This window comes from Pseudonaja textilis, chromosome Z (genome assembly GCF_049901715.1).
Source record: "Pseudonaja textilis isolate UNSWEBS1 chromosome Z, rPseTex1.2, whole genome shotgun sequence".
Classification (NCBI taxonomy): domain Eukaryota; kingdom Metazoa; phylum Chordata; class Lepidosauria; order Squamata; family Elapidae; genus Pseudonaja; species Pseudonaja textilis.
The window spans coordinates 114,464,875-114,536,963 of record NC_142008.1 but is presented as its reverse complement, the minus strand read 5'-3'; positions in this window follow the sequence as shown (position 1 = coordinate 114,536,963).

Here is a 72,089-nt window from a genome sequence, read left to right as displayed (position 1 = left end):
TATAATTATCCTCACTTGGTTAAAAATAAATTTAAGTTGTAAATGTCTTTTAATCTGTTACTATAATCATTTCAATTTTAATCCAGGTATTTATTTTTCGATTACTGCAACAAACTTGAATTACTGTAATAGTTCATTAATGAGATATAAAAATTTTGCTTAAAATTCTTCACTACTTATTTCAATGAAACTGGAACTAATTACCATATTTTCCATGGAAATATTATTTCAAATAGAGCAAATGTAAATATAGTGACCACAGACTTCAATAGTTAGAATTGCAGAAAAAAAACCAACACAATTGCTACCAGCCTGCCTTCTGCTGAGGACCTAAAAACTGCACATGCCAGAAACAGAGCCATGGAAGTATCTATAGACCACTCACATTCTGGACATAAACTGTTTCAACTTCTTCCCTAAAAATGATGCTATAGGGTACTGCATCTCAAAACACCTAAACACAAGGATAGTCCCCCCCCCGATGCCATCACTCTGCTAAACAATTAATTTCTACAACATTGTCAAACTACCTAGGAGGTCTGTGTTACTATTATCATTCTCATCATTCCTATTACCCATTTCCTTATCTTATGACTACAGTTTGTTGCTTGAATCTTATGATTTATATTGTTTTATTTTGTATCCTAGTATGATTCATGTTGATTGCTTATTTATATCCTATGATTATCACTAAGTGTTGTATCTTATAATTTATGATGAATGTGTTTTATGGTGATTATTATTTATTAATTGTTGCTTGTATGTACACTGAGAGCTTATGCACCAAAAACAAATTCCTTGTGTGTCCAATCACACTTGATCAATAAAGTATTCTATTCTATTCTATTCTATTCTATTCTATTCTATTCTATTCTATTCTATTCTATTCTATTCTATTCTATTGCTATATTAACCATTTCAAGGGATTAATTAATCTCACTATTTGAGACCTTCATGAATATGCCAAATGTTTTATTTCAAACTACAAATGCTGAAAAATAATATGCACTACTCTTTTTAGAGTCATCACATGAATCTATCAGCGATTTCTGGCTTTACAATTTGTAGTCAAGGAAATAAATGAAAATCCTGAGATCTTACCTTGGGCTTCCATCTCTACAATGGCTATTTTAGTCCAAGTTGGACATATTGCGTCTCATTGGAACTGTTTTCTACTCAGGACAATTTCACCCCTAACTACATCTGTGACATGCAGAATAGGCCAATTGCTGTAATTGGAGGACCAACTGCTGCAGCTGGAGCTCATATATCAACCATCCTGTCCCTTTACAAAATGCCACAGGTATACTACTTGCTTGGAACATTTGGACTTTTATTTATTCATTCACTGTTTAAATGGATATAGTTATTTTATTATGCAGGATCCAATCTGGGTTGGTCACAGGGACCAAATATTTTGTCTTCTGAGCTTTTGGATTCATGCTGGAGCCCATCTTCAGGGAATTTCTCTGGCTGCTTTGAGCTGTTCTGTATGTGGTATTTAAATGGTGGCTGTTGTGTGTAGCTTTTCAGGTGTAGATCAGATTGTTGCTGGCTGGCTATTAAGTCATTGGCTGTTGTTTCCTTGTCCTGCCAAGCCCCGACTTCCTAAATATTTGATAAGCTGGGGATAAATCAGCACTTCTGCTAGAATCGAATCGAAAAGAATGGAATGGAATGGAATGGAATAGAATAGAATAGAATAGAATAGAATAGAATAGAATAGAATAGAATAGAATAGAATAGAATAGAATAGAATTCTTTATTGGCCAAGTGTGATTGGACACGCAAGAAATTTGTCTTGCTGCATATGCTTTCAATGTACATAAAAGAAAAAAAATACATTTGTCAAGAGTCAAGAATCATCAGATACAACACTTAACAGTCAAAGAGGACAAAAAGCAACCAAATCATACTAGGAAATGGTCAGTATAAATTGTAAGAATACAAGCAACAAAGTTACAGTCATATAGTCACAAGTGGGAGGTGCTGGGCAATAAGGAGTGATGAGAAGATTAATAGTAGTAATGCAGACTTTGTAAATAGTTGGACAATGTTGAGGGAATTATTCATTTAGCAGAGTGATGGTATTCGGAAAAAACTCTCCTTGTGTTGAATTGTTCTGTATGCAGTGTTCTATAGCATAATTTTGAGGGTGGGAGTTGAAAGATTTGATGTCTGGGATGTGAGGGGTCTGTAAATATTTTCACAGCCCTCTTTTTGACTCGAGCAGTATACATGTCCTCGATTGAAGGCAGGTTGGTAGTAATTGTTTTTTCTGCAGTCCTAATTACTCTCTGGAGTCTGTGTCTGTCTTATTGTATCTATCTATCTATCTATCTATCTATCTATCTATCTATCTATCTATCTATCATCTATCTATCTATCTATTTATTTGTCAAGCGATTATAAGACAACAGGTATAAGTATAAACATAGTTATGAATACAAGAAATAGATACATACAAGGAAAAAAACAGTAGGACAGGGACAATAAGCACGTTGGTGTACTTATGCATGCCCCCTACAGACCTCTTAGGAAAGGGGTGAGATCAATAGTAGACATTCTAAGGTTAAACCTTTTGGGGTTTGGGAAGAAACCACAGAGTCAGGTAGAGTATTCCAGACAGTGACCACTCTGTTGCTGAAGTTGTATTTCCTGCAAACAAGTTTGGTATGGTTTACCTTGAGTTTGTATCTATTGTGTGCTCTTGTATTATTATGGTTGAAGGTGAAATATTCATTGACAGGTAGGACATTGCAATATATAATTTTATGTACTATACTTAGATCAGACCTAAGGTGGCATAGTTCTAGGTTGTCTAGGTCTAAAATTTCAAGTCTGGTGGCATAAGGTATTCTGCAATGAGTATAGGAGTGGAGAACTCTTCTTGTGAAATATTTCTGGACTTTCTCAACTGTGCAAATATCAGAGACATAATGCGGGTTCCAGACTGATGAGCTTTATTCAAGTATTGGTCTAGCAAATGTTTTTTATGCTCTAGTTAGTAGTGTGATATTACCAGAGAAAAAGCTACGTAGGATTAGGTTAACAACTCTTAATGCCTTTTTGGCTATGTAGTTGCAGTGGGCTCTAGCACTTAGGTCATTTGAGATGAGTACTCCAAGATCCTTGACAGAGTTTGGATCATCAACAAGGTCTTGACTATTCAGCCTGTATTTTATTTTCTGTTTTTTTTTTTTTTTTTTGCCAATATGTAAGATAGACCATTTATTTGTTGAGATTTGATGTGGTTATTTGTTTGACCATTCTGATACATAGTTGAGGTCTTTTTGAAGGGTAGCAGTATTGTCAGTGGTGTTGAATAGTTTAACATCATTAGCGAAAAGAACACAGTTGCTCTTAATATGATCATAGAGGTCATTAATGTAGAATATGAAGAGAGTTGGCCCTAGAACACTGCCTTGGGGGACACCACTGTTGACAGGTACAAAATTTGACGGGATGCTCCCAATTTTGACCATTTGTTGTCTGTTTGACAGGAATGCTTCTATCCAGTTTGCAGGTGTCCAGAGATACCATAAGATTTTGGTTTTAGGAGTAGTTTGTCGTGTACCGCTGAATCAAAGGCTTTACAGAAATCTATGTAAATTGCATCTATTGCTTTGCCCTGATCAAGTTGTGTAGTCCATATGTTTTTGCAGTTGTAAGAGTTGCAGATTACAGGATAGTTTTTTTTCTGAAATAAAATTGTTTGTTAGAGAGTAGGTTGTTTGTCTCTAAGTGGAGGATAATGGATTGATTAATAATTGATTCCATGCCTTTACAGGTGATGCAGCATAAAGAGATTGATCTGTAATTTTCAACTAGCCTGGGGTCCCCCTTTTTGAAGATGGGGATGACTGTGGCTAGTGACCACAGGTTTGGCAAGGAGCTGGTCCTGAAGGATTTTTCAAAGATTTTGCTTAGAGGTTCAGCTATGGCGTTGGGTAGCTTTTTAAAAAAGTAGACACATATTCCATCTGGTCCAATAGAAAGAGCTGGTTTTAGATTGTGTAGTGCTTTTTCAACATAGTTTTCTGTAAAATCGATATGTATTAGAACATTGTAGCTGTCTGTGGTTCGACTAGGAAATACTGTGCATGATCCATTGCTGTTTACAAATACTGAGCCAAAGAATGTGTTAAAAAGGTTGGCTTTAATGCTGTCATCATTGCAGTCTTTACCATTAGGTCCTTTCAGGGGTGGGATGGATCTTGAGTCTTTTAGTTTGTTGTTTACAAAATTATAGAAAGCATGGGTGGAATTGGTGCATAGAAGGTTTTCCTCTTGTTTAATGTGATAATTGGTACATTCAGTCTTTATCTGGTGGCATAAATTTTTGTATCAGCTTTTGAAGTTGGCAACGTGACCAGATTTGTTCTTCCACCAAAGTGATCTTTTTTGGGATTGAAGCTTCCTTATTGTTATGAGTAATCTGTTTTTTCTGTTTTTTGGAGTTGTTATTGGTACATAGATTTTGATGACTCTTTTGACTTCAAGTAAAAACATGTTGTAATGGTCTTCAACAGTATTGCATCCAATGAATAGAAATTGTCAATCAAGGGATGAGAGATCATTGTCTATAAGATCATAGTTGCCTTTTTTGAAGTTATAATTGGGGATCCCATCTTTATGATGATTTTTATGTGGACGTATGTCAATCATGTTGTAGTCACTGTTGGAAAAGGGTTCTTTAGTTTGTATTTCATAAATAGATTTCAAACTATTGCAGAAGATGAGATTGAGGCAGTTGTTAAGTATAGTATTGTTGGTTACTAGTTGTTCCAGTCCCAGATTTGTTACAGAAGAAGAAGGTTGTAGAAGGTTGCATGTATGGGTTCAGTTTTACATTCATTTAGGGTCCAGTTGATATGAGGAAGATTGAAGTCACCAAGAAAGGTAAAAGCTTCTGGGTAGGATGTTGACCATGTTCCTACTGAATTTAGCTTGTTTACATGTTCTATGTCATAATCTGGGGCTCTGTAACATAGTAAGAATCAAAATGTGATATTTAAGGACAGTTCGCAGATGATGGTCTCAGGAAGAGCAAGTTCCTGGGTAACTTGGATGTTTTTTTAGATGTAAGGACTTTTTATAGAAGATAGCAATACCACCACCGCTACAGATTGTTGGGTTGCAGAACCAAATCAGAATTATAGAGGTGCAGATGACAGACTCAATAATTACTCTGTAGAACTGTTTCAGTAGCTTCTTGGACAGTTTGAGTTTTATGAGTTGGCACAGTTGATTGATGAGAGGTCTGTTTCCCAGGCTTCAATCACTTTCCCAGCTATTTATGTGCTTGCTCTTCCAACAATCTTAGTAGCTGCAAAATTGTCCTTGTTTATTGCATTGTGAAACTACCAATGAGTTTGGGTCTCCTTTGCTCATTTGTGTTCCTTCAGTTTGGTAGTTAGCTTTCATCTCACCTGTCTTATATAATCACAGGGGCAATCCATGCAAGGGATATGGTAGATTATACTGGAAGTATCTCCCACCTCCAATCAATCTTTACAGTGCATAATTTATTCTGGTATGGTAGCTTCTGTATTGTGTGTAGTGCCCACTTGCAGATATCTGAAGCTATGTTCTACTGCTTCCAAAATCTTTTTTTTAAAATATATGGCAAGGTGTAGCATAATACAACACTATATAGCATGGTGAGTACCCATTGCAGCACCCAGCAAGCCAAACAGTTGGAGAGCAGGTACCTACATGAACAATTCAGGCAGAATGGGTATCCACAATCATTTGTTACAAGATGTCTGTGCAACAGAGTGAGGAGAGAAAGGAAAAAATAAATCACGAGACCTGCTGTATAGTTTTCTGATGCAACTCTTTTTGTGTCACATAGATGGTTGCTGTTGAAATTCAGAATGTATAGGGAGTTGGTGGCCTTGCAATCAAACTGTTTTGTAGGCTTCCATTTTCTAATCCAACTCACTGCTCAGTCAAGAAATTCTGTACCATTCCACACAAGTGGCTGTCCAGTCTCTTTTGAAAAGCCTCCAGTGATGGAGCCCCCACATCTTCTGAAGGCAAGCCATTCCACTGATTGCTTTCACAAATTTCTAAGGAAATTTCTCCTTAGTTCCAGGTTGCTTCTCTCCTTGATTAGTTTCCATCAATTGTTTCTTGTCTTGTCTTCTGATGCTTTGGAAAATAGATCAATCCTCTCTTCTTTGTTGCTGCCCCTTAAATATTGGAATGCTGTTATCTTGTCACTTCTAGTCCTTCTTTTCTCTAGACTAGACAACCCAAATTCTTGTAACTGTTCTTCATATGTTTTAGCGTCCAGCCCACAAATCATCTTTTTTTAAACAAACTTTATTCAATTTTTCACGTTAAAAACAAAAATCTCTTTTTAGTGGACAACATATTTCCAGGTCATCACTTTTACATACAAATATGACAGCAATTATACATTGATATACGCATACTTAATTCTATTATTACCTTTTCCATTCCAAATTTTCAGAAAGGAGAGAAACAAACACATTAATTCTAGCCTCTTTCATTAATCTCAATCAAAACATCTTTTTGTTTCATTTCAATTATTTCAAATATAATCCTTTAGTATTTGTTTTTAAACATAAAGATAAACCATATGTGCCTAATAATAATAATAATAAAGTTTAATTCTAAATTCTTTCATTAATCTCAATCTAAACATCTTATTTCATTTCAATTATTTGCCTAATAGTAGTAATAATGAAGTTACCAATGTCTCTCCTTGCTTTTAATAATCTATATTAAACTTATTAATTTAGCTGGTTCACAGAAAAAAGTCTGTCATATTCCCTTTCCATTACACATTTTTTTTATGAATTCTAAATTAATACAAATTTTAACACACGCACACACAAAGAAAAAAAAAACAAGTATAGGTTTCCCCTCTTTTACTATTTTGAGTGTGACACCTTAATGATTAGAATATACCTTTATTCCCTCATCTTAATTCCCGATAAACCATTAATCATTACATCTTTTCAATTGGATTCCACAGCATATTCCCCCCCCCTTTAATAAGAGTTACCAGTATCTATATTACCCTATTTTCTAAATATTTTTAATTGCAGAAATATTCTTATTACCCCTTGTCACCCTGCATAATCCCCTTTTTAATTCATCAACCATTATCTCTGAAAAAACAATTTCTTTTCAACATTTTACTAGTTCTGTGTTTCTTTCTTTCACATGCCTGTTTCTTACTGCTTCTTCTCCCCCTCTTTTTCCCCATATTTTTTCTCATTGCAATTTGTATCCCTCTCTTTCTTAATATCTTCCTTTCCCCTTTTCTGCTGAGTCTTTCTGCCTTTCCTGACTTCACAGGTATTGTTTCTTTTAATTGTAAAGAAACAATTTCCTTTCAACATTTTACTATTTCTGTATTTCTTTCTTTCATATGCCTGTTTCTTGCTACTTCTCCTCCTCCTCTTTTCCCCATTTCTTTTTTTATTCCAGTTTATATCCCTCTCTTTCTTAATATCTTCCTTTCCCTTTTTCTGCTGAATCTTCCTGCCTTTCCAGACTTCACAGGTATTCCCTCTTTTAATTGCCTTCTTAAAACTCAACTTTTTAACCTTCCTTCTTTCCCCACTTCTTTGTAGCATTCTTTGTGTTAATTGTCTATTTAAAATGTCTTCTCCTTGAGTTGATTCCTTCTCCTCTGAAAATCTTTCTTCTTGTTCTTCAATCGCAATTTCCATTTTTTCTAGCACAGAGCCAAGTGATTCACCTCTTTCCTGTAGTAATTCTCTCATACTTTTAAGTTCCATTTTTAATTCCCGAAGAGATATCATCATTCTTATATTTTATGATCGTTAAAGTCCACAAAAAGAAACCACTTTTACTTTCCTTCTTTCTTCTTTCAGTTTTTCAAGGTTCTCAGTTATTCCAGTCCAGGGTTTATACCAAAAATGTCAATCAGTCCCACAAACAATCTTTCCTTGCTTTTTCCTTTATTCTGGTTCTGCTTTAACTTTTTAAAGTTCTTACTTTGTTTCAATATTTCTGTAATGTGATATCCACACCAGTTCATTCAAAAACAAGATGCTTTCTGTTGTAATGATGAGGCAGTCGAGGTGTTTGATCATGATCACATGAATCATGATGACTTTATTGGAGTCTAGTCTTGCATTTATACAACTTGTCAGAGCTAACACACCCACTTTTATTCCCTATGGGGTGTTGTCAGTCTCTCATCTCAGTCTCTGATTTGTCCTTTCTTTTTACATTGCATTTCACACTTCTGCCTGTTTCTTTGCCTTGCATCAAACCAGCATTCCTCGGCTTGATCCTCAGCCAAGGACTCCGGCATGATCTCCTGATTATCTGGCGACACCTGAGGCACAACCAGGGAGGAAGGTCCTGGGGATGAAGACAATTCTAAATTCTCCAGAAAAGCAGGCTCAAACCTCGGAGCCAAATCCTCCTCTTCCTCCTGGCTCAAGTCTGTGTCCTCCAGCAAAGCAGGCTCAAACCTCAAGGCCAAATCCTCCACTTCCTCATTGCTCAAGTCTGTGTCTTCTAACAGAGCAGGCACAAACCTCTGAGTCACAACACTATCCCTCACCACAGGGCCCTTTCCCCGAGTCTGACGATCTGGATGCGGTTTCAATGGAAACTGTTCATGGAATCTCCGGATAAAGTCTGGGGCGTGAACCATGGAAGCATCCACCCAGGAAAGAGCCTCCGATCCATCCTTTAGCCTTTCAATGAAGTATTGAAATCGTCCTTTCAGCCAGCGAGAATCCTGAATGCTGACCACCATGTCATCAGCAGCAGGATCATCGCTGGGTACAGATTGAGAAACCGTACCAGCGGGAGAATGGAGGGCACACGATGGGGCATCAGGAACCAGAAGGGAACAGTGGAAGACAGGATGAATGCGCATGGAGCGCGGTAGGGTGAGCCAATAAGCAATGGGATTGATGACCGCCTCGATAGGGAAGGACCAATGAAGCGATGGTCCAACTTTTTAATTGGATGATCGACCTGTAGATGCTTCGTGGATAACCACACCCTGTCTCCCACAGCCAGTGGAGGCATTGCCCGATGTGAACAATCCACGAACCTTTTGTAGTCCACCTTAGCCCGTGAAACCAATTGGTGAACCGAATGCAGCTCCAATAAAAAATCTCATGTCTCTGGAACCGGGGAATCCAAGATTGACAATGGGAAAAACCTCGGATGGTAACCCACATTTGCGTAAAAAGGTGTTATGTGAGTGGAGGTGTGCCGGAGTTGTTGAAGGCAAACTCCGCCAGTGGGAGATAAGTCACCCAATCGTTCTGTTGGGAGATAACAAAACATCGTAAATATTGGGCGAGAATGCCAATCACCTTCTCCATCCCACCATCAGTCTCTGGATGGTGCGCCAACATAAAACACACCTGCACCCGTAACACGGTTATTAGGCTCTTCCAAAATTGAGAGGTAAACTGGACACCACGATCAGAAACTACCCTGTCCGGCAGACCATGTAGATGGAACACATGCTGCAAAAATAACTGGGCAGTAGTACAAGCCGATGGTAACTTGCAACAGGGGATAAAGTGGGCCATCTTGGTTAACATGTCAACCACCACAAGCACCATCGTATATCCTGACGAAGAGGGCAAATGTGTTAAGAAGTCCATGGAAATTGCCCCCCATGGTCTGTCTGGAGTCGGCAATGGTTGAAGGAGACCAGGAGGTGCACCCAACGCGGCTTTTGCCTGCCGGCACAGTACACAGGACGCGACGTAGGCATAGACATCATGCCAGACTCGAGGCCACCAAAAGTCGGTGTGACCAGATGAAGGGTCTTAAAAAATCCAAAATGGCTGGCAGCAGGGTTGTCATGACATTGAGTCATGATGAGGGCTCTAAGTGTCCTGGTGGGCATGTACAATCAGCCCTGATGTCATAGTAAGCCCTCCTCAAGAGTCCATGGGGAGTCAGGTCCAATTTCCCCCATTCTCTGCTGTGACCAAGTGTCTAAGCGCTGCACCTCTCATATCCGAGTCCGCAAACCCACCAGTTCCTGGATAACGGCCAAAGATTCCAGTGGCAGCACTGTACATGGAGGAAAAGGGTCCTTGGGACAAAGGTACTCAGGTTTATGGGACAGAGCATCTGCTCTCCGATTTTGACCACTGGGGATATAAGTCACAAAAATGTTGAACCAAGCAAAGAACAATGACCACCGAATCTGTCGCTGGTTCAACTTCCTCACAATGGTCAAGTGCTCCAAATTACGATGATCTGTCTGAACCTCCACCTTGTTCCGGGGCCCCCTCAAATGCAGCTTTGATAGCCAACAACTCTTTTTCCCAGATAGTATAGTTGCGCTCGGACAGAGTGAGTTTTTGAGAATCATAAGCGCAGGGAAAAAGAGGGGTGCCATCCGCTGGGGCTTGCAACAACACAGCCCCAATAGCCACATTGGACGCATCCGTCTCCACCACAAACAGACAATGTGGATCAGGATGCCTCAGGATAGGTTCTGTGACGAAGGCCTTCTTGAGAGCCTCAAAGGCCTGTTGCTGCGGGGGGCCCCACTGGAATGGGACCTTCTTTCTAAGGAGCTGAGTGATGGGATCCATGAGCTTGGCAAAACCCGGGATGAAGGTCCGATAATAATTAGTGAACCCCAAGAGACGTTGAACGTCTTTCACTCAATGAGGGGTTTCCCAGCTACACAAAGCCTCCACTTTATGAAGGTCCATGGCAATGCCTTCAGGAGAGATGATGTGCCCCAAGAACTCTATAGAAGTCTGGAAAAAGAGGCATTTCTCCAGCTTTGGATAGAGTTGATGCTCCCGAAGACATTGCAATACTTGACGCACTTCTTGAATATGGTTGTCCCTGGACCTAGAATAAATTAAAATGTCATCCAGGTACACCACCACGAACCAATCGAGCATGTCCCGGAACACGTCATTCATCAGGTGCTGGAAGACCGTGGGGGCATAGGTCAACCTGAACGGCATCACAGTGTATTCAAAATGGCCGTATCAGGTGTCATACGCCATCTTCCATTCGTCCCCCTCTCGCATCTGCACCAGGTTGTAGGCCCCTCGAAGATCGAGCTTGGTGAAGACAGTAGCCTCCCGTAACCGCTCCATTAACTCCAGAATGAGCAGCAAGGAATAACTATTCCACACCATAATGGCGTTCAACCGGTGGTAGTCGCAACACAAGTGCAATTCCCCCTCTTCTTTTTAATGAAAAGAATGGGAGAAGAAAGAGGGAATGACAACAGCCGGATAAACCTCCAGGCCAAACTCTTTTCCAAGAAATCATGAAGGGCAGCTAATTTGGGCTCAGACATAGAATACAGGCGTCCCTTGGGTAGTGGGGCATCAGGTAGAAGGTCCACGGGACAGTCATAGGGTCAATGCATAACCGATCTGCCTCCTTCTCACTAAATACGTTGGAGAAATCAGAGAGTTCAGGAGGTACAGAGATGGTGGAGGTGGTGATGTCCTGGCCAGCACAGGTGTGTCATAAATGGTACACGCACTGAAGACTCGGGAAAAAATGGCGTTCTGCACCCAAGCCACCAGAGGATCGTGTAACCGTAGCCAGACCATACCAAGGACCAAGGGGAGATGGAGGTCCGCAGTGATGTAAAAACTAATCGCCTTCTCATGGTCCCCAATAACCAGGCACAATGTCTGGGAAGCAAAACGAATGGGCCCAGCATGAAGCTCCTGACCACCAATCGTTTCCACCTTGATTTGAGGTTCCACCACAACCAAGGGGACATCAAAATGAGTTGCAAAAGCCTGGTCCATAAAACTGGTCATAGCCCCCGAGTCCACCAATGCAACTGCAGGAATCCCCTCCGACCTGGACAGCAAAAACACCTGAGTGTCTAAAAGTAAATGTCGAGCGGTCTAGAGTTCACCTCCACTACTTCAGGTGGTTGGTCTATACGTGCCCGACCTAGGGTTTCCCCAAGGCCGGGCCTGCCCCGTTTCCTGACTGATCTGGTTTAGATTCAGGCACTGGCTTGCATGCTCCCCATTGTTTAACAGGACAGGAATTCACAAAATGTCCAGGCCCCCCACAATACAGGCATAAGCCTCCCTGGAGTGTGCATTTTTGGGCTGTCAAACGAGGTCGGATCGCACCCAACTCCATTGACTCTTTGGCCCTGGCCATGGCACAGTGGGAGACCTGGGGCGCTGGTTGTATAGGATGCTGCGGCCTTGAGGTGGATGGCTGCTCCGGAACGGGGCGTCGAGTCCTGCGCTGTTGAAGCCGGGTGTCAATGTGCAAGCATTGCAGCACCAGAGTGTTGAGGGTCGGGGCTGGCTCCACGTGAACCAACTCATCCTGTATGTCCTCTGACAGACCATCTTGGAACACGTCCATTAAAGCTATATCATTCCACGCTGAGTCCAAACAGAGCAGTCGAAATTCTGAAATGAACTCCTGCAAGGGGCATTTCCCCTGACAAAGTTCCTTCATGCATCTGGCTGCTGTCTGAGTTTGTATGGGGTCCTCATACATAAGTCTCAGGTGGTACCAAAACCCCTGATAGTCCGTCAACAATGGACTGTCCTACACCAACAAAGGAGTGGCCCACCTGGCAGCCGAGCCTGACAGAAGACTGATTACAAACTTCACCTGAGCCCGGTCATCAGGAAAACCCTCCGGCCTCAGAGCCATAAACAATTGGCACTGTCCCATGAAAGCTGGGAACATTTCAGGCTGCCCAGAGAACTTATCAGGCACAGCTACCGGGCATTTCCTATGGGGAGGGGCAGGAGGAGCAGCTCGAGTCTGCAGCAGAGTAATTTGATTAATCAGCTGAGTAACTTGCTGCTGCAGAACTTGGTTATCATTTTGCAGCTGATTAATCTGTTGCTGCTGCTGTTGCTGCTGCTGTTGTTGATCCATCTTAGTCAAAAGATGGTTTTTGTTTGGGTTCAGGACAAAAATGTTATGTCTCACCTGGACAAACAAAGTAATAAGTCCAAATTTCCAACTGAAGCACAAAGAAGCAGGAAAGTCCGGTAATTGCAGGGTTAACTTCCTTAATCCTAAAACATTCTTGGCAGTCTCACTCCAGCTGTCTACCAAGTCCAATAAGGAAACATAAATCACAAACTGACGCCACACAGGAAAATATGCAGAAGCTTCTCTCATCAATCAACAAGTTGTCCCGAACAAGGATTCAGAGCTAACACGCCCACTTTTACTCCCTGTGAGGCGTTGTCAGTCTCTCATCTCAGTCTCTGATTTGTCCTTTCTTTTTACGTTGCATTTCACACTTCTGCCTGCGTCTTTGCCTTGCATCAAACCAGCATTCCTCGGCTTGATCCTCAGCCAAGGACTCCGGTATGCTCTCCTGATTATCTGGCAACACCTGAGGCACAACCAGGGAGAAAGGTCCTGGGGAGGAAGACAATTCCAAATTCTCCAGCAAAGCAGGCTCAAACCTCAGAGCCAAATCCTCCTCTTCCTCCTGGCTCAAGTCTGTGTCCTCCAGCAAAGCAGACTCAAACTCAAGGCCAAATCCTCCGCTTCCTCATTGCTCAAGCCTGTGTCTTCTAACAGAGCAGGCTCAAACCTCCAAGTCACAACATATATGTATATGTATATGTATATGTATATGTATATGTATATATGGATCTTTGGTTTTTCAGGTTTTCTCCCGCGTAAAATTAGAAGTATCTAGGTGATTTTTCAATGAAGTCTCATTCATCATCTTCAGGCTTGTGTCTTCGGCTTTGTGCTACTCAGAGTAATGTGAGCTTGCAGCTGCTGCTTCTTTTTAACTGCTATTGAGGGTCTGACTTGATTGGGTGGGGGCTTGGCTGTGTTCTGATTGGCTGGGGTGTGTTCTAATTGGTTGGGGTTTTTGCTTTGTTCTGATTGGTTGGGGGCTTGACTGTGTTCTGATTGGCTGGGGGTGTTTCTGTTCAGGTGGGGGCTTGGTTGTGCTCAGGTTAGTCTTAGTTGCTGGGGGATTTGAGATGGTGAGATGTGATCCTGTTGTTTGGCTTCACGTTCGGGGTTGTGCCACATCTTCATGGTGGGAGTCAGTTCTCTTCATGTATGAGTCGGAGGGGTTTGTAGTGGGTAGTGATGCAGCTGTGGTACGGCTTCTGGTCCGTGGTCATGTCTCATCTTCTGTGTGGGTGTGAGTCTGCTTTCTACATGGAAGTGTGGAGGTAGGATCTTGTGTGGCCCTTGTGGGTGTGAGTCAGGTGTGATTCTTCATGTTAGGTACTCGTTTGTTAATGAGGGCAGGTTTCAAAATGGCTGGTAGGCGGGATGTATCATCTCGTTTCTTCATGCTATGTGGGTGTTTTTCTATCTCTATGGCTTCTCTGATTATTCTGTTGTTGAAGTGTTTGGTTTTGGCGATAGTTCTGGTATTTTTAAAGTCAATCTCATGTCCTGTGGCTTTGAGGTGTTGAACCAGGGAAGAGAATCTCCACACCACTAGCCAGGCAAACACCTGGGCACAAACAGATCCCCCCTGATACCTCCAGCTCAAACACACCCCAACCAGGCACCCAGATGAAACCTAGCTTCCTAACAAATGATAGCCGTCCATTTACTCGGAGCCAAGCTGCACTAAGGGCCTCCAATACAGGAACACAATGTTGCCAGCCAATCAAGACACAAAAAAAGCCACAAAACAGACAGATATTAGAAACACCAATCCAGCAGAACACAGCAAACTCCAAGACCAATAAACACTGACCAAGACTCCCAACCAATCAGGATGAAGAAAAACCCATTCTGGCACAGCAGTAGGCTAACCCCAAATTTAAAACTGAAACAACTGTAAAAGTCTGACTCACAGACGAACACAATACAGAAGCCTGATGATGGCAGATGAGATTCTGCCAAAACATTGCTACAACTTTAAAAGCACAACTATAATGACGTGGGAAAATACCCGAACAAAGCTGAATAACATACATGTAAGTACCCGCGAAAACTTAAGAAAAACAAACGGACACACACACACACACACATATATATATATGTGTGTGTTTTGTCTTAAATATGTATGTATATTTATATATGAAATCAATTCATATAAGCTAATATCAGACCTCTACGGGGAGGAAATAAACAGCCAGACCAAAACCTATGAGAAACTAGAAGTTAAAAGAGCAGGAATACTATGTGACCTCAAATTCCTACGCAGCTGCAGAGACAACAATGCAACACCAACCTGCTTCAAATTAACATTTCATCACAGCAAGCAGCTACTAAATGTATCCTGAAAAGAATTGAAATGGCTCTACTCAGGAACGAGCTCCACAGAAAGAGATTCCAACTTGATCAGTCAAACAAAGATTTCCTAATTCTACACCTGAAATTGAGCAACAAAATCCACCCTCTACTTTGGGACAAGATAAAACAACTTACAACTTGGAGAGCTGAAACTGAATCCACTTACAAAAATGACAAACTCTTGAAGAAACTAAAGAAAGTAGAACATGAAAGCCCCCAACAACTCACAACAACACCTTAAACAATTAGTATATAACATTTCCAACAGAGAACTCACCAAAACAGAAACAGATGTCCTAACCAAAGGATTCAATTATGCTATAGCACCCCAAAAAATCCCCATAGAATCCATCATATGTGCAGTAGAATCCAGCCTAACTAAATTAAATACAGATGAAGCTGATAGAATAAGACACCAAGTTACTAACATCATATGCACAAGCAAACCACCCAAAAGCAACTTGCACAAAGAAGAACTAAAAGTGCTGCAAGCCCTAAAAAAGGATAGCAGCATAATCATACTTCCAGCAGACAAAGGGAATGCCACAGTAGTAATGGATAGAAAAGACTACGAAACAAAATTGACAGACCTACTCCAAGACTCCACGTACAAACCCATAAACATGGACCCAATCACATATCTGGAAAAATTAACCAAGAAGAAAATTATAACCAGCCACATGAGCAAAGAGATCCAACAGACGATCATCCCAAGAGAAAAATCTTCCAGATGCCCCAAACTATACAGCCTCCCAAAAATACACAAAGAAGGCATACCTCTCAGACCCATAGTCAGCTCCAGAAGAGCACCACTACAAAACCTAGCTAAACACTTAGCAAAACAGCTACAGCCACATGCTAAAACAGCAGCTTCACATGTACAAAACTCATATCACTTCTTGGAAATGATCAAAGATCTACACGTGGAACAAGAAGATCTGCTTTTAAGTTTCGACGTGGTTTCAACTATTCACTCAAGTCCTGATAAAAGAAACTCTTGAAATCATCAAAAATAAATACCAACCAGCTAAACACCTCATGGAACTAACAGAACACTGCTTAACCAATGCATATTTCATATACAAAGGACAAAGACATATACAAGCAAATTGAAGAAGCCCCTATGGGATCACCACTGTCACCTGTCATTGCAAACCTGTTCATGGAAGAATTTGAATCCAGAGCCCTGGCTAATGCCACCCACAAACCCAAACTATGGTTAAGATACATCGATGACACATTTGTGATTTGGCCCCATGGAAAAGAAAACTAAACAATTTCCTAACACACCTAAACACCCCAAAATCAAGTTCACTATGGAAATGGAAACAAACAAACAACTACCATTCCTAGATGTACTAATCTACAAAAAAACAGATGGCACACTAGGACACACCATATACCAGAAGAAAGCACACACCAACTGCTACCTCAACACCCAATCCCACCACCACCCAGCACAGATAAACTCCGTAGCCCAAACACTAATTGCTAGAACCAAATGCCTGGCAGACAAGACACATATAAAAACTGAACTATGCACCCTGACTAAAGTACTGACAGCCAACGGATTCCACAAAAGCAAAATCACCGGCTTGATCCACAAAAACACACTGAGACATCATGGAGACCTAGAAGATGAACAGACCTATGGAGCAGCTGTTCTGCCCTACATAAGAGGTACTACAGACAAAATCAGTAAGATACTACACAGGCATCACATCAAGACTGCCTTCAAAACAGACAGAAACATAGCAGCCATCCTTAGAAACCCCAAAGACAAAATTGACCTGGAAAACCAAGGCATATACGAAGTCCCCTGTGCATCATGCCTGGCCACATACATTGGATAGACCAATAGAAGAATAATTATCCACCTGGATGAACACAAAAATGCAGTCAAAAAGCTGGAACACACTTCCTCACTAGTCCAACACATGAAAGCCACAGGTCATAGCATCAGCCACTATAGAAAACCCCAGCCACAGAATTATCAGAGAAGCCATAGAGATTGAAAAAAGACCTGAAAGCATGAATAGGAGGGATGATTCCACCAGACTGTCAATTATTTGGAAGCCTGCACTCACAAAGAAAAAAGTCTCCACACCACTAGCCAGGCAAACACCTGGGTACAAATAGATCTCCACTGATACCTCCAGCTCAAACACACCCCAACCAGGCACCCAGATGAAACCTAGCTTCCTAACAAATGATAGCCGTCCATTTACTCGGAGCCAAGCTGCACTAAGGGCCTCCAATATAGAAACACAATGTTGCCAGCCAATCAAGAAAACAAAAAAAGCCACAAAAGAGACAGAAGATATTAGAAACACCAATCCAGCAGAACACAGCAAACTCCAAGACCAATAAACACAGACCAAGACTCCCAACCAATCAGGATGAAGAAAAACCCATTCTGGCACAGCAGTAGGCTAGACCCAAATTTAAAACTGAAACAACTATAAAAGTCTGACTCACAGACGAACACAATACAGAAGCCTGATGATGGCAGATGAGATTCTGCCAAAACATTGCTACAACTTTAAAAGCACAACTATAATGACGTGGGAAAATACCCGAACAAAGCTGAATAACATACATGTAAGTACCCGTGAAAACTTAAGAAAAACACACATATTTTCTTAAATATGTATGTATATTTATATATGAAATCAATTCATATAAGCTAATAGATTTGTGCACTTACCTGGTCTATAAAATTGACATATTCTAATTTTTAAAAGTTTAGTTCATGTGTAATTTTTAAAAAAAATATTTTTCCAACCTCGCCCCAAATAATAGCCAATATTAATACTTCCTCAAACAGAATTCAAATCATGAATGTTTTAAAGTCATAATTTTAATATGTTTTAGATAGTCCCATAGGTTTTTGTTATTTTATAATGATAGGTCTCACTGTGTTTAAAAAATAATAACTCAGTAGCGTTAATTTATTTATGATATAGTTTGTCAACTAGTGTACACTGATATTCTTCTTGATGCTTTGAAATGATTTATTACCTTTCTTCCTGAAAGAAAAAATTACATTATTTTTTTGTACTTGTTCAAATGGGGGGAAATTGACTCGAGAGCAGGGTGACTGTTCAGCTCTTTATTTTGTATACAGGTCTGTGCTGGACTTGCGAGCCGTGGCAGCCCTTCATATAGGGATTGCCGGTGGCTTGCAGCCAATGATGGCTCTTTGAATCTCCCACAATTGGCGTGGCCAATCACGGTTGATTCATTATGAACCAATCACTGCTGCTCTTTCCACCAATCACAGAATGGTCCGTTTGGGCAAATCAGTTGAGGACATTCCAAGAATGCTAATATGGAACACCCCTCCCCTCTTGGTCTCGTCCAACCTACGTAACATAGTCCCGTAGGTAGGCGGGGCTTTTAACATGTCTACTTGACCTGCGCAGCTCAATTGTGGCACGGTCTTTGGCTGGTTCAGATGGGATCTTTGTCGTTCCTGTTCTCCTTACTGGAACCATCTGGAAGGGTGAGGCAGGCCTCTCGCCGCAACTCCCACCCGGTCTACTGGGGTTGGTCGAGTTGTTGGCTCTGCTGTTCCTGCCTGGATTTTCTGGGCTGGTTAAGCTGGCTTGGCTGCTCCTTCCAGGTGAGGCTTCATGATGGTGGTCCTCTGCTGGTTCCCTTCTGATGCTGTCATCTGCCAGTAAGTATTGCTGGGTTCTTTTCTCATTTATTGGTGTGGGTTGTGGTTGTTCAGTTGGTTGCATTCTGGGAGGATTTTCTCCTCCCTCTTGATTAATGTTTGGGGTTCCCCCCCCCCTCTGGTTTTTTTTATTATAGTCTATTTGTGGTGTGTGTGCATTGTTTGTGTTGTTGGCGGTTGTTCACAACCTTAGTTGGTCAATGTGCCATTTCCAGCTTCTTCTGTCATCTGTGTTTAGCTGGTATGACTGGGGGCCTGTCACTCTGGTACCCAGAGTGGGTCCCCTGCAAAGTTTTTTGCGTAGACCATGTGTCCTGGTTTAAATGTGCTGTACCTGCTAGGTGAATCTGGTGGGTTTTGGGAGTTATATGTTGGGTGTAGCCTATCTAAGTGTGAGCGAATTTTTCTGCCCATTAGGAGTTCTGCTGGGCTGTTGTTGGTTTTCGAGCTGGTGTTATGTGTTATGTGCATAGTCAGTAGTTTATTAATTTTGCCATGTATGTTTCCAGTGTCTATTTTTTCTACTGCGTCTTTTGTGTATCTGACCATTCGTTCCATCCGCCCATTTGCCGTCAGATGAGCGGGAGCTGTCAGTGCGTGCCTTATGCCCCGTTCAGCAAGAAATCGTTTGAATGCCAGTGCCGTGAACTGCGGACCGTTGTCAGATACCAGCAAGTCTGGTAGTCCATGGGTGGCAAACAGTTTGGTTAGTTTTTTTATAACCGCTTCTGTGGTGGTAGATTGCATGACACTCACTTCTAACCAGTTTGAGTAAGCGTCAACCGTTATTAGGAATGTGTGTCCTTTGGTGGGTCCTGCAAAGTCTATGTGGACCCTTGACCAGGGGCCCCTGGGTGTTTCCCACTTGAGGGTTGGTGTGGAGGGGGGGTTTGGCCTGGGTTTTTGGCATTTGCTGCATGTTGTCACACATGTTTCTATGGTTTTGTCCATTCCTGGCCATCAGACATAGCTCCTGGCTAGTGATTTCATCTTTATGATACCTGGGTGACCCTCGTGCAGCATGCCCAATACCCTTGATTGCAATGTTTCCAGAACCACCACTCTGTCCCCCCACAATATACATCCCTTTTGCATAAAAAGTTCAGTCTGCCGGTTCTGGAATGGTTTAAACTGGTTGCCGCCCTCGGTTTATGACCACCCTTTTTCTACCCAGTTCAAGACTCGCGCCAGTTTCCTGTCTTTGGTAGTCTCTCTGGCAATGTCTGACGCAGTCATCTGTGGGTTGGGCAATGTCTCTATTTGTAGGGTGGAAGTGGTGGGTGCCGGGTTGTCTTCCAGGTCCGGCAAGGGAACGCGGCTTAGTGCGTCTGCGCGCGAGATGCTTTTCCCAGGGCAGTGTATTAATTGACAATTGTAGGTGGCAAGGAACTCGGACCACCTTGTCATCCATGGTGACAAGATGTTAGGGGTGGCCTTGTTCCCTGCCAGGAGCCCCAGGAGTGGTTTGTGATCGGTGATAAGTGAAAAGTTCCTACCGTATGGGTACTCATGGAACCGCTTCATGCTGGTGATTGCTGCTAGCGCCTCCTTGTTGAGCTGGCTGTAATTCCGCTCTGCCTTGGACAGTGTCTTGGAGAAATATGCAATTGGTGCTTCCGTCCTGTCCAGCAGAGTGTGGTTCAGGATGGCTCCGACGCTGAATGGTGAAGCTTCGCAGGTCACCGTCAGTGGTAGGGTTTCATTATACTGGATGAGGACTGATTCCGATGTGAGGAAGTCTTTTATTTTTTGGAATGCAGTTTCTTCCTGCTTTCCCCATGACTAGGTAGCTGTCTTGTCCAGTAGTCTATGAAGCAGTTCTGCCATTGTTGCCTTCTGTGGCAGAAAAACATTGTAAAAGTTAATCAGTCCTAGGAAAGCCTGCAACTCCACTTTATTTTGTGTTCTGGGGGCTTCCTTGATAGCTTTAATTTTTTTCTCTGCTGGGTGGATTCTGTTTTTGTCAACCAGGTACCCCAGGAACTCTACTTTTTCAGTGCATAGTTGGCACTTCTCTTTTTTTTACTTTTAGTCCTGCGTCTTTGAATTTTTGCAGGACTTCCCTTAGGCAGCTTCCCAACTGGCTTTTGTTTTTTGCTGACACCAAGACATGGAAAAATATGGCACCACCCATTTTATTCCCTGCAATAGTCGTTCCATTAGACTCTGGAACAGCCCTGGTGCCACATTGACTCCAAATTGGAGTCTCTTGCAGCAAAACATTCCCTGGTGGGTCATGATGGTTTGTGCCTCTGCAGTCTTGGCGTCGACTGGCAGCTGCTGGTATGCCTGCCCCAGGTTGAGCTTTGCGAAGACTTTTCCTCCCCCCGGTGAGTGTAGGAGGTGCTGTACCACCAGGACAGGGTAAGCACTCTGCTGCAGCGCGTGGTTGAGGGTAGCCTTGTAGTCACCACAGATTTTCACAGATCCATCCGGCTTGATTGGGGTGACTATTGGGGTCTCCCACCTGGCATGATCGATTGGCTCCAGGACCCCTTGCGCGATGAGCTTGTCCAATTGCTCATCCATTTTAGGCTTGAGGGCGAATGGGACTCGACTCAGTTTTAGACGGATTGGGACAATATTGGGGTTCAAATTAAATAATATTGGGGACCCCCGGTACTTGCCTAAGTGTCCGTCAAAGACCTCCTGGAAGTCCTTCATTAGCTCCTCCTCCCAGTCTGCTTCCTTGATGTGGTGGATGCCGGTCACCTCTATCCTCAAAGGCACGAACCATTCCAGTCCCAGCAGGCTTGGGTGGTCTCTGTCCACGATGGTTACAGGCAGTATTTTTTCCTGCCCCTTGAATGTGATGTGGAAGTATCCAATCCCTACCATGGGGATCCAGTTCCCCTGGTAGTCTTTAAGTGTCAGTTTCTGGTTCTCCAGCTCTTGACGCTGGATGCTGGGCACCAACCGCTTAATTGTGTCCCACAACACCATGGAGAGGTAGGAATCACAGTCTACCTCCAAGTCGCACTGTCGGCCTTTGATGCCGACAGCACATGTACCTTTCAGGCATCCAAGGTGTTGGAGTGGCCAATGGTGACTGTTTGATGTGTTTCCTCTCTGCGTCTGGCTTTGCTGAGTTGCTTGCTTCACTGATCATGGCTCCAGCGGCTTTCTGTGGGCTTGTCCCAGCTTCTGGGGGGAGTGTTGTCACGTAGCAGGGGGCTGTAGCTCCATTTGTTGTGGCAGATCTTGGTGATGTGCCCCCGCTTCTCGCAGTGCCAGCAAATGGCATCTAGGAACCGGCACTCTGAGTGGGGGTGGTCTCCTCCGCACCCAGCGCACTGATACCCCGACTTGCAACCTCTCCACTCCGGCCGGTCTCATTTGGACTGTAGTCGGTGGATTTCGTCATCTGTCTCAGGGGAGGACTTGACATCCTCATGGTGTGTTGTCGTGGTTTTGTGGCTTGCTTCCAGTCTTTTTTCCAATGGCAGTTTGGTCCCTGTGGATTCTTGCTGGTCCATTGCATTCATCTGGTGCATCTTGGCTGCTGACTTCTTGGCAGCCTCGGCGGCGGTGGCTTCAGCGATGGCTTCAGTGATGGTGATGTCTGCTTGAGCCATCAGCCTGCTCTGGAGCATGGGATCCCTTAATACAAGAACCACGCGGTCCCTCAGAGCCTCATCCATGTCAGAGAAGCCGCATGCACCCCCAAGGCTCCTCAGGGCTGCTATGAAATCCCTGATGCTCTCCCCTTCCTTCTGGTCTTGGTGGTAGAATTCATGCCGTCGGATGAGGTTGGGGACGGTTGGTGCGTAGTGGCTCCGGAGTAGCTGGTTGAGGTCTGCCCAGTCCATCTCCTTTACATCTCAGGGCTTGGCTAGCACCTTGGCCATCTTGAACACTGTGGGCCTGCAGCGTGTCAGGAACACAGCTCTTTTTTTCTGGCCATTGGCATCCTTCAGATTGATACTCTCGGGGAACATGAGGAATCGATCGATGTATGACTCACAGTCCTTGGCTGCCTAATCGTAGGGTGCAGGTGGCGCGTTGCTGCCGGCCATCATGTCGGTCATTCAGCTCTGGGTGCCACATGCTCAAATTGGTCTCTCGTCTCAGTATCCCATCATCATCACCAGTGTTCAATTGCGGGAAAAGAGTTTCGAGACCAGGGTGACTGTTCAGCTCTTTATTTGGTATAAAGGTCTGTGCTGGACCTGCGAGCCGCGGCAGCCCTTCATATAGGGATTGCCAGCAGCTCGCAGCCAATGATGGCTCTTTGAATCTCCCACGATCGGCGTGGCCAATCACAGTTGATTCATTATGAGCCAATCCCTGCTGCTCTTTCCACTAATCACAGAGTAGTCCGTTTGGGCCAATCAGGTGAGGGGATTCCAAGAATGCTAATATGGAACAGTGCTACTTGGTTTATTTATCTGGATATTTTTAAAAAAATGTTTTCAGCATAGCTCAACCACATTGGGAGAAGAATCTCCTTTAACAATGATGCCGGAGATATGATTTCCTTCAATCAAAATGGTGAGTTAGAAGTTGGATTTGACATTGTAAATTGAATTAATTTCCCAAACTGGTCTTTCCTGCAAGTCAGAGTTGGAAGCGTAGATCCCATGAAATCCAAGAGAGAAATATTCTCTTCTTCTGAGAAATCAATTGTGTGGCCAAGGAGGTTTAACAAGGTATGCCACAGAAGTTAAATTCAACTATGTCTGATAATTATTCTGCTAATGAAACCACACAGGAAGTACTGATTTTACTAATTCTTACATTCAGAAACAAAAGGATTTCTGATTCTGTATCTAGGCCATATGATGAGCTTTAGAATCTTCCCAGCTATCTATTGATTATCAGCTAATGTGGTATTGTGTTAATGACTTCAGGGTTATGGTTTTCTTACTTGAATTTGCAATTCGCATTCTGATTAACTAAGAATAAAAGTTTAGGATATGAGTAGAAATAGTTAGTACAATATCATTAACCACTTTTCTAATTCCCCACTGGATAACCCTACATAACCTGTCATTTAGTTATAATAACTACACATGTTTTCTTATAGAGTGGAGTCAAAGGGGTTAAGGAATATGTAGTTGAATGCAATCTAATGCTAAATGATTTTTTCATATGTTGGTCAGTGAGAAATTCTAGTGCATTCTTTTTTTAATTCAAAAAGCTTCTACAGAATGCTTCAGTAAAGACTTTGATTCAGTGGTACATGACAAACTACTCATAAAACTATAATCTTATGGTATCTCTGGACACCTACCTAGCTGGATAGAAGCATTCCTATCAAACAGACAACAAATGGTCAAAATTGGGAGCATCCCATCAAATTCTATACCTGTCAATAGTGGTGTTCCCCAAGGCAGTGTTTTAGGACCAGCTTTCTTCATACTCTACATAAATGACCTCTGTGATCATATTAAGATCAACTGCATTCTCTTTGCTGATGATGTAAAGCTATTCAACACCACAGACAATACTACTACCCTCCAAAAAGACCTTGACTATGTATCAGAATGGTCAATCAAATGGCAACCCCCTGCACATATGTGGCAGAGACCCAAAGACCAGCTGGCCAGTGGGAGGTGTGCAGGGGCATGCAAGGCAAACCTGAGCTGGGGGCTCTGTGTTCCACCTCTGGCACGCGTGCCATAAGTTCGCAATCACAGCCCTATGCCATTTCAGTCAAATGGTTGCCCAATCTATGTTACCACTAGAAGACCTGAAAGTTCAGGTTAAAGGCAAATCATCATGTGGACAATTGATCTATGTAGTTACTGAGTATTGACAGTGACTTGATAGCACAAATTAGAAACACACTCATTATTTTTAAATCCTTTAGCTCTGGATTTATACACCAGCTCTTTACCCAGAGTTCTCACAAATAACTAATATCCACCTTTAATTCTTTATTAAAAGCAACTCAAAAACATTCTAATATTGGAAATAATTTTGGAAGATCAAACACTACTCGTGGATCTGAAGAACTGATAAATTCAAGAGGTGATTTATTTCCCATTTTACCATGTTTAGGCAAAACCAAATGGCTCTTCCAGTAACTAAAATTATTATAGAAGTAATTGGCAATAGGGTTGCCAGGGACCTTCAAATAAAATTATCAGTAATTTTCAGTCTGAAATAGAATAAATAATTCAAATAGGTATAAAATTATATTTCTAGCATGTCTTTAATAATAATTAAAAAAAACATACAATGCCACTATATCCAGAAGAGGAACAAGACATGTCTTTCTACTTCCTACTTCTGGCGAAGCAACGAAGTGGTGCAGACAAGCCGCAGCTCTGTGAAGCCCCGCAGATTTCTTCAAGCCCTGAGGCTCTTAGGAGCTGAAATTCACCCTGGATGGGTGGTAAAGCAGAGGGAGTCTCCTCGACTGACCCGAAGAAAGCCCCTCCATCTGAACTAAAAAGGAAACTGCCAGGATGGCTGAATCAAAGCTGGGAAGGCAGCTGACACTGAAGTGAAAAAGAAAGGAAAGCTCTTGTAAAAGCATGCTTAATCTTGGTAAGAATCACTCTAATTTCTGCAGTGGAATTTTCCTTGGAAAGTGGGACTCAAAGGAGGAAATTAGCTGTGATTAATGATCAGGAGTGACTGTCAGATTTAGTAAAAAAAAAAAAGATATTGCAGCTAGAAGTAACTTTAAATGTAAAGGACAGATTGGATTAGTTAACACAAATTTCTGGACTGTATTTTTAATACTACTCATCTTGAAGAACTTTAGGAAATATTGGAAAACAATCTTATTCAGAGACATATTGATTGTAGTTAAAGTGTTTTAATTCAGCGACTTTTGCTCTTTCAATAATCCAGTGTGCTTTTGAACATCCTCTTACAGCCTATTGTTTACAGTGCAATAGTGGCAGCCATCGGAGCAATAAATTCCTCCCATCCAGTAAATAACAGCTTCTAGTAAAACAATTAACCCTTTCCTTGCAGACTCTCAATATTACCTCATTACTTTAATCAAACACTGATTAATTCATTACCTCAAAACTTACAACTTTTCTACCTCATTACCTATATCAATGATTAGATAATCAATTTCTATAAAATAATTTATCAATGGTTTAATTGATTTATTGCTGTAATTGATTAGTGTGATTAGAATGTTTAGAGAAAATGGTGTGATTACTGATTAGCTTAAAAGATCAAGATTCATGTAATTTAATTAATTAGTAAAATTAATGATTTGGTGAATTTAATTGAACAGTGTGATTAATGATTAGTGTAATTAATTGATTAGCAATTAGTGTAATTAATTAATTAGCCTGATTGTTGCTTAGCAAAATTATTTGATTAGAAAGATTATTGCAATTGATTTGTTGGTGTGATATTGGTTATATTGATTACACAAAATTGTTTCATTAAGTAATTTAATCAACGTACCATCTTAACAAACCTACCATGCCAAGAAAAAATCTAATGCCAAACCACAAACTAAAGAGAAAGTAATCCCCACCAATGAACCACAAGATTCCTGCACATGCCTTAAATGCTATAAAACTCTAAAAGATAATGAAATTCCATCAAATGTTCTCTATGTAACAAATATGCTCATCAAGACTGCTTTGGATTACCCGAGCAAATGATTCAATACCTAGAATCATCCAATGAGTTTCCATACCTCTGCAAACCATGCAGATCCAAACTGGATCTGTTTGAAAGAGTTGATACCATAGAAACATGAATAGCATCCCTTGACACCATAGTAGCATGCCTGGATGCTTTAAACGAAAGATTATCCAACCTTGGAAAAGAAAGACACAATGCAAAAACTTGAACATCCAATAGCTACAAACCACATCTCTACCCAACAATCACAACCCAATCCACAACCCAATCCACAAAAAACATAACTCAGACAAATAATGATATCCCAGTCCTCATCAGAGAAGCAGTTGAGCGCAAATGGAAACTCCCAAATGCCATCTTATTTGGTCTAGAGGACATCAATGACAACAATGACATCACAACTGTCCAAAAAATCATCAGTGATTATCAAGCATCAACCATTTCCCCTAATGAAATACTTGACATTTCCCTTATTGGTCAAGAGCTCAAAAACAGAGGCAGCTCTGTGGCTTCACGCTTCTGCAAGGTCATTTGCAAAACTGAATCAAGCAAATGTAAATTTATTTATACTATAAATTCACTTGCCAAAAGCAACACCAACCATAAGAACCTCCATTCTCACCCTGACCTAACCATACAGCAACATGCCTGCTCCTGTGTACTCTGCACTGAACTCAAAAAACATCTAGACAATGGAGAGAAGGACCTATACATTGACTACCATGCTGACTGTATCAAAAGTAAGTCACACAACCTGCAATTCAGCTTTAACCTTCAACCACAACCTTACTTCAACCAATCCACCGTCACGCAAGACTAGGCACGCACGCCCATAACTACCTCAATTCCAACTACAGCTGGCCTTAAATGCAAGCTACTCAATGCAAGAAGCCTTGTGAATAAAATACCTGAATTTCTCTTCTTACTAAATATGGCTAAATTTGACATCATATTTGTCTATGAAACATAGCTCAATGCATCTCTCCCTGACTCCATTACCACAGTAAGAGACTACAATGTTTACCGATCAGCTTGTGAAATTCGTAGAGAAGGTGGTGTTGCTATCTTCTATAAAAAGTCCTTATATTTTAAAAAACATCCAAGTTACCCAGGAGCTTGCTCTTTCTAAGACCATCCTCTGTGAACTATCCTTAAATATCACATTTCTATTCTTACTATGTTACAGAGCACTTGATTATGACATAGAACATGTAAACAAGCTAAATTCACTACTAACATGGGCAACATCCTGCCCACATGCTTTTATCTTTCTAGGTGACTTCAATCGACCTCATATTAACTGGACCCTAAATGAATGTACAACTGAATGCATACATGTAACCTTCTACAATGCTGTTCCAAATGTGGGTCTGGAACAACTCGTAACCAACAATAGTAGACTTAACAACTGTCTTGATCTCATCTTCTGCAATAATTTGAATTTAAATCACATAAATGTTGGAAATGTCATCAGATATCTGGTTCATATTACCACATGTGGTGGACATGCTCGGATGGAAAAAGATATTGGACTATAATCCACACATGGTTATAGACAACGATCTCTCATCCCTTGATTGGCAATCTCTATTCACTGGATGCAATAATGTTGAAGACCATTACAACATATTTTTACTTGAAGTCAAAAGAGTCATCAAACTATATGTACCAATAACAATTCCCAAAACAAAAACAAAAAAAAAAAACAGATTACCCATAACAATAAGGAAACTTCAATCCAAAAGAGATCACTCTGGTAGAAAAACAAATCTGGTCATGTTGCCAACTTCAAAAGCTGATTTATGCCACCACATAAAGACTGAATGCACCAATTATCACATCAAACAAGAGGAAAACTTTCTAAGCACCAATTCCACATGCGCTTTTTACAATTTTGTAAACAACAAACTAAAAGACTCAAGGTCCATCCCAACCTTGATAGGACCTAATGGTAAAGTCTGCAACAATGACACCATTAAAGCCAACCTCTTTAATACATTCATTGGCTCAGTATCTGTAAACAACAATGGATCATGCACAGTATTTCCTAATCGAACCACAGACAACTACAATGATCTAATACACATCAATTTTACAGAAGACAATGTTGAAAACAATCTCTTTCTATTGGACTGGACCGAATATGTGCCTACCTCTTAAAAAGCTATCCACTGTCATAGCCAAATTTCTAAGCATAATCTTTGAAAAATCTTTCAGGACCAGCACATTGCCAAAACTATGGTCAAAAGCTGTGGTAATCCCCATCTTCAAAATGCGAGACCCCAGCCTAGTTGAAAATTACAAATCAATCTCTTTATGCTGCATCACCTGTAAAGTCATGGAATCAATTATTAACCAATCCATCATCCTCCACTTAGAGACAAACAACCTACTCTCTAATAAACAATTTGATTTCAGAAAAAAACTATCCTGTAATCTGCAAATCTTACACTGCAAAAACATATGGAGTACCCAACTCGATCAGGGCAAAACAATCTACATAGACTTCTGTAAAGCCTTTGATTCAGTGGTACATGACAAACTACTACTAAAACTAAAACCTTATGGTATCTCTGGACAACTGCATAAATGGATTGAAGCATTCCTGTCAAACAGACAACAAATGGTCAAAATTGGGAGTGTCTTATCAAATTCTGTACCTGTCAACAGTGGTGTCCCCCAAGGCAGTGTTCTAGGACAAACTCTTTTCATACTCTACATAAATGACCTCTGTGATCATATCAAGAGCAACTGAATTCTTTTCGCTGATGATGTAAAGCTATTCAACACCACAGACAATACTGCTACCCTTCAAAAAGACCTCAACTATGCATCAGAATGGTCAAACAAATGGCAACTTAAAATCTCAACAAATAAATGCTCTGTCTTACACATTGGCAAAAAAAAAAAATCAGAAAATAAAATACAAGCTGAATAGTCAAGACCTTGTTGATGATCCAAACTCTGTAAAGGACCTTGGAGTACTCATCTCTAATGATCTAAGCGCTAGAGCCCACTGTAACTACATAGTCAAAAAGGCATTAAGAGTTGTTAACCTGATCCTACGTCACTTTTTCTCCAGTAATATCTCACTACTAACTAGAGCAAACAAAATATTTGCTAGATCAATACTTGAATACAGCTCATCAGTCTGGAACTCGCATTACATATCTGATATTAAAACAGTTGAGAAAGTCCAGAAATATTTCACAAGAAGGGTTCTCCACTCCTCTACTTGTTGCAGAATACCTTATGCCACCAGACTTGAAATTCTAGACCTAGAAAACCTAGAACTATGCCACCTTTGGTCTGATCTAACTATAGTATATAAAATAATACATTGCAATGTCCTACCTGTCAATGAATACTTCAGCTTCAACCATAACAATACAAGAGCACACAATAGATACAAACTCAAGGTTAACCGCACCAAACTTGATTGCAGGAAATATGACTTCAACAACAGAGTGGTCAATGTCTGGAATACTCTACCTGACTCTGTGGTTTCTTCCCAAATCCCAAAAACTTTAACCTTAGACTTTCTACTATTGACCTCATCCCTTTCCTAAGAGGGGGGGGGCGTGCATAAGCACTCCAATGTGCCTACCGTTGCTGTCCTATTGTTTCTTTTTATTTTTTTCTTATATGTATCCATTTCATGCATTCATAACTATGTTTATACTTATACCTATTATCTTGTAAGCGATGGACAAATCAAATAAATAAAAAAATAACTTATACAGAGAACTCTACTCTAACTTAGAAGAATGATACTAAAGAAATATCAGTGTTTTATATTTGTTTCAGTTCTGTTTTTTTCCCTATTTTCTAATACTTTTGATTACAAATTGATAATATCCTCAATGTAATTGCTAATTTAATTATACTTCAATGTCCTCTTTCAATTTCAGGAATATGATCGAACCCATTCAAACAGGAACAATTATTGACTCATCCCTTGGAAAAACAAAAACAAATCACAAAGATTTTTTACAGAGGGATGTCCAATGAGCTTTCCTATTTATGATTTATTTATAATTTTGAAACATTTTGAATACAGTGTATTGTCATATAATTTACAAAAAATCAAGAAGAAAACAGACAGAGATATTGATGTGTATATTAATAACAATGATAATAGTATAACAGAGTTATTTTAACTAGATTTCTCTTTTTTCTTAGCTTGTTTATAGTTTTGTTAATTATATCAACTTATTTGTAATTATAAACCCTCTTTATATTTAGTTCATACATAACGGTAGTCTTTCACCTATTTTCTTCTTCTTATCTCTAACCGCTTGTAAAATCTATTCCATGCTGAATAATATTCTGTGTCTTCTTTGTCCTTTATTTTTAATGTCAATCTATCCATCTCTGCACATCTAGTATCTTCTGAATTATATCCTCATCAGATGGGGATTATAATTTTCAGTTGGTAATTCTTCCTCTATAATTATCCGTTTAATTATGATAAATTCTGAGCTTGTGGATCTCAAACAAGTTGAACAGAAATGAAATACAACAAAATAAAAGGGAAGGAGAAAACACAATATTCCAAACTGGGCTTAAAGATAATTAGAATTCTGAACTTTGATAATTGCTACTTATGCTGGAACTTGGGCCATCTGAACGAATGAAAGACAGATTTGGGAAAAATGAATTGGCTGAAAGCAAAACTGCTTCATTCAGCATGGTGGCATTTGAAGCATTAATTATAGTGCTTTTACCCAAAGTGATGTGCATGATTTCCAATGCCATCCTCAGGGGGCGATGATAACGGAATCGTTCCAGCAGAGTCACGTAGACGACAATCAGAAGAATCAGGAATCAAGAGAGATCGATGAAAGACGGGGTGAATAAGCATGGAACGCGGCAAAGTGAGGCGGTATGCCACGGGGTTAACAACTGCCTCAATCGGGAACGGACCAATAAACCGATGATCAAGTTTCCTAATAGGGCGATCGATCTTCAGATGTTTTGTAGATAGCCACACTTTATCACCCACAGCTAACGGAGGCGTTGCCCGACGGGACCGGTCTGCAAACCGCTTATAATCTTCTTTTGCCTTGTTCAATTGTTGCATCAGTAGACGGCGAACTGCGTGTAGTTCTTCCAAAAACTCTCGGGTCTCAGGAACCGGGAATCCATCATAGTTAATGGGAAGAAACGCGGATGATAACCCATATTTGCAAAAAATGGCGTGACACGAGTGGAGGTGTGCTGTGAGTTGTTAAACGCGAATTCTGCTAATGGGAGATATTTTGCCCAATTGTTTTGTCGCAAATTTACAAAACACCTCAAATATTGAGTAAGAATCCCAATCACCTTCTCTGTCCCGCCATCAGTTTCTGGATGGTGCGCTGACGCTAAACATACTTTCACTTGCAAAGCCGCCATTAACTGTTTCCAAAATTGCGCCGTAAACTGGGACCCACGATCAGAAACCACTCTATCCGGCAGTCCATGTAGACGAAAGATATGCTGCAAAAATAACTGAGCCGTAGTGCGGGACGATGGCAATTTCCGACAGGGAATGAAATGGGCCATTTTAGTCAGCATATCCACTACCACAAGCACTGTTGTGAACCCCACGAAGATGGTAAATGTGTCAGAAAGTCCATGGAGATCGCTCCCCATGGCCTACTTGGAGTCGGCAAGGGTTGCAAAGTCCAGGGGTGCACCTGACGCCGCTTCGCTTGCCTACATTGAACGCAAGAAGCAACGTAAGAGGACACATCATGATGAACTCGAGGCACCAAAAAGTCCGGGTGACCAAATGCAAGGTTTTGTGAAATCCAAAATGACCAGCGGCAGGGTTATCATGACATTGTGTCATGATGAGAGCCCTCAATGGTCTGGTAGGCACATATAATAAACCCCGATGTTGAAGCAGATCGTCTTCAAAAGACCATGGAGAATTAGGGCCAACGTCCCCCCGTCTCTGCTGCGTCCACGCATCCAAATGTTGCGCCTCTCGTAGTCGGGCCCGCAAATCTACCAGTTCCTGCAGTACGGCTAGAGATTCCGGTGGTAACACCATCCGTAAAGGAAGAGGATCTTCGGCACAAGTATACTCCGGTTTCCGAGATAACGCATCTGCCCTCCGGTTCTGTCCACTTGGAACGTAAGTAACAGAGAAATTGAATCTGGCAAAAAATAACGACCAACGAATCTGCCATTGATTCAATTTCCTAGCCATGGTCAAATGCTCCAGGTTTCGATGATCCGTCCAAACCTCCACCTTGTGCCGAGCCCCCTCCAAATGATGTCTCCAAGTCTCAAAAGCAGCCTTAATGGCTAACAACTCCTTTTCCCAGATGGTATAGTTGCGCTCCGAAGCTGTAAGCTTCCTAGAATAGTATGCGCAAGGAAACAGAAGTGCGCCATCCTCCGAAGCTTGTAACAGCACTGCTCGATAGCGACATTAGAAGCATCTGTCTCGACCACAAATGGACGATCCGGATCAGGATGCTTCAATATCGGTTCGGTTACGAATGCTTTTTTCAAAGTGCCAAAAGCCTGTTGTTGTGGAGGCCCCCACACAAATGGAACCTTCTTACGGAGAAGCTGAGTTATGGGGTCCATTATTTTAGCAAAACCTGGAATAAAAGTCCGATAGTAGTTGGCGAATCCCAAAAGTCGTTGTACATCTTTGACCCGACGAGGAGCTTCCCAACTACACAACGCCTCAACCTTTTTGGGGTCCATAGCAATGCCCACGGGAGAAATGATGTGTCCCAAGAATTCTATTGATGACTGAAAAAAGAAACACTTTTCCAATTTAGCATAAAGTTTATGCTCCCGAAGACGCTGAAGCACTTGACGAACCTGCTGAAGATGTTGCTCTCTGGATCTTGAATAAATCAAAATGTCATCCAAATATATGACAACAAACTTATCCAGCAAGTCTTGAAAAATATCGTTCATCAAATGTTGAAATACAGCAGGAGCGTTGGTCAAACCAAATGGCATGACAGTGTACTCGAAATGACCATAACGAGTGCCAAAAGCTGTCTTCCACTCGTCTCCCTTACGCATCCGAACCAGATTGTAAGCTCCACGTAAGTCAAGTTTCGTGAAAATAGTAGCTTCCCGTAACCGCTCCATCAATTCGGGAATGAGCAGTAAAGGATAGCTATTTCTCACGGTGATAGCGTTCAAGCGTCTATAGTCACAACAGAGACGAAGTTCTCCCGACTTCTTCTTGACAAAGAGAACGGGTGCCGAAAGAGGGGACGACGAAGGTCGAATAAATCCCCGAGCTAGATTTTTATCCAAAAACTCTCGAAGTGCAACTAATTCGGGCTCAGACAAAGAATACAACCTCCCCTTTGGCAATGGAGCACCCGGTATCAAATCCACGGGACAATCGTAAACACGATGTGGTGGTAATTGGTCTGCCTCCTGTTCACTGAAAACATCGGAGAAATCCGACAGCTCTGAAGGAATCGAGACAGCAGAAGCGACGATGTGTTGGCCTGCTCAGACATGCCTCAGGTGGTCCACACATTGCAGGCTTGGAAAAGAAACAGCGTTCTGCGCCCAAGCCACCAACGGATCGTGTAAACACAACCAGGATACTCCGAGCACCAAAGAAAGATGGAGGTTCGAGGTGACATAAAAACTGATCGCCTCCTCATGATCCCCAATACGCATGCGCAATGGTTGGGTGGCAAAGCGAATAGGTCCCGACTTGAGTTCACGCCCATCTACGGTTTCCACCTGCATGGGGGAAGTCACAGACACTAAAGGAATTTTGAAATGTTTCACAAAATCATAGTCCATAAAGCTTGTCGTAGCCCCTGAATCCACCAGTGCCACGGCAGGGATTCCCTCCTTCCGGGATTGCAAGAATATACAAGTGTCCAAAAGTAAATGTCGAGGAGGGCCAGAATTTACTTCGGCAATTTGGGATAAGAGTGTAAATTGTGCCCGACCTAGGGTTTCCCCGAAGTCGGGCCTACCCCGTTTCCCGACGGGCCAGCAATGGTTTCTGGTACAGGTCCACGAGTCCCCTTCCGAGTGCAGGAATTTACAAAATGTCCCGAACCCCCGCAATAAAGGCACAAACCTTCCTGAAACCTTCTCGAACGTTCTTGCACTGTTAAGCAAGGGCGGAGTGCGCCTATCTCCATCGGCTCCTCTGCTGGGATCCTGGATTGGTAAACCCTCATAGGCGGGATGCGTGCACGAGAAAACACAGGTGGTTCCGCAACGGTCCGTTTACACCCACGTTGTTGTAAGCGAGCTTCAATACATAAGCATTGAGTAATCAATGTGTCCAAAGTCGAAGCACGCTCTGCATGGATTAATTCATCCTTGATAATGTCAGACAAGCCCTCCTGAAATGCTGCCATATGAGCTGGTTCGTTCCAGGTAGAGTCCATACACAACAAACGGAATTCTGCAACGTATTCTTGCAAGGGACGTTTGCCCTGAGTAATATCCCTCAACTTTCTGTCCACAATTTGTGATTTAATCGGGTTCTCAAACATTACGTTCATCTGTTGAAGAAACCCCTGGAAATTGTCCAATAATGGGCTATCCTGTACTAATAAGGGAGTAGCCCATTTGGCAGCCTGCCCGGTTAACAAGCTAATAATAAACCCCACTTTAGCCCGGTCGGTTGGAAAATCTTCAGGCCTCACAGAAAAATACAGTTGGCCCTGACCCAAAAATGTTGAAAACATGTCCGTTTACCCAGAAAATTTTTCTGGCATAGCTACCGGGTTTTTCCTCACAGGGGGTGCAGGGGGGGCTCCAGCTGCAGCTGAAACAGTTTGAGAATTGGTAACAAACGTTAACAATTGAGTTACCTGATTCTGAAGGGACACGTTGCTCTGAAGTAACTGATTAATTTGTAACTGCTGCTGCTCCACCAATTGTTGCATTTGAGTTAAATCCATCGTTGCAAAGATGGTCTGTTAGGTCCGGAACAAAAATGTTATGTCCCACCTTCCAAAATAAACAGATAAGGCTGAAAGCAGCAGTCCTCGCAAATAAAGGCAGCAAACAGGAATCTTCATTGATAACAGCTGTAGATAGCCTCCACAAGATAGTCCAAGTTAATAGTTCCAACGAAATAAATCCAAGTCCCAACAAGATATTTCAGGTTTAAATCCTCCAAGCCAAAATCTTCGGTTCTCCTTGCAAACAGACACTTGTTCCGGACAAAGTGCAAAGTCATCTCTCTCCCTTTATAGAGCAGCAGCTAATTAGTCTAATTACTGATCTGCCCTCCTCCTTTGCTCCCGTTGGTTTCTTCTCGTAAGGAGACGCCTGCTTCTGACATCCACCCAGCAATCATCTAAATTATTATCTTCACCTGAAGTCTCCATAAGTTCCTCATTGTCAGCCATTCCCGGCTGATAACCTGATTGAGAAGCAGAGGAGGTTGAAGGTTCAGGCCGGTCCTGCAAATCAAATGTGTCCTCCCTTGTAACATTCGTCTCCTCCTCTTCATTGAAATCACTAAAACTTGCTGATTCATACAAGTCCTCCTCGCTGGAACTTTCATTCAAAAAACCTGTAGCTGATGCCGGAATCACAACACACGACTACAAACAAGAGCCCAGCTGAACCTTTGATGGGAAGAAAATTGTCCTCTTACTTGGATAGACTGCACCCTACCTACAACCCAGAAAAGCCACCAGACTCATCCAGTAAGTACTGCTCCTTCTTACCAGGTGATTTAGTCTACGCAAAAAATCTTACCAGAGAACCATTGTGGTTACTGGCAATGATTACACAAATCATGGGCCCTCGTTCCTATTGCCTAGTAACCACCGATGGCAGATCATGGAAATAACACATCGATCAGCTATGGTCCCGACACATCGAACAAGACACTGATGTTCCCCGAAACGCAGAACAAACATTTTGCCAAACACCCCCAGACCTTAATAAAAAATCCAGAGGGGGGGGGGGAAACCAATTAATAATAAAGAAAATGAAAATCATCCAGTTACAAAACACCAACCAGAAACAGAGAACCCAGAAAGAAATAAAAATCACTATCTATCTATCTATCTATCTATCTATCTATCTATCTATCTATCTATCTATCTTCAACTTAAACCTATTAAAATAACTTACTGAACGGGAATATCATAGTCAACTATCTAAAGATGATTCTCCCCATTTATAGGAAGTTCTGTTTCAAAGAAGAGAAAATGATGGAATACACTTTATATAAAACAAAAATACCTTTCAAATCAGTAATAAGATATTAAGGGAACACAGAGAAAGTGGTTTCCATAGTGGTTTCCATATGTAGAGCATATTATTCCAGGATGTTTTGGGGACATTTAAAATGAAATATTTCACAAAGTTGTTGTACAATGTTTTATTCCTGTCTGGTTATTTTATTCTTGTTTTACTAAATGTTTAGTTTGTTATCCTTGCTTTATTATTCCTATGGTACAGCATGATTTTATATTTAATAGATTTTTTTATTGAAAAACACTAGAAGCTATTTTAAATTGTGGCAGTAGAAAGTGTTAAAGAGTCACAAGATGGAGCACAATGTGCCAGGCTCCCCAGTAATAAATCCATTGCAAGCAAGACTCTAAGGCACTCGGGTTCCTCAAAGATTACTTTTATTGGAAATATCACATTGGCACATATCTGATGAAAACCGACTCTGAAACTCCCATGGTTTTCATCTCATTCAAAATGAAAATTCCTCTATCTCAGATCCCCCCCTCCCTGACCCCCAACTCCAGTGTGGCAACACTGAAGCAGACAAAATGGCTTTGATCGGGACAGCTTCAGGGTTGACACAATGCTGAGGAAAAAAGATCACACCTTATTGTTAGCCATAATCATTGAGTTCCAGTTCATAGGAGAAACAGGAATAAGAGCAAAGCCAAAAGAAAGGGAAGGGAAGCTAGTTGTGACTTGGAGAGTAGGAAATTCTTAGGTTCTTATTTGCTGGTAGTTAGCTAGGGCCACAGAGGGTGGGTCAAATTATTTTTACTTTATGAGAGGAGGAAAGCTCACACTATTGCTTAAGGAGATAGCAATGTTTGAAAATGGTATTTTCTGCCCATTCTAATAAGGAGTTGTTGAGGTAATTCCCCGTTAGGAGAATGAGCGCATACAGGGAGACATAGTGAGAGTAGGGAAGAATAACACACACACAGCACACAGATACAGTAAGTATAGGTTTTTACTTCCAATAAATGTTTAAGCACAGTCCAAGATAAGCAGTCCAAGTCATTCACAGGTAAAGCTGTCAGTGTTCAATTCAGGGATAATCCAAATATCAAAGTCCAGTATCAAAAAACAGTTCACTAACAGACTTACATTAATGATCAGCAACAGTCATTAGGAGGAATGGCAACTCTCTCCAACAGAAGGAAAAAAGATTCACTGAGACTCTCTTCTGAGACTAAACAACCCAGTTTTCTGGCTCCATCTTATGGCCATTTGAGAAAACACACCCAATTACAGTCTAGTATTCTCTTAAAGGCATAGTATTAAAATGTCTATCCTAGTTTATATATTCACAACCCAAATAACTGTTAGGTGACTTATATTCCTAACATTCTCCCCTTTGGGTAGGACAATATATACAACCTTACATTCGAAGTCCATAATCCCCATAGCACGCCTTATGCTTTACAGAGCCTTGGGCTTTTGTAAAATGATCTGCCATGTTATTTTCTGACATACAGTATTCCACCTTAATCATCTTACTTTGTACACATTGTCTCACATTTAAATATCTTAAATCTGTGTGTTTTGTTCTTGTTTTAACAGCAATATTTGAAGCAATCTGTATTGCTGATTGATTATCTTCGTAAATAACAATAGAATCTGTTACATCAATTCCCATATCAATTAGTAGTTGCTTTTACAAAACTAAATCTGTACATAGTAAAGACAAGCATGACAATTCAGTCTCCACTGTTGACAAACTTAGAATGTTTTTGTTTTGTTTTTCATAAGATAGTAGAAACCATATCGTGAGTAATGGTCCATAATACTCGAAATATAACAGGCACCTCCTAAACTTGGTTTCTTAGGACCAATTATGTCAGCAAACACAATCTCTAAAGGTTCTTTGGTCTTAAACCCATTTAGTCTGTTTGCAGGAGTAACCTTACTTTTCTCCTGGCTCCAAGTATTACAGTTTAAATACTTGCTACAGGGTTTCAATTTTACTCCCTCTGACAATTCAACAGTTTGTTTGAGCAGTTTGAAATTAATGTGCCCTAGACATCTATGCAATAAATGTATACATTCATGTGGCTTAACATTGTTATAAACTGAGTTAGACATCTTCAACTGGTCATCATGTATCACATATAAATCATTCTCTAATGTAGCAGTGACACTTTTACCCTCTTTCTCTATTATACATTTATCTCCCCTAAAAGTTACTACATAACCAAGATTAACTAAAGCCCTTACTGATAACAAATTAAATTTTAGTTTAGGTACATATAACATAGTTAAATGCTCATTTATACAAGAACAATATGCAGTACCTTGACCAGACGCTTTCATTTTCCATCCATTTGCCAATGATACATGTTATTTACTCATGGACATCTTTATAAGCCCTTTTCTATCTTTAGTAATGCATTGCAATGCTCCACTATCAACAACCCAGAAATCATGGGTTATAGTTGAATTGCTAGACATAGCTAAACTAACATTCTTCTTAGCCTTCTCGTGATTACCAATATTCTGTTGTTTTTCCTTCTTACAGAATCTAGCTATAATGTCCCCTAGCCCCAAAGAAAAACATTTCCTAACAGTATAAGCAGTTGAAAACAAATCCTCTTCTTGTGGTTGTTTCTTCCTCAGTTGGTTCCTATCAAGTCGTCTCCTTGCTTCTTCTAACAATCTTCCAGTTATGTCAGTCAATGTCAGTTTATCTCTGGGCAGGACTTCCAGTGAAGATACATAATCATCATAACTTTCATCCAATGAGGAAAGAATGATATAAACTGGATGCAGTTCTGAAAAATCAGTTCCTTTTCATGTAGCTCTTGAAAAGTTCTTTTCATGAAGTTCAAATGAGCTAACATATCTTCACCTTTCAGAAGACGTGCTCTAAACAGTTTACGTGTAAGATGTATGTGTGCACCTACACTGTCATGAACATAAATCCTCTTCAAATTCTCCCATCACCTAGCAGCAGTCTCTCCTCCATGAATATGGACTAGCTGCTGGTCACTCAGTGTTAGTCCAATTATACAAAGAGCTTGTTCATTGTTCTGTTTAAAGTCAGCAAGCTACTTGGCATCATCTTCATTTTCTGGATTCCAAGCATTTACATCTGGTGGATTCTGAACTATATTCCATAACCCTTCTCTATGCAGAAATAGACTGCACTTCATAGACCAGGAAACATAGTTTGTTCCATCCAACTGGGTTATCAGTAATAGACTTGTTGAAGTGTCTTGTGCCATCTTTACCAGGATGATAATCCACAATTAATCAGTAAACAGCTGTCTGTATACAGTACTGTGCATTCACATTAGCTCTCAGTTATCTGAGCCTGGTATGGCCTGGGCCCATAACCAGTGTTGAGGTATTTCCTCGTTAGGAGAATAAGCGCATACAGGGAGACATACTGAGAGTAATGTTGAATAATACACAAACAGCACACAGATACACTGTACAGTAAATGTAGGTTTTTACTTCCAATAAACGTTTAAGCAAAGTTCAAACAGAATCCATGTCATTCATGGTTAAATCAATCAGTTTTCAGTCCAGGGGTAATCCAATAACAAAGTCCAGTATCAAAAACAGTTCAGTAACAGACTTATCCAAGAATAACATTCAATTAGGAGGAACGGCAACTCTCTCCAACAGAAGGAAACAGAGACTGAGACTCTCTTCTGAGACTAAACAACCCAGGTTTCTGGCTCCATCTTATGGCCATTTGAGAAACCACACCCAATTACAGTTTTAGGATTCTCTTAAAGAGACAGTATTAAAACGTCTATCCTAGTTTATATATTTCCAACCCAAAATAACTGTTAGGTGATTTACATTCCTAATACAATCTAATAAATAAACAAATCATGTAAACCCAGTTTCAAGGAACAATACCATGAGGTCAGCTATGGAGGTAACACAAATGATATCACTTTGCCTGGATTTTTAAAAATTAATCAATTAATTCATCCATCCATTCATTTGTAGTATCAATTTTCTATGGAATTCCACAGGGACTTCCCTTTACTGTTATAAATCCAATATTGCAAATAATTTGGACTTTCATTCCTACATTTATTTATATTATTTATCCTTGCATCAGATTTAACGGATAATCAGAGTTGAAAGGGAATTTGCAGATCATCTAGTCCAACCCCCCTTCCCAAGTGGGAGACACTACACCATTTCTGACAATCTCTTCTTGAAAGTCTCAAGTGATGACACTCCCACAACTTTTGAGGGCAAGCTGTTCCATTGGTTGATTGTTCTCATTGTCAGAAATTTTCTCCTTATTTCCAGGTTAAATCTCTCCTTGTAAGTTTCCATTCATTATTCCTTGTCTGGCCTACAGGTGCTTTAGAAAATAGCTTGACCCCTTCCTCTCTGTGGCAGCCCCTCAAATATTTGAAGACTGCTATCATGTCTCCCATGGTCCTTCTCTTCACTTAGACTAGCCATGCACAGTTCCTGCAACTGTTCTTCATATGTTTTAGTCTCCAGTCCCCTAATCATTTTGGTTGCTCTTCTCTGTACTTTGTCTAGAGTCTCAACATCTTTTTTATAATGAGGTGAACAAAACTAGATGCAGTACTCTAGGTATGGTCTTACTAAGGCTTTATAGAGTGGTACTATACTTCCCTTGATCTTGATTGTATCCCTCTGTTAATACAACTTAGGATTGCATTGGCGTTTTTGGCTGCTGCTGCACACTGCTGGCTTATATTTAGCTGATTGTCCACTAAGACTCCAAGGTCCCTCTAACAGGTATTGCTATTGAACCTGGTTTCATTTCTCTACATTGAATTTCATTTTGTTAGATATGGCCCAGTGTTCTGGTCTGTCAAGATCCATCAGGATCTTGAGCCTATCTTCTTGGGTGTTGGCTATTCCTGCCAGCTTAGTATCATCTGCAAATTTGGTAAGTTCCCCTTCTATTCCCTCATCTAAGTTGTTAATGAAGATATTGAAGAGTACTTGGCCTAAGATGGAACCTTGTGGTACCCCTCTGCTTACTTCACTCCATTTACACTTAGACCCATTAAGGACTATTCGTTGAGTATGGTTTGTCACCCAGTTGTGAGTCCATCTAGTCCATTATTTTCTAGCTTACTAAGAAGTCGGTTGTGGTCTACTTTGTCAAATGCCTTGCTGAAATCTAGATATATTATGTCCACAGTATTTTGCTGGTCTACTAATTTAGTCTCTGTGTTGAAGAATGAAATAAGATTGGTTTGGCATGATCTGTTCTTAACAAACCCATGCTGACTGCTAGCTGTTACTTTACTTGCTTCTAGATGTTGGCAGATGATGATGATGATGATGATGATGATGATGATGATGATGATGATGATGATTATTATCTTTTCCAGTATCTTCCCAGGTATTGATGTTAGGCTGATTGGTCTATAGTTTCCTGGGTCTGTTTTTTTTTCCTTTTTTGAAGATGGGAACCACATCAGCTCTTTCCCAGTCCTCTAGGAGTTCCCTGGTGCTCCAGGATTTTTGAAAGATATGGTGCAGTGGTTCTGAGATGACCTCTGCCAGCTCCTTTAAAACTCTGGGATGTATTCCATCAGGCTCCAGTGATTTGTTTTCATCAAGATCAGACAGGTGTTCTCTTATTATTTTTTTGCTTATTTTAACTTTTATTTCTTGTCTGTCTTTTACAGTTATGTTTTTGGTGGGTTGAGCTATAGTTTCTTTGCTATCCTGACTTCGTCTTTGCATATTCTGGCTATCTGCTGATATTCTGCCTTAGTTGTATGTCCTTCTTTCCATTTTTTGTACTTGTCCTTTTTTTCTTTCAATTTGTCACAGAGATCTTTGTGCAGCCATGCTGGTTTCTTCTTGGATTTCTTGTTTTCCTTTCTCAGTGGTATTGTGCTGGTCTGGGCTTCTATGATCATACTTTTTAGAGTTTCCCAAGATTCTTGAGTTGTTTTCCCCTTTAGGATTTTCATCCATTGAATCTTTCCCAAGTTCTCTCTGAGTTTATTGAAATCAGCTCTTTTAAAATCCAAGACTCTGGTGTCATTATGTTCTGTTGCTTGTGTTTGTGTTATGTTGAATTCTAGTATGACATGGTCACTGTCACCCAAGGTTCCTGCAGTTTCAACTCCCTCTATCACTTCTTCTCTCTTTATAAGAATTAAGTCCAGTATGGCTGTCCCTCTAGTTTCACCCTCTACCTTTTGGACAACAAAGTTGTCGGCTAGGTTGGTTAGGAACTTATTTGATTTTTCACTTGGTGCAGAATTAGTTTTCCAATTGATATCAGGATAATTGAAGTCTCCCATTACTATTGTTGCGTGTTTCCTGCATAAGTTTGTTAGTTGGCTGGCAAAAAGGACATCTCTATTTTCTGCTTGATTGGGTGGCCTATAATATACATCTATGGCTATGTCATTCTTTTTTTCTTTTATATTGACCCATATGCATTCTAGGAGGTTTTCCTCTTTGGTTTCATGCATTTCTGTAGCAATAGTGTGGTCCTTTACATGCAGTGCAACTCAACCTCCTCTTTTATGGGGTTTGGTGTTTGTTTGTTTTTGAATAGTTTGTATCCTTCTACCAGTATGTTCTAGTCATGGGTTTCATCCCACCAAGTTTCTGTTATTCCAACTATATCATATTTACCTTCATGTATTCCTAGTTCACGTTCACCCTGTTTGTTCAAAGCAACAGACAATTTATGAGTGTGCAAAGCTGCATATGTGCAAGTGGTGGGCACACACATGAAACCATCCTCTCTTCTCCTGCCCATTGCCATCACCACTGGACTACAGAGTTGGAAAGGTTGGGAATTGTCTAAGAGTGGTATAAATAAATACTATAGTCTACTACTACTTCTGTTCCTTCATGATCTTGCTTGTGTAATTCTTCAATTTGAAGAGTGTTCTGCTCTCTGAGGACTAGATATCCCATCTAGTATCTTGTACTTCCTTCCCCCTTGAAATTAGTATCACCACAGTAAAATGTAAAGTTCACATTAAAATTGTCTGTGTCTGTTAAATCTACTTATCTTTGTTTCCGCTATTGTAAAAAAAATGGCAGTTGTTTTGTAAGAGTCTTCAAAAACCTAGTTGGGCTTACAGGCAATCTTATGGGGCATGCTACTGTGTGTATTGAAGGCACCAAACAATAAAACTATTAGATAGTATACACTTTGATATAGTTGGAGAAAGAAAAATGCATTTGCCAAGTGTACCTGTCAGTGTTGAGGGGAGGGGAGCCCCAGCAACGGGTGTAATGCCTAGAAGACGCCACCTGCCCCCCTTAGATGTGAAGTTTGGAGGAAATCCCAAGGATTTGGGGTTTTTCCTGGTACAGGTCGGAAGCTATATGGCAGAATATGAAAGGGAGTTTACCTCTGAAGCAGCCAAAGTAAGATGTGTTACCAGGACCCTGGAGGGGTTGGCAGCAGACTGGGTGGTGACTTTGTATAATGATAACTCCCCCCAACTGCGAACCCTTGATGTTTTCATGACTGCTTTGAGGAGGAGGTTTGAAGACCCTCTGGCGGAGAGAAGGGCCAGGATCAGAATGAAAACCATAACTCAAGGGGGGAGATCAGTTGCTGACTACACCCAAGAGTTCAGACAGCTGGCATACCGCATCCGAGGCTGGTCCCAGGAGGCTCTAATAGAGGCCTACAAAGATGGCCTAAATGAAGAGGTATACCACATGTGCATCTCCAGAAGGGATCCACATGACTTGCAGTTGTGATACCTGCTAGCGGAAGAAGTGGAAATAGATCTAGCCCGAATCAGATGCAGAGGAGGCCCTGCATGGAGCAACCTGCTCCCCCCCCGGCTCCGAGAGACCCCTAAACCCCGAAAGGGAGGGATGATGGCAAGGGCCAAATCCACCACCTGTTTTCGTTGTGGGAAGGAGGGCCACCGGATTGTGGATTGTTGGGTCAAACCAGATCCAAAGAAAGGATGGGGCCCAGGGAGGAAGCCCGAAATCTCCCCAACCAGGCCTTGCGAAACCGGGCTAAAGATAGGGGAGGTTGTAGAGGTCGCTCCCCCAGCGGAAAAAGAGCTGGGACCTCCGACTCCCCCCGACGAGAGTGAGACCAACTCGGAAGACAACGTCCCGGTAAGTCCTAACCATCCCAATTAAGTTAAGGGTGCCCACCTCGGGGACCGAGGGGGAAATGCTGGCCTTATTGGACTCAGGGTGCACGAGGTGCCTAATTAGCATGAAAGTTGTTAAGGGCATGGGCATCGGACTGAGAAATTTGAGAACGCCCATATCCTTTTGCCAACTGGATGGGTCTGAGGCGGGAGGTTGCCCTGCACGTTTTATAACGGAACCTCTAGAGATGACCATGGGAACCCACAGCGAGACCCTGTGTTTTATTGTGGCTCCTGGGATGGAACAGTCCCTAATCTTGGGATTGCCCTGGCTTCGGAAATGGAATCCCCAGGTGAACTGGAGAGAGGGGTGGATACGGATTCGCACCGATCGGCTTCCGGAAGGGGAGGAGCAACCCCCCCCCCTGGAAGTGAGGAGAAACCCCATCCGAAGCCCCAAACCCCTGCTGAGACAGCTTCCGCAGGGGCTGAGCGCATAGAGGGGGAGGAGAAAATCCCGAAAGAGTACTGGGACCTAAGAAAGGTGTTTAGCGAAGAGGCCTCCGATGAGCTCCCTCCCCATCAGTCAACTGATTGTAGCATTGAATTTCTACCGGGGGTGATGCTCCCGAAGCCAAAGATGTATTCGATGACCCCAAGGGAGTTGGAGGAATTGAGATCGTTTATCGACAAGAACTTGAAACGGAGTTTCATCCAACCTGCCAGACCTCGAGTGGCGGCCCCTGTGTTGTTCCGCGAGAAGAAAGATGGCTCCAAACGCTTGGTGGTGGACTATCAAAACCTGAACGTGGTGTCCGTGGAGAACATGTACCCCCTCCCTCTGATGAAGGACATGCTAGCCCACCTGGCCAAGGGGAAGATTTTCATGAAGTTGGACTTGAGGGAGGCTTACTACCGAATCCGAATTAAAGAGGGAGATGAGTGGAAAACTGCATTCAACTGCCCGATGGGTTGCTTCCAGTTCAATGTTCTCCCGTTTGGCCTACAGGGGGCACCAGCCATTTTCATGCAAATGATCAACCAAGTGCTCCATGAACATTTATACAAGGGGGTTTTGGTCTACCTGAACGATATCCTTATCTACACGGAGACTAGAGACGAACATGTGAAACTGGTACGCTCCATGCTGCACAAACTGCATGCTGCCAAGTTGTATGCCAAATTTTCCAAATGTGAGTTCCATCAAGAAAAAATCAATTACCTGGGATATCCTATCTCACCCAAGGGCCTTGCAATGGACCCGGAGAAGGTACGAGCCATATTGGATTGGGCCCAACCGAGAACCCGTAAACAGCTTCAAAGTTTCCTTGGATTTGCCAACTTTTACCGGCAATTCATCCCATGTTTTGCTAAAATAGCCATGCCTATCACCAACCTCCTAAAAACAAAGGGAGAAGTGAAGCCAAAGCCCAGCCAGCCGTTGAAGTGGTCCATGGAGTGCCAAGCCACTTTCGAGAAGCTAAAAAGACTATTTGCTACAGAACCAGTGCTAAAGCACCCAGACATGGACACCCCTTTCGTGATCCAAGCTGATGCGAGCGATGTGGCCATAGGAGCGGTCTTACTTCAGTTAAACGAGAAGGGGACACTAAACCGTGTGCCTACACCTCCCGTAAATTAACTGAACTGTCTGGGAGAAAGAAGCTTTTGCAGTCTGTTGGGCCCTACTGACTTGGAGGCATTTTCTGGAAGGCGCGAGGCACCCATTTGAGGTATGGACTGACCATAAAAATCTGGAGGCCTTAAAAATGCCTCGGAAATTATCTCCTAAGCAAGTTAGGTGGGCCCAGTATTTCAAGCGATTCAATTTCTTTCTGAAATACATCCCAGGAGGAAAGAATTTTATGGCGGATGCTTTATCTAGAATGCCACAATACAACAGTGTTCGAAAAGAAGTGATAAGTCCGATTGTGCCCACCACACAGCTGGCTGCACCAGTGGTCACCAGAGCGCAAAAGAGGAAACAAGAGGCAGATCTGTCCAATGACTTGATGGAATGATTTAAAGAAGCTCTGAAAACAGATGAGTGGTTCCAGGCAAATGCGAATAACTGCACCGTTAGAGATGGTTTAGCCTGGATGGGTGCGAAGCTGTATGTACCACAAACATTGAGGAGCCAAGTGTTACAACAGACTCATGACTCCAAGGCAGCGGGTCACTTTGGTTTCGTGAAGACCTTACACCTGGTGAAGCGGCAGTTCTGGTGGCCCTCATTGAAAAAAGACATTGAAACTTATGTAGCAAGCTGTCTAGTCTGCGCCTCAGCCAAGAGACCTCCTGGTAAGCCGCCAGGTCTGTTGCAGAATGTGGCCAGGCCAACTGCCCCTTGGAAGGAAATCTCCATGGACTTTATAGTAGATTTACCTGAGAATGCTGGGCACACAGTCATCTGGGTGGTGACCGACTTGTTTTCCAAGCAAGCACACTTCATACCTAGCTCCAAGATTCCCTCAGCGAAGTCGTTAGCCAGACTGTTCATTATACATGTCTACAGACTGCATGGTGTCCCTGAGCGTGTAGTTTCTGATTGAGGGGTTCAATTTACCTCGAACTTCTGGAGGGAATTTTTGAAGTTAATAGGCTCCATCCAGGGTTTAAGCTCCGCCCACCACCCCCAAACTAATGGGGCCTGTTAGAGGACTAACGGGGTGTTAGAGCAATATCTCCGGTGTTACATAAATTATCAGCAGGACAACTGGGTGGATCTACTACCTTTTGCGGAGGTGGCGTATAACAATTCTGTCCACAGCAGTACTGGTTTTACCCCCTTCAAAGTGGCCACGGGGCAAGATTTTGTACCCATACCTGAACTCCCTCACGAGAAACCCAATGTCCAGTCATTGGACGACTGGATATCTCAACTTCAACTCAATTGGCCAGTCGCTCGTAAAGCTCTGGACGAGGCGCACCAATCCCATAAGAAATTTGCGGACAGGAAGAGAGCCCCACAAAAGTCGTATCAAGTAGGCGACAAAGTGTTCCTCTCAACCAAATATCTGCAAACCACTCAGAAATCAAAAAAGTTGGGTCCTAAGTATGTGGGGCCTTTCCCTATTGAGCGGATTGTGAATCCTGTGACAGTTCAGTTGACTCTACCAAAAACTCTTCGTCGCATTCATCCGGTTTTCCACGTTAGCCTGCTAAAACCCGAACATACCTGTACATTGAGACCGACCCAGACTGATCCCCCCGTGCCATTGTTGATTGAGGGTGAACAACATTTCGAGATTAAAGAGATTTTGGACTCTCGGAAGTGGAGGGGTCATCTTCAATATCTTGTAGCCTGGAAACATTTTCCCCCATCCCATGCTGAGTGGGTGAACGAAAAAGACATTAGGGCCCCTGAACTGCTAAAGAAATTTTATGCTAAGTATCCTGATAAACCATAGAAATGTATGCAATGCTTAATGTAATTTTATTCTCTCTTACAGGGACTAATGTCCTTTTTCTAGGGGGGTCCAAATGTCAGCCTCAAGATCTCTTCGGGTACCCTAACTGCTATCTATCTCATTTAACTCTCCCATATTCCATATCCTATCTACTTTATCTTCTCTACTGCTAGGCTTAATTCTTTCGGCTGTCATTAGCAACGGGGGGAGGGGTACTTGTGGGGGGGAAGAGAGCTGGAGGTGTTTTGCATTCCTTTACTGTGGGCAAGCAAAAGGAGGGGGTGTATCATTTCTTCTTTTCAACTTTCCATTTCCTTGCTAGCTTCTATCCCTTTTTGCGCAGCTGCGAAGTCTTATCAAAATATGTCAAGGTCAACGGACAGAGGCCTCATCACCACCTGAAGATGCCCACATGATCATATTCAGAACTTTTAATTGGAAGAGACTTCTGGACTTTGCGGGGTGGGAACAATTCCATTCCTTCGTATATGTGATCTGCGCGCCAAATTCTCAGTTTCAGAATTCCATCTGTAGCTTCCGCTTTAATTTCCAGTAAAAGAATAACTTTGCACTGATCCATGGAGTCTAGGTATTTCTTTCTTGGATTTTGAAGGGAGCAGTTAGGGTACCCGAAGAGATCTTGAGGCTGACATTACCAATGTGAATTGTTTTTGCTCTTTAATTTGTTTGACAAAAGCAAAACAAAACAAAACAAAAACCCCAAATATCTTTTTAAATAAATTTATTAATTTTACATTAATTACATTTCTTGGTACTTAATAAACATTATGATGTCTGGGTATTTAATTTGCTTAACAATACAGATTCCATTCTTACTCTTTACCCCTTTTTTTCCCAACCACTGGTAATTTAAGTTCCATGTTTGATAATATTCTGTGACTTCTTTCTGTTTAATTTTCAATGTAAGTCTATTCATTTTTGCACAGTCTAATATCTTCTTAATTATCCCTTTTGAAGTTGCCTTTTGAAAGAGAATCATGATCTGGATTACTGAGAATCTCCATAGTTGTTTAGACTGAATTATATTTTTGCTTATATTTTTAATTTATTTTGTTTACTGCTTCCTATTCTGGTAATATAAGTATGGTTCTTGTGTATAAACTGAATGAGATTAGTCTGATGAACATAATTTCTTAAACAAACACCTCTAAATTCGACTAATAAAATATCAATATTGCACAAAGCAACATGTAATGTATAAAATAAATTAGAATAAATTAGTCTACACAAAATTTATAACACTAAATTTACCATATTGAAAAATATTACACATATATCATATTCTATATGAAAAAAGATACATTGTAATTCACTTACATTGAATATTAATATAAATTTAGTGGTCTTGTCCTTGAAGGCTTTAAATGGAGTAAAATTGAATTCCACCCAGAAGCCAAATGGAAAATAGGATAAACTGATGGAGTTATGAGAAATGGAAGAAAATTGGTAGGCCCACTATTATAGGTAAAGTTTAAATTTTTGATTGGATTTCAATGTATGTATCTTTCACTGAATATTATGAAATTGTATTCCTTCTCCCTTACCTCTCATTAACTGCTTTTTATTATTCAGATCAGGCCTTACTAGAATAACAAAGCATTTGGGGATAAAGATGCAGCCCAGTAATCCTACACTAGAAGATAATATGGAAAAGATCTCCACAGCCACCATGTATTTCCCCTTGGTGCTCAGATAGGTTGGAAAAAATGACAACCAGACACTGCAAAAACACAACAGGCTGAAGGAGATAAACTTGGTCTCATTAAAACTGTATGGTAAATGCTTGAAAAGCCACACAGAAACCAACAATGGCAAGGAAAATCAGGTAGAGCAAGACAGAATAAAACATGAGAGTAGATCCTTCATTACATCCCAAGATTATTTCATCTGCCACTAAGTTCATATCAGCTTCGGGGTGTGGAGGTGTGGTTAAAAGCCATCCAGTGCAAAGAATGACTTGAACAAGGGAGCAAGAAATAACAATGTACTTATCTAATCATTTGCCCAACCACCTCCTCATCTTGGATTCTGGCACTGAAGCCATGAAAGCTAAAATCACAATGATGGTTTTGGCCAATATACAAGAAATGTCTACTATGAAGACAATCCCAAAAGTAGTTTGTCGGAAAAGGCAGGTCATCTTTTCAGGTTGTCCAATGAATAATAAACTGCAAAGGAATGAGAGCACACGGAAGATGAGAAGAAGGTAGGTGATATTCCTGTTGTTGGCCTTGACTATGGGAGTGTCCTGGTATTTAATGAAGATCCTAAGCACCACAATGGCAATGCAAGCAAAGATAATCGCAGTAGTGGCCAAATTTGTCCCTTGCAGGTCTTCATATGACAGAAAAACTTTGCGCTTTGGAAGGCATGAGTCATGGTTGTTGTTTGGATATTGTCCTTCTGGGCATGGTAAACAATCATTCATGTCTGCAAAAAAATTTTTTTATTAATACACTGTGGAAGATTCTGCATTAATGAAGACATCTTTAACATGACCTAAATAAGAATTTTAGCACAGTCAGTCCAGCATAATGCTTCAATGCTTCAAGGCTACCGGGTAGTTACAGAGTAATGCTAGACTGTAGAAACTAAGAAATCACTTCTGTAGTACAGCCTATGAATATGGATAGAATTATACTCAAGCCAAATTTATTTTTACTTCCTCCCCTTCCTCTATTAATCTACTAAATATTCTAACTGATGAATAATTAGACTAGTAAAATTGTAATTGTTGTAAATCAATGTTAAATTCATCAGATAAAAATAACAGCAGTATAAGAAACCACTGATTTTTCTTATTGTTGCATGGAAAAGATGGGTAATGAAAGTCAGTTTTAGATCCATCCATGAAGACCAATAGCTGGAAAATGAATTTATTTTTATTTTATTTTATTTTATTTTATTTTTGAATAATGGTTAGGACCAGTTAATCAATAGCCTTCCTAAAAGTTTGGAATAAATATAACACAAGGTGAAGGTGCCTCTTTGGATGTCCACCCTGGAAGTTTTTTTTTTAAAGAAAAGAAATTGTTGCAAACCCAGACTGGTGGACTTAGGGTCAATTAATACCTTTTCATTTTAGTGAGCCAATCCCCAAAGAGTAGTTAGAATGAGAAGGTTAAATCAGATAAAAAGTGTCATGAAAAATAAATTGGAAATCCTATTGTGTGGTGGTGATGAACATATTATTGCTGGGGTCTATAACGTGTTATTGAATTTTAATTAGGAGAATGAAGATTGCAGGATTGCAAGATTGCACTGTGAGATTCAGTGAGCAAGGAATTTTGGATGTAATGTAATATTTGAATGATTGAAGAACTATAAGCTAAAAAAGAAAAGCAACAGAATAATGATTAGGACCAGTTGATCAACAGGCAGACCAGACTAAAATATAGTAATAAAATCCAAAAAAAAGGGAGACCATTAAACAAGGATAAACATCAATCCCCGGCCTAGAACAGAAAGGATTAAGGAGTGGATGGAATGTTCTGATTATTTCATTCATCCCCATCAGCATCATTATTTTTCTCATATAATATGTAACTAGAATGAATTCCCTTGACTTACCTTCCACACAGGTTATCAAAGAATGTTTGATGTTTTAAACTGAATATAACCTACCTTTCTGATTGTCAATCTTCCCCTCTGGACATGGACTGCACCTATAGCAGCAAAAGGGTTTCCCTTCTAACTTACTTGAACCTGAATGACAATGGTCATTGCACAGTGAATGAGGTCTTTTCTGAAATGAACATGAATGGATTAAGAATCAATTTACCATTCCATGAAGGTATTTGTTCTGGTAAACAAGACACACATAAATAAAATATGAAAAAATAACTAACTTCTTCTCTAGCATATTGTGAAGATTTCTGGAAAATATGTTCATGTTTGTTTTTAATTGAGTATAGCTCATTATTTTTTTGTGCACAATAACTTCAGCAATAGTTATTTACTTATAAATGATGACGGATGACATCTAAGCTGCTGTTTCTTATATTAACTATTTCTGCTTTCCTATGTGCAAGAATGGAGTTGAATTTTTTTATCTAATAGTTTCTACATCAAATGTAGTGGGTTGAATCTAGAGAAGGATTTTTGAAGTAATTGTATGTATAATGAGGTAATTATAATTGATGATGAACTACAAGTGACTAGATGCTATGCTCACTCATTATAGTAAAGACCAGAAAAGCCAACTTGTTTAATATGCTTCACCCAGGAAGGCATATTAAACTCCTCTTCTTTAAAACTCAAACTACAATTCCCAGACACAAGAAAGCACAAATATTATATATATTTAATGGCCACTCTACATCTGTTATGTTTATTTCTATCTTTAATTTGATTTGAAAAATAAATTGTTTCTTCACTTTGATCAATTGGAATACATAGTGATAGTATAAGCAACAACAATAATTTATCTAAACATAATGTTATTACCATAAGAAGGAGATAGAAATTCCATTTCAAGGAACTAAGTGGAATAATTACTCCTTGCTAGACTTAGAAAAGAGGCTTGCTAAAGTTTTGAAGAAATTCAAGTCAAATAATAATGATCATTCAAATAAATGAAAGTGCAAGTGGCTTACTTGATCAGGGTTAAAATGATACAAGTTTTAATGCTGAGGAAGTTATTTTTAGATATGCTGACATTTGGAATGGAGAAGATCTCACTTATTAGAATATGTGTGAGTGTGCGTGTTTTCTTAAGTTTTTGTGGGTATTTATATGTAAGGTATTCAGCTCTGTTTGGGTATATTCCCACATCATTATAGTTGTGCTTTTAAAGTTGTAGCGACATTTCGGCAGAATCTCATCTGCCATCATCAGGTTTGTGTATTGTGTTCGTCTGTGAGTCAGGCTGTTGATGGCTGATGAGATTCTGCCGAAACTTCTACAACTTTAAAAGCACAGCTATAATGACATGGGAAAATATCCAAGCAGAGCTGAATACTAACTAAAACCTCTATAACTGTCTGGTTTGGTTCTCCAATCCAACAAGACAGACACAGACTTCAGAGAGTAATTAGGACTGCAGAAAAAAAAAAACACTTACTACCAATCTGCCTTCAATTGAGGACCTATATACTGCATGAGTCAAAAAGAGGGCTGTGAAAATATTTACAGACCCCTCACATCCTGGACACAAACTATTTCAACTCCAACCCTCAAAATGATGTTATAAAGCACGAAACACCAGAACAACGATACACAAGAACAGTTTTTCCCAAATGCCATCAATTTGCTAAACAATTCGTTCTCTGAACATTATCAAACTATTTACTAAGTCTGCATTACTATTATTATTAACCATCCCATCCTTCCTTTCACCCATCTCCTCCCACTTATGACTCTATGACGGTAACCTTGTGCTTGTATCCTAATGATTTTTACTGATTGTTTCCTAGTATGATTTGATTGCTTATTGTACCGTTTAATTATTAAATATGGTACTTTATGATTCTTGACTCCTGACAAATATATCTTTTCTTTTATGTACACTGAGAGCATATGCACCAAGACAAATTCCTTGTGTGTCCAACAACACTTGGCCAATAAAGAATTCTATTCTATTTATCACAGTTCAACCAGTATAATCTTAATTTCAGAACTCATGAGAAATGTAATTGCCTTCACTAAAGGAGAATCAGAAAAGAAACAGTAAGTATAAAAAGTGTTCAAAAATCATATACACACACATACATATGTACACAAATACATAAGTATATGTGTGTGTGTATGTGTGTGTGTGTGTGTGTGTGTTTGTGTGTATATATATACATACACATAAATATACAAAATAGATGATAGGTGATAGATAGATAGATAGATAGATAGGTAGGTAGGTAGGTTGGTAGGTAGGTATGCAGATAGATAGATAGCAGAGGTGCTATTCGAATGGTTTGCACCTATTTGGGTAAACCGGTAGCGATTATTTGGCATGGGTTGCCGAACCGGTGGCAATCCCTGGCTGGCCACACCCCCAACCTGGTCGCCCAGTCGGTCACTTACTATCGCTCTCCTAGGTTTCCATTCCCACGTCCTCTGTCTCCCTGGGGAAAAGGAAGAAAGGCATGGACACTGCAAGTATCACTTTCCCCATGTGAGTAAAGTGCCTGGAGTGAAAAAGAGTGCGGTCTGACAGAAGGGGTGGGAGTGAATCAAGCCTCGGAGCACTTTTGCAACATAAAAGAAATGTATTTTGGAAGCAGGTTTTTAAAAAACTTCTCCAAGGATTCCCCATGGACGCTGCAAGTATCACTTTCCCCTTGTGAGTTAAAGTGCTGGAGTGAGAAGGAGTGCGGTCTGACAGAAGGGGTGGAGGTGAATCAAGCCTTGGAGCACTTTTGCAATGTAAAAGAAGCCACTCAAGCCTTGGAGAAATTTAAAGGAGCTGCTTCCAAAATGCTTGTCTGTAAAGTGCTCTCTCTCTCTTTCTCTCTTTCTCTCTCTCTCTCTCTCTCTCTCTCTCTGTGTGTGTGTGTGTGTGTATATGTATGTATGAGAGAAAGAGAGAAAAAGAAAGAAAGAAAGAAAGAAAGAAAGCAAGAAAGAGAAAGGTAGAGAAAGAAAAAAATAGGAAGAGAGAGAGATAAAACTGTGCTATTGGTGGAGCTTGCATTGCATCAGTACAGCATGCGATCTTTAAGCTCTAAGATCACTGCTGATATCTCCATTGCAGGATGGTCCCAACAGACCTAAACCGTCCCATAGAGATGATGACAGAGGAGGGCACATCCTGTCTATCCCAGGGACATCGCAAAGTCGCAAAGTCCCTGGTAGTTCCAGGAGAGGCAGCCATTAAAGCTGCTGAAGCTGGGACAGCCCCAGAATGGAAGAAAGCTGGAAAGAAAGGGTGTCAGTTTGGTGAGATAATTTCCTACTTATTTTTTCCTGGAGAGAACACCCTAAAAGACTAAAAATTAAATTTAAAAGTGAAGATAAAAGTGCTGAAGTGGCGAGCTTAAGCACAAATTAAACCTGAAGGTTTTTTTTTCTTTTTATTGGAACTTTGGATTTTGTTAAAACTTTTCAACTTTTAAATTGGGCTGGTTTTCCTTTTATTTTTTTTTTTCCTTAACTCTTGGAAAAGTTTTTATTCTCTTGTTTTTCTTTTATAATTTTAGATTCTTTTATTTTTTATTATTCCTGATTTTAATATTAGAGGGGAAGAGAAAGGAAAGGGAAATAAGTAGTGCTGCAACCTGGAGGCTTGCATACATTGCTTTCCTTTCTTTCTTGTTGATATCTTTGCTGTTACATTCAAGGACTCTGTGCTTTTCATTGAAAAGATAGTGGGAAGAGCATGTAGATTGTTTGCAGGTGCTTTTCTGTGGAACTACTGATAGCTGGAGTCTCAATTTGAAATTGAAGAAAGAAGATTGAAGTGACCTTGAAAAGAGAACTGGAAATTTTGTTTTTTAATTTAGTAAAGAGCCTCGAACATATAGTGGCATTGTTTTGCTTATTGACAGAATTGCATTTTCTCTTTCCTTTTTTTCTCTATTCCCCCCTCCCAGTTGGATTTTTATATTTGGACTTATGCAAGAATAAGACTATTTTTCCTGCCCTCCCCCCTTTGTTTTACCTCTTCAGCAAGGGGAATATACAGATTTCTGTCTTTTTAAATCTTTTCTTAATTTTTTAATTTTTTCATCCTTTTTCCAATTTTGTATATTTTTTCTTTTTTTCCTTTTTTCCTACATAATTGGAACCAATTGGATTAAGGTATTCAAGTGCCTAAAGATTTTTTTCCCTTCCCTCTTTTATTTATTATTATTATTATTATTATTATTATTATTATTATTATTATTATTATTATTATTTATTTATTTATTTATTTTTTACTGGAGTGACAATTGGCTGCTCCTGCTTTTTCTACTGTACTTCAAAATGAGCAGAAAAATACCAGCCTCACCTTCTTCAATCCCGATTTCTTCTTCCTCACCATCTGGAGGACAACGATCAATACAGGTGATACAACAAGAGAAGGAGAAAGAAGTGACACTGCAGGTGATTATGCAAGGAATTCAAAAGATACAAGTAAAAACAGATAATATTGAAAAGAGAATGGAGAATATCAAGCAAAGAATGGAAAAGACAGATGAAAAATAGAAAATATTCAACAGTTGATGATGCAATAGAGGACAGAATTAAGAAAATTGAAGAACAAGATGTACAAAGAGATAAGAAGATTGGAGATATGGATACCCAATTGAGTGAAGTGGAAAGAGATAATGGCAGATCTCTGCAATCATTGGGATGGGAAATTGATAGATCAGAATTCTATCTTAGATTTCAAAATATAGAAGAAGAAAAGGGTGAAAACCTTGCTGAAATGATGACAGAAATTCTGGCACAAGCATTAGAGGTAACTAAAGAGAAGATGATGGATGGAATGGACAAGGTTTTTTGTGTTTATACAAGATATGCAATGAGAAATAAGCTGCCAAGAGAAGTTCATATCAGATTTACTAAGAAAATAATAAAATCACAAATACTGCAGGCGGCAAGAGAAAAAACATGAAAGTACAAAAATAAAGAAATAGTAGTACTGAAACAGGTACCGAGAAGAGTGAAAGAGATAAGATGAGAATATTTATTTTTGACCAAATAGTTAAGAGAGGAATAAATTACAGATGGCTGATACCCGAAGGTCTCATGTTTACCTGGCAGGAACAAAGACACAGAATTGATACAGTTGAAAAAGCAGAGTTATTCTATCTGGAATATTTTAGAGGAAGGGAGGAAGATACAAGAAAAGAAGAGTCATTAATTGAATTTCAAGAGGAATGTACAGCAGCAATTGAAAAAGAGGAAGGAGCCATAGGTGGTGTACCAGAGAATGAGAACCAAGATCTACTAGAGCAACAAATCCTTCTTACAAAGTTTAAAATGGATGAGAAAAAATTGATTACAATTAATATAAATGGGCTTAATTCAGCTATTAAAAGAAGAAAAGTATTTCATAAGTTAGAGAAATTAAAATTTGATGTAATCTGCCTACAAGAAGTACATATTAAAAAACAACATGATTATATATTGAAACAAAAAAAATTAGGAAAATTATTTACAGCATTAACACATTGTAAAAAGAGGGGAGTGGTGTTATACATTAGTCATACAATCCCTACGGAACAAATATATACAGATGATGATGGAAGGATTTTGATGGTGGAGATAATGGACAATAATCTAAAGACACTTTTAATAGCAATTTATGCTCCAAATGATAATCAAGAAGATTTTTACAGGAAATTACATAAGAGAATAATTGAACTGCACTATGCTAATATCTGTCTGATGGGAGATCTTAATGGAATAATAAATAACAAATTAGATTATAAAACACCAAAAACAGCAAAGAAAACTAGAAAGACATTGCAAAAATCCTTCTTTCGAATGGTAGATGAGATAAACTTTAAAGAGGCATGGAGAGAGAGAAATGTGGAAAATAAACAATATACCTTTTATTCAAATAGACGTGCATCATGGTCTAGAATAGATATGATATGGATTTCAACAGAATTGCTTTCTAACAAACAAGACATTGAAATAGAAGCAAATACTTGGGCAGATCACAATCCAATAACACTTGTATGGAAAGGACAAAAAAGGAGATCTAGATGGACTTTAAATAACATGATATTAAAGGAAAAAGACTTTAAACAGAAAATTGAGAGAGAATTGACTTTTTTCTTTAAAGAAAATACAAAAGAGGATACATTATACAGAACCTCAGGGACACAATGAAGGCTTATACAAGAGGTTTGATAATGGACTATACAAGGAAAAGAAATATAAAACAGAAAAAAGAATTTAAAATATTGGAAGATGACTACAAGAAGTTGGAAAAAGAACTACAGAAATTTCCACAAAAAAGGGACATTAAAATTAAAATGGACATAACTAAGCATAAAATGGGGCTCATGGAAAAAGAAGAAATAGCACAAAAAATTAAAAATGCTAAGCAGAACTATATTGAAGATGCAAAAAACCAGGTAGATGGCTAGCATATAAATGGAGAAAGGAAAGAGACTCGAGAAGAATAAATCAATTGATAAATGAACATTTCCACTCCGTGGAAATGCGGAGAAGAAAAAAATTATTCAAGATTACTATGGAAAACTGTACCATCAAGAGAATGTTCAGGAAGAAAGAATTCTACAATACTTAGAGGAAGCAAATTTGCCCCAGATACCCAAAGATATTGAAAGAATGTTAGAAAGTAATATAACAATGATGGAATTAACAGAAGCTTTAAAAAAGCAAAATATTGGGAAAGCACCAGATCTGGATGGTTTGCCAGTGGAATTTTATAAGACATTCCAGGAAACATTGAATCTTCACTTATTAGAAATTAGGAATGAAATTATGACAAAGAAGAGAATACCCAAAACATGGTCAGAAGCACACCTTACACTTGTACCGAAGGAGGACACAGATCCACAGCAAGTTAAAACTTATAGAACTATATCACAATTACATTCAGATTATAAAATTTTTGCTTCAATTCTGGCAGAAAGACTGAAAAGATACTTAAACAATTTTATTCATTCTGATCAAAATGGATTTCTGCCAAAGAGACAGATTAAAGATAATATGAAAATAATTTTAAATACATTGGAATACTATGAGGCACATCCTGAAAAACAAATGGCTCTGATGTTTATAGATGCACAAAAAGCCTTTGATAATGTGAATTGGCGTTTTATGCTGTCACAATTGGACCAAATGGGCTTTGGTAAAAAATTTACTCAAGCCATCGAAATGATATATCATAAACAAACTGCAAAGTTTATGATAAATGTAGAGTTAACAGACTTTATAGACATAAGAAAAGGGACCAGACAAGGCTGTCCACTGTCGCCTCTGTTGTTTGTGTTAACACTGGAAGTGCTGAATAGGAACATCAGAGAAAAAAAAAGAAATAAAACGAATGAAAATTAAAAAAGAAGAGTATAAATTACAAGCTTTTGCAGATGACCTGTTATTTATATTAGAGGATCCATTGGAGTCTGCACCTAAACTGATAGAAAAGATAGAAGAATATGGGAAAGTAGCAGGTTTGAAAATAAATAAAGATAAAACAAAGATTTTAGCAAAGAACATGTTAGTAAGACGAAAGAAAGAATTGGAGAAAGTTTTGGGGATTCAAGTCACAAACAAGGTAACGTATTTGGGGATACATATAACACCAGGATGTAGCACACTTAAGGAGGACAATTATCTCAAACTTAAACAACAGATTGCGACAGATTTGATAAAATGGGGAAATTTACAATTATCACTGATTGGGAGAATATCTACAATTAAGATGAATGTTTTGCCCAGAATCTTATACTTATTCCAGACAATTCCAATCAGATTAGGGAAAGAATTTTTTTGAAGATTTAAACAAAATAATGTTAAATACATTTGGCAGGGGAAGAAAGCGAGAATAAAACTTAAATTGCTGTTGAAAGGCTGGAAAATGCCTTTCTTCTGAGGATTCGGTTTTCCTGCTGGGAAGGCTCCGGTGCAAGGACACAGACAACTGCTTGGAAGCGGGTTCCTTTTATTTTTCAGCAAGGCAAGAGATAACAAGAAGTCTGCGTTCCTGGGGCTAGCCATCTTTGTATAATAAACCCCTGATTTTTATACCTTTTCTCCTTTTGTGTGCGAGTGCTTGTGTTTGTATTTCTTAATGTTTTAAATCCTGTCAGGGGGTTGTCTTCATTTCCGCCAGAGGATAAACTCCATGGGATGGTTTGATTGGATTATCAGTTTCATCCTAATGTTTTCTTATATTTGTTTGGTGGCAATCTCCTGTCTGCTATGGAGTTTATTTCGTGTCTTTTGTCTATTTGTTTTGCTGATTTGGCATGACCTGTTGTTTGTAAGGGATTTCTTTTTCTTGTTTCCCTAGCTTTCTTAATTACTTGGCTTTTGTCTAGGGGGCTTCTTTCAATACCTTTTATTAAATCTCTTTTCCTATGCAAGTTTGTTTTATGGCTGGCCTGATGTTCCCTTTGGGCTTTTCCTGCTTGGGTGTCACCACTGTCCTCATGAAGTTCCCTTTCCACATTGCTACAAGATGCAAGAATAAGAGGAGGATTTGCTTTTCCCAATTGGGAATTATATTACCAGGCAATGGGTTTGATGTGGGTAAAGGAGTGGATAACATTAAGGAATACTAGATTTTTGAATTTAGAAGGACATGATGCATGCCTTCCTCTGGTATAAGGGAACTAAAATGCAGGGGTATTTTAGAAGACATTATATTCGAGAAGCATTGTTCCTAAACTGGGAGAAGATAAAAAAGCAATATTATTTAAAAATTCCACTATGGTTATCTACCATTGAAGCTTTTTCCTATCCAATAATATATAAAAAGAAACAAACAGTTAGATATGGTGAGATATTGAATGAAAAGTGTAAACTTATTTCTATGCAAGCATTGGAAGAACAAGGTGTAAAATGAATTGGTTTTTTATATTTGCAAATACAATCTAGTTTTGATAAAGATGTTAAAACAGAAGGTATCTATGACAAGTTGACTGATTTAGATAAAAATTTTGACAGGTACTGATGAAAAAGTAATCAAAAAACTTTATGGACATTTGCTAGAGTTTAAATTAGATGATTGCATGGGAGAAAATTTCAGATATTGGATTGACTTAGATAAATGCAAAAATTGTGGTCTCAAAATTATAAAATGACAATGTCAACTGCATATAAAGAAAATTTGTATAAGATGTTTTAAAGGTGCCACTTACCCTGACAAGAATTGCGAGGATGTTCAAGAATAAATCAGATAAATGTTGGAAATGTCATCAGATACCTGGTACATATTACCACATGATGTTGGACTATAATCCGCACATGGTTGGAAAAAATGACAAAACAGCACATAGACTTTCAACCTGAGATATTTTTATTGGGAATTATACCAGAAATATATTGTAAAGAATTGAAATATTTGATAGTAAATGTTTTAACAGCAGCTAGAATTGTATTTTCTAAGAATTGGAAAAATATAAAAAATACCTATGCAGGAGAAAATTATTAAGAAAATCATGGACTGTAAGGGGATAAACAATTTTATATGATATGGGATTTATTTTATCAATGGTTAGATAAAAAGACATGGTAAAGAAATAGATTAGTAAGCCTTACAATAAAAGTTAATAGATTGATAAAGAATACAATATGAAATATATAACCATTGGATGAATGTATAAGATTAAATCATAATGAAAATTAGAATATCTCATATAAAATGATGGAAAAATAGTTAAATGAATGTTTAATAATTGATATTATATAAGCACAAGCTAGACCGATAAGGTGAGAATTTATATAACTTGTGAGTAATGGTTAAAAAAGGATAGCACAAAAGATTGTAACCAACTGACACACTGTATGTATATAATTGAAAGAGGATTTTATGTTTTTATGTTTTGTTCATATGTTTATTGTAAAAAATAAAAACTTTAAAACATAAAATGGGACTAATGGAAAAAGAAGAATTAGTACAAAAAAATAAAAATGCCAAACAGAATTACTTTGAAGATCCAAACAAACCAGGCAGATGGCTAGCTTATGAACTGAGAAAGGAAAGAGAAGCAAGAAGGATTAATCAATTAATAAATAAAGGACAGGTTTGCTATGGAAATGAGGAGAAGAAAAAAATTATACAAGACTACTATGGAAAACTGTACTGAACCTACCTCAGATACCTAAAAATATTGAAACAATGTTAGAAGGAAATATAACAATGATAGAATTAACAGAAGCCTTAAAAAAACAGAATGTTGGGAAAGCACCAGGTCCAGATTGTTTGCTAGCGGAATTTTACAAGACTTTTCAGGAAATACTGAATTTTCTTCTTTCAGAAGTTATGAATGAAGTTATGTTAAAGAAAACATGGTCAGAAGCATACATTACACTTATTCCGAAGGAAGGTACAGACCTGCAGCAAGTTAAAAATTATGGACCTATGTCTCTATTGGACTCAGACTATAAAATTTTGCTTCAATTTTGGCAGAAAGACTGAAAAGATACTGAAATAATTTTTCCATACTGATCAAAATGGATTTCTGCCAAAAAGACAAATCAAAGACAATGTGAGAATTATTTTGGATACTCTGGAATATTATGAAGCACACCCTGAGAAGCAAATGATGTTTCTAGATGCACAAAAAGCCTTTGACAATGTGAGTTGGCGATTTATTTTACTGCAATTGATACAAATGGGCTTTGGTAAAAAATTTATCCAAGCCATTGAAACAATAAACCATGAACAAACTGCAAAGGTAATGGTGAATGGAGAATTAACAGAATCCATAGATATAAGAAAAGGGACAAGGCAAGGCTGTCCATTGTTGTGTCTGCTGTTTGTGTTAACATTGGAAGTGTTAAAGAGGATTATCAAAGAAGAAAAAGAAATAAAAGGAATGAAAATTAAAAAGGAGGAGTATAAATTGCAAGCTTTTGCAGATGACCTGGTATAAGTAGTATTAGAAGACCCATTGGAAACAGCACCCAAATTAATAGAAAAAAATAGAAGAATATGGAAAAGTAGCAGGTTTGAGAATAAATAAAGACAAAACAAAGATATTAACAAAGAATATGTTAGCAAGACAAAAGAAAGAGTTGGAAGAAATTTTAAAATATAGGTCACAAACAAGGTTAAATATTTAGGGATACATATTACACCAAGATGTAGTACACCAAAGGAATATAACTATGTTAAACTCAAACAGCAGATTGTGACAGATTTGATAAAATGGCAACTATCATTGATTGGGAGAATATCCACAATTAAGATGAATATATTGCCTAGAGTTTTATATTTATTCCAGGCAATTCCTATTCGAGTAGGAAAAGAGTTTTTTGAAGATTTAAATAGAATTGTGTTGAAATATATTTGGCAGGGTAAAAATGAAAGAATAAAATTAAAACTGTTACAAGATGCAAGAATAAGAGGAGGGTTTGCCTTGCCCAATTGGGAGATATATTACCAGGTGACAAGTTTGATGTGGGTAAAGGAATGGATAACACTAAGGAACAGTAGATTATTGACTTTAGAAGGCCATGACTTGCTGTTGGGATGGCATGCCTTTCTCTGGAATAAGGGAACTAAAACACAGGGGTATTTTAGAAGACATTATATTCGAGAGGCATTGTTTTTAAACTGGGGGAAGTTAAAAGACAATATTACTTAAAAATTCCAAAATAGATATCAATCATTGAAGCTTTTTCTTATCCTATAATATATGAGAAGGAACAAACAGTTAGATATGGTGAGATATTGAATGAAAAGGGTGAACTTAAATCTATGCAAGCATTGGAAGAACAAGGGGTAAAAATGAATTGATTTTCATATTTGCAAATACAATCTAGGTTTGATAAAGTCTCTAAAGCAGAAAGTATTTATGATAAGTTAACTGATGTAGATAAAATTTCCATGGGTACTGATGAAAAGGTAATTTAAAAACTTTATGGACATCTATTAGAATTTAAACTGGAGGAGGAACAAGTTAAAGAAATGGTGATTGCTTGGGGGAGGGAAATTCAGATATGGGATTGATTTAGAAAAATGGCAAAAATTATGGTCTCAAAATTATAAAATGACAATGTCAACTGCATATAAAGAAAATTTGTATAAGATGTTGGCACCTACCACCGATGAAAATTGCGAGAATGTTTAAGAATAAATCGGATAAATGCTGGAAATGTCATCAGATACCTGATTCATATTACCATATGTGGTGGACATGTTTGGATGCAAAGAAATATTGGACTAAAATCCACACATGGTTGGAAAAAATGATAAAACATCATATAGACTTTAAATCAGAGATATTTTTATTCGGAGCCATACCGGACATATACAATAAAGAATTGAAATATTTGATTGTAAATGGTTTAACAGTGGCTAGAATTGGATTTGTGAAGAACTGGAAAAATGACAAAATACCTATGCAGGAGGAAGTTATTTTAAAAATTATGGGCTTTCCTGAAGTTAGTAAACTGACATTTGAAATTAGAGCAAGAAGACAAGCAATTTTATAAGATAGGGGATTTGTTTTATCAATGGTTGGATAAAAAGACATGGTAAGGTAACAGAATAGATAATCTTGTTATAGAAGCTTAATAGATTGACGTAAAATATAATGTAGACATATATAACTATTGGATGACAGCATAATACAATATTGATGGAATAAATAACAGGATAATTAATAATTGATAAATAGATAAGCATATGTTAGTTTGACAATGTGAGATTGATGTAAATTGTGAACATTGATTATGAAAGGATTGCACAAAAGATTCTAAACCAACTGACATACTGTATGTATAAAATGGAAGATGGTTTTATTTTTTTTTTATGTATTGTCTATGTATGTTTGTCTTAAAATAAAAAATATATATAAAAACAAAACATTTGCTAGACCTATACTTGAATACAGCTCATCAGTCTGGAACCCACATCATGTATCTGATATTAAAACAGTTGAGAAAGTCCAGAAATATTTCACAAGAAGAGTTCTCCGCTCCTTTACCAATTGCAGAATATCTTATGCCACCAGACTTGAAACTCTAGACCGAGAAAACCTAGAACTATGCTGCCTTCGGTCCGATCTAAATATAGTATATAAAATCATACATTGCAATGTCCTACCTGTCAATGAATACTTCAGACATAACAATACAAGAGCACACAATAGATACAAACTCAAGGTTAACTGCACCAAACCTAATTGCAGGAAATACAACTTCAGCAACAGAGTGGTCAATGTTTGGAATACTGTACCTGACTCTGTGGTTTCTTCCCCAAACCCAAAAAACTTTAACCTTAGACTGTCTACTATTGACTTCACCCCTTTCCTAAGAGGCCTGTAGGGGGCATGCTAAAGCACACCAACTGTGCCTACCATCCATATCCTATTGGGGTTTTTTTCTTATATGTACCCATCTCATGTATTCATAACTTCCCAATCCTGGGATAAAGTTCCTACAAAGTCCCATTCCCTTCCCACCCCATTAACCTGCTTTCCAGCTCTGTTCTTCTGTGCAGGGCAACAAAAGAAAACACAGCTGATCAGCTGGAACTCGGGAGGCAGTGAATAGATGGGAGCGGGACCAGTCAGAGGTGAACTACTCAAAAATTTTGCTACTGGTTCTCCAGAACCTGCTGAATGCCACCTCTGAATTTGGCATGTTAAGGTATTCTCAATATTATATCACAAGCAATTAGAAGGAAGGAAAGAAAGAAAATGAAAATATTATTTCAGAAGAATAAGTAATTTATTGTTAGTGTTTTATTTATTAGAAAGCAGGTGGTTTCTAATATCTGGGATTGTAATTTTTTCACTTCGTCAATTTGTTTGAAAGTCTATGGTAAGTGATATTGATAACTGCCTGGACAGGGGCGGGATACAAATTTGTTAACAACCCATTCTGTGGGCATGTCCTAACTTGTGGGTGTGGCTACATATTCATGTGACTGACTGGGCATGGCTAGGTGGCCATGTGACTGGGGTTGGCCTTAGCTAGGTGGCCATGTGACTGGGGTGGGCATAGGTAGGTGGCCATTGTGACTGGAAAACCAAATATAAGTGGTCCTCGCTTAATGACCTGTTGCTTAGCAAGTATTCTAATTTGCAACTGACCTCCCCAGAGCTACTTGACCTGTTTTTGGTGTTTTGACAGCCATACATACACACACATACTTAAGACCAGTTACAACATCCAACACAATATTGTGTATGAGGTTTCCTATGTTTTTTGCCAGTTTCCAACAATCCCTTCTGGTTTCCAGTTAAAAATGCCCATTGGGGAAAATGAACTTGTTTAACAACCAGTGTTTGCTTAATGACCACAAAGTTCACTTCATGACCATGGTGTTTGCCTAACCTAGGGATCTGCAACCTTTCTTCCTTTCTCTTTCTCATCTCTCTCTCTCGCCCTTATTTCTTTCCCTTTCTTCCTTGTCTCTATTTCTCTTTCTCCTTCTCTCTTTCTCATTTCTCTTTCTCTTTCTCATCTATAACTGCTAAGATGAGAAGCTGTTTTTTATAATCCTATTTCTTTGCAATTTTTTCCATACACATTTGTGTATAAGTATCCAATATTCTTTCTTTCTTTCTTTCTGCTATGTATTCAAAATGGGCAATGATTTTTGTGTGTGTGTGTGGCATGTGTATATGTATGTTATATATGTATATGGATATCTATTTATATTTCACTTTTAATATGTGCCAGTGTACTTACAGTAAAAAATGATGGTAAAAGTTATCTTATCCTATCTTCCTTCTTTCCTTCCCAACCCCATTCCTCCCCACACCCTATTTTGTGTTGGCTTCCTAGCCAAGTATTTACCAAGTCTGATCCTGTTTAGCTTTCTAAAATCAGCCTACTGAAATAAGTACCAAACTAAACTGCCCAATAATTCACCTATCATCACTATTTTGCACTTGATTTCAATATAAACAGCCAATCTGCAGTATTACTAAATTTTGCTAGGCATCTGCTGCATGTTATTCTCTCTTCCTTGATAATTTAGTCCAGAGGTCCCCAAAGTTGGCACCTTTAAAACTTGTGGACTTCAACTCCCAGAATTCTCCAGCCAGCAAAGCTGGACTTGAAAGCATTCTGCTGTGCTGGAAAATTATCTTTCTCTCCCAGGAAAAGCAGTAGTAAGGAACATGTGGAGAGGCTCATGTAGGCTCCAGCCAGGTTAGCAGCTGCTTCTCTCACCTACTGGACTTGCTGGGAAAGCAAGAGTTTCCCAGCACAGCAGAAAGCTTCCAAGACCCCCTCCCATTGGAAACAGCTCCCAGGCAAGCAGAGAGAAGTAGGATACAATCTGGCTTGCTTCTCTGCTTGTCCAGGAGCCATTTCTAATGGGAAGGGGACTTGGAAGCTCTCCTTTGTGCTGGGAAACCTTGCTCTCCCAGCAACAGCAGCAGGTGAAAGAAGCAGTCGCTGACCTGGCCGGAGCCTATATGAGCCATTCCTTGTGTTCCCAGGCAGAAGGCAAGTGGTGGGGGAAAGGTGACCAGCAGCAGCAAAAGACAAGTGGAGGGGGAAGGTGTCCGGTGGTTGAAGCAGAAGTCAAGTGGGGGTGGAAGGTGACCAGCAGTGGCAGCAAAAAGCAAGTGGAGAGGGAGGATGACCAGAGGTGGCAGCAAAAGGCAAGTGTGGGGGGGAGGCTACTGGTGGTGGTGGCAAAAAGCAAATGGAGAGGAAAGGTGACCAGAGGCAGCAGCCAGAGGCAAGTTTGGGGGGGAGGTGACTAGTGGCAGAGGCAAGTGGGAGGAAAGGTGACAGGGGCATGCAGAGCCTCACTCACTCAGGGAGATCAGTAAAGGCAGGGCTGCAGTGGAAGGCAGGCAGCAATGGCTGGACTGACGGGCATGCAAGAGCAAGGCTGCAGGCACCAGTGTTCCACATGCGTGCAATGTCACACATGCGTGATAAGGACTGACAGGCAGGCAGTGGAGAAGGAGGTGGAGAGGGGCAGGGCCAGCCAGAGGCACAATTTACTGGTTCTCCAAACTATGGAGAATGATAACAACCAGATCTACTGATCAGGTCCAAATTGGTAGAATCCCACCCCTGTGCCTAGAGCATAACTGCCTTATCAGAAGAGATAAGTTTCCCATGACTTACAAGAGCTTAATTAAAAAAGAGTTCAAGTTTGAACTGAATTTTTTGAATATTTATGTCAGGGCTGAGATTAAAGGAGATAGGGGACCCCTTGTACTTGCCTAGATGTTCACTGAAGACTTTTTGGAAGTTCTGAATGAGCGTTGTTTCCCAGTTTCCGTCTTCTGTGTGGTTGATGCATGCCATCTCAATCCCCAATGGTGCGAACCACTGCAACCCAAGTAGGCTGGGTCTGTCTTTATCGATGATTGTGAGTGGTAGGATGGTGGTGTGGTTTCTGAACAAGACTTGAAAATGTCCAGTGCCAACGACTGGAATGCGATTACCTTGATAGTCTCTTAATATTAGCTTCTGGTCGCTAAGCTCTTGGTGCTGGATGCTGGGAATTAGTCTTTTGATGGTCCTCCAGGAGACCATAGAGAGGGAGGAACCGGAGTCTACCTCCATGGTGCAAGGCTGATTTTCAATGTTGACCTCTACACATATCTTTCGTGCGTCTATTGATGAAGCGTGGCCAATGGTGACTGTTTGGTGCATTTCTTCCCTTCTGGGTGCCTTGATGAACTTCCTGGGTCGGCTGTCCCGGTTCCATCGGCTGTCATTTTGGCGGTCCCGGTGGGGGTGCCATCTCTTCTTCTTGGGCTGTTTCCCCATCGTCGGGGGCTGGAATTTCGTTTGTTACGGCATACTTTGGCAATATGCCTTCGCTTTTCGCAAAAACGGCAAACAGCGTCCAGGAATTTGCATTTGGAACGCAGGTGATTTCCTCCACAGCCGACACATTGGTAACTCAACTTGCGACCGCGCCAGGTCTCATCACTCGTGTTCCGACTGAAGTCTGTGAATTTCTTCCTCTTCCGCTGTCAGAGGGGGATTCGATGTCGCTGTGGTGGGTGGATGCTGCATGTTTGTCTGCTCCGGTTGCTGTCTCGCTGGTGGGTTGGTGGTCATTTCCGTTTGAATGCCTCATTCGCACCACTGACTTACGGGTGGCCTCGGCTGCGGTGGCTTCGGCTACAGCATCGGCGAGGGAGATGTCTCCTTTAGCCATCAGTCTGCTCTGGAGAGTTGGGTCTTTCAGGCCGAGGACGACTCGGTCGCGCATGGCCTCATCTAGATTGGCGAATCCGCACAAGCCTCCTAGTTCCCTCAGGTTGGCCACGAACTCTCCAACGCTCTCGCCCTCACACTGATCCCTCTGGTAAAAGTCATGCTGATGGATGAGAATCGGCACCACTGGGGCGTAGTGGTTCCGGAGGATGAGAGCTAGGGTATCCCAATCCATGGTCTTGACGTCTGTTGGCTTCGCGAGCACCTTGGCCATTTTAAAAATTGTGGGTCCGCAGTGTGTTAGAAAAACCGCTCGCTTCTTGCTGCCGGTGGCGTCCTTCAGGTTGTTCGATTCCAAGAACATTTGGAAACAATCAATGTAGGACTTCCAGTCCTCGCTGGCCGGATTGAATGGTGCGGGTGGCACGGCGCTGCTGGCCATCTTGCAGGTCGTCTATGCGCTCTCGGCCACGTGCTAGTCAGCTCTGTTGTCTCAGTATCCCACCCTCATCGCCAATGTTAAGTCTGGGTGGTGGGTCCCAAGGAGAGAGGAGACTCAAAATAGTGACAACAGCTCTTTATTAGGAAACCAGATAATGAGACAAGACTCCCAGCCGAGGCAGCTCGTTTTATAGAGCTGGCTGCAGCTAGGCAGCCTATGACATGCATTTGAGCTTGTCGTGCTTGGTTTTATCCAATCGCGGCAGCCGAATAAGAACCAATCAGAACGCTTAGTTTTGTCCAATCACGACCCGGCTTTTCCGGACCAATAGGAATGCAAGCCTACAAGCCTGCTAGTATGGAACATATAGTTCTTCTTTCTTTCCTCTTATCAACTGCTTTTTTATCATTCAGATCAGGCCTTAATAGAATAACAAAGCATTTGGGGAAAAAGATGCAGCCCAGTAACCCTGCACTGGAAGAAAGAATAAAAAGATCTCCATAGCCACCATGTATTTCCCCTTGGTGCTCAGATAGGTTGGGAAAAAGGACAACCAGACACTGCAAAAACACAACAGGCTGAAAGAGAAAACTTGGTCTTGGTCTTGTTGTAAATCAATGTTAAATTCATCAGATTAAATTACAGCAGTATAAAAAGCCATTAAATTTTCTTATTGTTGTGTGGGAAAGATGGGTGATGAAAGACAGTTTTAGAATCCATGGAGACCAATGGCTGGAAAATGAATTTCTACCCTTCTGTGAATATATATCTCAGACATATTATCAAACTGTAATACTTTTAAAATACAACATAGGAATACAATCTGAAGAAGAAATTTCTCTCACAAATATTCTCATGGATATATTTAAATTGAAGACCAACTCATACTTTCATTGAAGGACAAAATATCTATTGTATTGATTTAGAGGGAAGGATACAAAGCCTTTCTATAGTGTTATACAAATTGGATGCAGTGGCAAATTTATATATTTGATTGCCCACCCAACTCCATTGGACAGTAGGCAATGTGCACAGCTTAAAAACATCAGCAAAGTAATAGTTAGGACCAGTTAATCAAGAGCCTTCCTAAGAGTTTGGAATAAATATAACACAAGGTGAAGATGCCTCTTTGGATGTCCACCCTGGAAGCTTATTTTTAAGAAAAGAAATTGTTGCGAATCTAGACTGGTGGACTTCGTGTCAATTAATATCTTTTAATTTTGGTGAGCCTATGCTCAAATCTAAAGAACAGTTAGAATCAGAAGGATGTGTCCACCGGTTAAATCAGACAAAAAGTGTTATGAAAAGTGAATTGAAAATCCTACTGTGTGGTGGTGATGAACATATTATTGCTGAAGTCTATAAAGTGTTACTGAATTCGAATTTGGATAATGAATATTGTGAGATTGCAAGATTGCATTGCAAGAATCAGTGGGCAAGGAATTTTGAATATAATGTAATGCTCGAATGATGGGAGAACTGTAAGCTAAAAAAGAAAAGCAACAGAATATTGATTAGGACCAGTTGATCAACTGGGAGCCCAGACTAAAATATAGTAATAAAATCCACAAAAAGGGAGACCATTAGACAAGGACAAAAATCAATCCCAGGCCTAGAGCAGAAAGGATTAATGAGTGGATGGAATGTTTTGATTTATTTCATTCATCCCCATCAATCCCAGTTCAAAGTGTGAAGGGTGAAGAATGTGTGTTTATGTTTATTTTTATGGTCATGGTCATGATATGCACTGAAGATGGTGTTTGATTTCATTGTATGAGATGCAATGACAATAAACTAAAATAAAATAAAAACTAAATCAGCATCATTATTTTTCTCATATAATATGTAACTAGAATGAATTTCCTTGACTTACCTTCCACACAGGTTATCAAGGAATGTTTGATGTTTTATGCTGAATATAACCTACCCTTCTGATTGGCAATCTTCCTCTCTGGACATGGATGGCACCTATAGCAGCAAAAGGGTTTCCCTTCTAACTTGGTCTTGCTTGAACCTGAATGACAATTGTCATTGCAAAGTGAATGAGATCTGTTCTAAAATGAACATGAATGGATTAAGAATCAATCTGCCATTCCATGAGGGTATTTATTCTGGTAAACAAGACACACAAAAGTAAAATATGAAAAAAAAAACCTAACTTCTTTTCTAGCATATAGTGAAGATTTCTGGAAAATACTTTCATGTTTTTTTTTTTAATTGAGTATAGCTCATTATTTTTTGTGCACAATAACATCAGCAATAGTTATTTACTTTTAAATAATGATGGATAACATCTAAGCTGCTGTTTCTTATATTAACTATTTCTGCTTTCCTATGTGCAAGAATGGAGTTAGATATTTTTTATCTAATAGTTTCTACATCAAAAGTAGAGGGTTGAATCCAGAGATGGGTTTTGAAGTAATTGTGTGTATAATGAGGTAATTGTAATTGATGATGAACTAGAAGTGACTGGATGCTATGCTCAATCATTTTAGTAAAGACCAGAAAAACCAACTTGTTTAATATGCTGCATCCTGGAAGGCATATTAAACTCCTCTTCTTTAAAACTCAAACTACAATTCCCAAACACATCAAAGCACAAATATTACTATATTTTAATAGCCACTCTACAGCTTGTTTGTTTCTATCTTTAATTTGATTTGAAAAATAAATTGTTCCTTCACTTTGATCAATTGGAATACATAGTGATAGTATAAGCAACAACAATAATTTGTCTAAAC